Source organism: Thermobia domestica, chromosome 7 (genome assembly GCF_964235325.1).
Source record: "Thermobia domestica chromosome 7, izTheDome1.hap1.1, whole genome shotgun sequence".
NCBI lineage: Eukaryota > Metazoa > Arthropoda > Insecta > Zygentoma > Lepismatidae > Thermobia > Thermobia domestica.
The window spans coordinates 294,718,278-294,790,366 of NC_137460.1; the positions used below are offsets into that span (position 1 = coordinate 294,718,278).

At 34.2% G+C, this 72,089-nt stretch overlaps 1 protein-coding gene across 1 annotated transcript; it reads left to right on the forward strand.

The window, feature by feature from the left end:
* The first annotated feature begins 2,434 nt into the window (after positions 1-2,434).
* On the forward strand, positions 2,435-45,891 carry LOC145691064 (uncharacterized). Its single transcript, XM_081766717.1, has 3 exons — positions 2,435-2,562; positions 38,178-38,734; positions 44,502-45,891. The coding sequence occupies exons 2-3, from the start codon at positions 38,247-38,249 to the stop codon at positions 45,586-45,588; spliced, it is 1,575 nt and encodes a 524-aa protein (XP_081622843.1). The 5' UTR covers positions 2,435-2,562; positions 38,178-38,246; the 3' UTR covers positions 45,589-45,891.
* The last annotated feature ends 26,198 nt before the right edge of the window (positions 45,892-72,089 follow it).

Here is a 72,089-nt window from a genome sequence, read left to right on the forward strand (position 1 = left end):
TAATATGCAATACGAGCAATAAACAAGGACAAAATACTATGTTTAAATTTTATTTCTGCCCTGAATTTTAATCTGACAAATGTTCTAAAGATAACTTCAGATGTAAATTCTGAAATTATAATTTTATTCGCATCGCACAAACAAAGTTTTTTTTTTTTTTTTTTTTTAATTACGAGAGTTGTGGGGCTGAATAATGGAGTCAAGAATATTAAGAAAATTTTAAATAATTACACTGAGAAAAAATTGTAGGTGGCGTACTTAAATTGATAGGTTACATGCGTAATTCCTGTAGTTTTTGGACTTAACGTACATCAGATGTATAACTCAAAATGCATGTTTTATAATACTTTTTGTATAAGTGTTCCATCTATACGTACTTTCCGTATGAAACAATATAGGCAGTCAAGATGTCACATACAAATGGACGTATATAACATATAGCTGACGAAGGTAACATAAGTATATACATATGATATACGAAAAACTGTTAGATGTGAGACATCCTTCAACGGCATGATGTAACATCTAAGTTCAGTGCGTATGTAGCATATGGATAACGTACGCTTCATACTGATTTCTGTAGTAAACAAAAGGATTCCGTATATTTGTACAATATTCCGCTGTCCGGAGAACGGATTTTTCTCAGTGTAGTGTTGTACTATTTCTGTTACTTGCTATTCATTGTCATCAAGATATTCTATGTATCTTAGTTCTTTGCTGTAATCAATTCATTCTGCCACTATATATTATACTGCAATCAGGGGTAAAAGTGGATCTTTGGATCTTAAAAGGTAGGGGCACGCACAACGTCATGCCGTCCCCCTGCCTATCTTTGCCCATTGTAATCTTTTTAGAAAGTGGGGGACGCTACAGATATTATCTGGAAGTGGGAGGACTGCGTTCCCCCGCACTTTTACCCCTGACTATAATTCTTATATACATGGAATTTTGTCTCTGCTTGTGAACTGAGATAAATCTCAGTAATATTATGCTTGAGGTTCCGTTTGCTGCTCTACATTTTTTCATCAGTGTTTCACTGTGCTTTTGACACTATCAGTCAATATTTGTTGACAGCGTTTACATCGAAATATAGCTACTTCTTCTTTTCTATTTTATAGTCTAGTTTGCAAGATTTCTTCTTACATGTTGTCGAAGTAATTAAAAAAAAAAGTTATTCCACATGTAAGCCTTTGATTGGTTGGGCAATTGCATTTGAGTTTAACATATCTATCAGCACAGAGGATATATGAATCATGGATCTACAACTTAACGTGGAATCCGAACCACATGAGCTTCCGTAAGAAAAAGAATCCAGAATTCGATATCCAAAGGTGCGTACACTGATCACACAGCAACAAATTTGTCTTCCCCAGAAGAGGAAACGTTTTTATTTTATATATATAAATAAAAGGCATTCAAGAGTTTGAAGCTCTTAAAAGTAGCTCTAAGTAGCAGTGTGACAATCCACTCCCCCCCCCCCAGAAGTAGGTTCTGGATCCGCCCCTGCCTTAATCGACTGTAACTGCTGGTTTCCATACTAAACTATGCAGACCAAAAAGGATAAGAGGCACCAAAAAGCATCTTTTTTGGAATCAATTTAGCGTTATAGAAATATGTACTATCTTCTCTTTGAACACTCTATTGAAACCAGAAGTGAGTGAAATAAATTACTTTCTGTTTTAACGCTATAGACTAAAAACTCTAACACAGTGTGGATCGGTTTTCTGGACTCAATTAAGCGTCCTAAGAATATATTCAAACCTTATTCCGATCTTATTAGTGAAATCGGAAGTGATAGGAATGTACTATCTCTTCCGGTTTCACTAATAATTCAGGAAATATCACGTCGTACACACGAAACTTCTGCGAATGATATAGGCATGACACTGCTACTTGCTACATTAAATTATTACATTACCAGCGAAGAAAATCTGTCGTCAACATTGGAGGGGGGATGGGTAAGACCGTTCGCATATTATATATATTTTTAAGCGATGTTCAAAATACTTATGAAGTTGAAAAACAATGCAGTGGAGGATCGGGGGATCACAGTTGTCTTCAACATTAGGAGGCGGGCAGATTTGAGGCTTATTCCGAGGGAGGAGATGAGACTCATATTACGGTAGATGATGCTGATTTCTGAAGTGAACCTGTTGTATATTATACAGCAAGGAACATCAATTTCATCTCACTTTCTTTTGTGGCAGTTGAGCACAAACCACCACATCTCCCCCCTAAAAAAATACATTTCAAATCAGATTGTTGGGGGGAACAGTCCCCCCACTTCCAAGATTGGGAACATATCCCCGTAATCCCGTAGGATTTGCGCCAGTATACATTACGAAAGTTATTTATAGGCAAAACTCAAAAGTGATATAGGAGACTAGGACCTCGATCTGCATCCAAAAATAAAAATAATCTCAATTGAGCTTAAGAAGAAAGAAAAAAGATTTATCTTTTTGTTAATGATAATAAAAGTAAAATGTACTGATGCAGTTTGTTAGTACAGCTTTTAATTGCCTTTCAAATAAAAAACAACTTTGATATTTGAAACCTCCTTCGGTAAGTGTGGACTTACTATTAGATATTTATCAGTTTATGATCAATTCTAAATCTTATGTGCTTGATGCGTATATGTGAAATAAGAGTTAAATTACAAAGGTTAGCATTCAATATGTCTGTGGTGAAATAATGGTTTTCGTTTCGTGCAAAACATTTTTGAATTTAAAAATGTATATTCCAGTAGAAACTGCATTTGTAGCAGATATATTTAACTATAGTTCTGGCATTTATTCCGAAGTTGGTGGTCCGCTTTCGCCACTTTTTTCCGCTGTTATCTCCTTCCCACACTTTCTGCAATTTGTTATTAGGTTCATTAATCCGTGCTCTTCACAAACTTTTAAAAAATTTTGCTCGTTATCAACGTATTGCTTCACAAATGTTAAAATTGTTAGTTCATTGCCCTTGTACATTCGCCATGTTGATAACATAAATGCTCGTTTCTTTCCCACAATGCAACTGTTCGGTTACCTTGCGCCAAGTAGTTCCCTCCGCTTGCCGTATAGTCCCATGTTTATAACCGCTTATATATAACAAATAAACAGATTTTTCGACACTCTTATATATTATCAAGCACACAAACGATCAAATTATCCGTATCTTTCCAGTAAATTTTTAAAATTTTGCTGGAAACGGACGCCCAACTTTGCAACTTAACCCATAGTTTTCGTAGCCTTATCCGTTCTTTATAGCAGAGAGCATATTATTGAGAAACATAATAAGGCACATTTGTAACTTTTGCATAGATGAATGGGCTGTGAGCACAAAGAGATTGGAACAATGAAATATCTGAATAACGGCCATTAATAGAACATCACTATTCGTCCGTAAATGACAAGTGTTCGTTATAAAGAGATTACCCAGATTTAATAACTAATAGTTCATGTAATACGTGTACGTAGTTCACGGTGCAAACTAGAGTTGCTAACCTCAGAGAACAAAATTATCGATTTTCGTCTTTAAAATTATTATTACTCAAAATATTTTCTGTGCTAAGTACGTACGATCCGAGAATAATTGTTCCGTTATGAAGAGGTTGCTAAAACTTGGAGATAAAAACAGTCTCGGTCTTCGTATCAGAAAGTATCTTTAAAAGGGGGGTTCTCTCCCTATAACAATATACAGTATCTATTTTTTTAAGGACGAAAAAGAGTTTAAGTTTAGAGTTACCCCTCCGTTTCTTATAAAAAGTAGGAAAATTTACAGGAGAAATTAGGTAAGAAAAAATGATTTGGAGTTCTTATGTGATATTTAGGTGTGTAAGTTTGGCAGTAAAGTTGTTTAATACAAGAAAAGAAATGTGGAAGTGGGTACTATTTGCAAGACGCGGAAGCTTCGATGATTCAGCAGCATGCCCATTTTATGTCGAAAACAGAACCCAACAAACCCCTGCGGGGCTTCTAATCCGTTCCTATTCCTACTACTACTTATACTATGGATCCGTATAGTAAAAATTCATTTTTTAATGTTTTTACTGCTTTTTTGTTGGTATGAAACTTGAGGGGCAACTCTAAACTTAAGCCCGAAAAAGTTTAACCGTACTATGGACGTGTTCGCTGTTGAGAGATCTCAGGATACACGAGGTTTCTCGAAAAGTATCCGATCTTCTTTCTGTCTAAGGAAACTACACGGTGTAGGTTGGCCAAATTTTGTGCCGCGGAAAACAGGTTCATTATGTCTTAAGCCTACACATGGCGTTACTTTCATTTACATCTGCTGTTGTGGAGGAGTGGTTATGTTATATACTCTTCGGTAGTCTCAGCACGGCTAAAATGGTAAAGACTTGAGTTTACGGGTAGGACACAAGAAAGTCACAACCGTCTCCATGGATATATCCAACTTCGTCAAAGCCTGACAAGTTCGCGAAGATCCAGAAAAGATCGCCAGGTGCGTAACAAAATCAAACCTTTATTGATTGTGTGCGTCGATCGCCGTGGTAATGTGCGTCATGACTACGTAGAAGGACATACATGTGCACTTCTCTTTAGGTATTTTACGTCGTTTTACATGACGCTCTTTGTCAAATGTCTTATGATGGACCGTCTTCAAGGGCGCCGATTTCCCTGTAACTTTGCGGGGGGGGGGCATTCATAAAAAATACATATAACAATTAAAAGTACATATAAAAATATATAGTCATAAAAAATCATGGGGCCCACATTAGCCTTGGGGGGCCCGAGCCCCCTCGGCCCTCCAGGATCGGCGCCCTTGGCCGTCTTTGTCCAAACTATGGCAGTGAGAAGTGACTCTCGGATGTAGATCCGAGAATAAAAAATTATCTCCAACTTTGTTCTTGTGTTGAAGATGTGGACCATTATTTCCGATTCCAATGCCTATCACCATAGTGGAAAACAATAGATAGTGATAGGTACGTTCAGTACCGCAAGACTTAACTCTTCTATTCTATAGGGAAATTGTAGAAATCCACGATTACTCCCGGCTTTGATATTGTTTCCAATGAGTGATAACGGTCAGTAAGGTAGCCTACGCAGGAATTTATTTCGGGAGGGCTCCAAATTCACTACGAGAAGAAATTAAATTAAAATTTGTAAATTTACCTGTAAAATTAGAATAAATTTACAGTTAAGTTACAGTTTTGGGAGTACAGGCCATCAGAATTGGACTACGTATGATCCAGTATCCGAAGGATAAATTTCATCTCAGGTTTATGTTTCTATGGAAACCGGAAAGAGTAAGAAATAGTAGAACTTTTGGACTCAATATTGATTTTTATTTATAATTGTAAGAGATAGAAGAAAATGTCGTTAACATGTATTCAGCATTAGACGAACAGGTCCTAACTCTCCTAAGTCTCACATTACTCCTCTATTGCAGACGGAAGTTATACACATGTTTCAATGTTGAATTCACATGGTTTGGAAGTGTGGGACCGTAGTTTCACACTTGTGAAACGAATCTCACTTATTCAATCCAGAACTAACGAAGTACAGTAGATTAAAAAACATTTTGAGTAATGCAATTTCTCCCTTATACCCTAAGGCGTACCATTTGATTTAGGATACCAGTGCGTATGAGTTATTACTAAACATTCGCTTGCTCAATCTACTGCAAATGAAGTGATTAAAGAAAATTAAGTTTCTTAATTAAATATCTCTATAATAAAGAAAAGTTATAATTTTGTTCACTTTTAATTGTACCGGAAACAGACTTTTCTCTCGCAAAACCCACTACATGCAAAGCAGGCCTAGCAACCTCATTTCGCAATATTAAACAAAATTCTGAATATTGGTGAATATTCTGAATTTACAAAATAAACAAAGATTTATGTTAATCAAAATTCGTTAGTTTCTTTCGTCTCTCCTGTGTAAGCAAGTGCTAAAAGAGAAATTTGAAGGACACAATCCAGCACAAACACAGATTAACTGAGTGAAAATAATTTTTAAATAATTTTGGGATAAATTTCAAATAATTTTGATTTTTTACTTGATATCCCTTCAGCAAGGCCTTTTCTTTCTGTTTACTGTTTATTCATGCTGTTAAATAAACGAAAATTTACGTGACACAATTCAACACAACTGATTACCTCTAATCAATTTTAAATTATGTCGAATGCTGGCGATCTCTATAGGACTGTTAGACCTCTTTATATATATATGGCTTACTAGCAGCGTTCACCCCGCTTCGCTGGGGTCACCCCGGAACGCAATAAACTTTGTTACTTAGATAATTTTTACTTTTTCGCTTTCAAGTGATATGATAAAAACCATAGAAGATTGGAGTAAATGTTAACATTATATCGCCTGTCATTTATGTTAACCCGCCGAGTGACACGGTCATGTGGGTTGCATATAAATACGGTTAGATTTAGCTATGATGAGCTAACAAAGGATTTGTACGTTATGGACACTTGAATGGTCAATTATCTCAAGTCACTGGTAATTGAAAATTAAAGTGATATGATAAAAACCATCTAGGGTCCAAATCTTAATAACCCCCCAAAAATGAAAGAAATTGGTTCAGCCGTATTAGCGTGATGAGCTAACAAAGGATTTGTACGTTCTATTTTATATATATAGATTTTTACGGTTGATGAGCACTGTTCTGTGGACGTCTATCGCTGGAATAAGGTCCGTTTCATAGTCATCAGGAACTCTGCGCTGGGGATAATAAGATTGTTACATTAGCTGTTAGGGACTGGGACTGTCGGAGGCTCCTACGTGCCAGAATGCCTTAGTGAGTCCCCATACGTGCTAAGCCCTAGCCCTACGGAAGGCAGACAAAGCCATTCAGTAAATTGGTGCTTACTCAGTCTTGCGGAGCTTCGCCTTCGTACAGCCTCTTTTCTTTAAAAGTTAAAAAACAAGGTACGTAGTAGCAAAACAAAAAATGGACATTGATCTAAAAAAACATTACGGATATTCAATTAAGACAACACTTGTAAGAACTGTTCTGTGAAGAATATAAAAAGCGTAACATTCCTGCAAAAGGATGGAACGAGATAACGCGAAAGAATTTTGTCTTCCTGTGATGATATGGACGGTGAATACCAGAAGAAGTAATTTGTCTCTGTTCTTTGTAGGCGGGTGTGTAGCCAGGGAAGGGGGACAGGTAGGACTACCCCCCAACACTAAAAAAAGGAAGTAGGGCAAGATAAATTAAGAAAAAACAGATACATTCTAAATATTAAACTTAGACATTTAAGGGTGTTTTCAATATCTACCTATGGCCTACTTTGAGTTACTATCTGGCATACCAACATACTAGACATGGTATAGAATATTAACTTGAATAAGGCTATGGACGATTCCTTCCCTTTTCCCTATCTCGCCCTGGGCCAAAAGATGCTTCAAAAATGTAAAAATAAATAAGCTCCATTAACTTGGAACGCCACCATCCCAAAATTCATTGTTTTATATCTCATTGTTTTGCACCCGTTTTGCACCTTGATTTAAAAATTTTGTATCCTCACCACTACTGAGAAATTCAAAATTCAAAATAATGTTTCAAGATGGTATTTCAGCCACTAACTAATTTCCAAGATTTAACAATACCATCATCATCTAGTAGTTTTGCACCGTTTTGCACACTTTCAAAAATTTTGTACCATCACCCTAATCGAGAAAATAACATTTCAAAATTCAAATTTCGAAATTTGCCACAAAAGCAAAATTTAAGCTTCAACCTGCCATAAGATAGACTACGTTTTGCACCTTCCGAAAATAGCAATATTTCATTTTGTACTTCCAGAGTTCCCGAGAAATTTAAAATTCAAAATGCCGAATTACCATTAACTCGGAACGCCACTATTTTGTACTGAAGAATTAAGAACATAAGCGTCTTCTACGAGTTTTGCACCCTCAGAAAATGTCGATATTTTATTTTGTACCCTCGCCGTTAATGAGACATTCCGAATTCAAAATGCCGAATTTGCTTTAACTTGGAACGCCACTATTTTGTACTGAAGGATTAAGAACACCAGCGTCTACGAATTTTTCACCCTCAGAAAATGTCGATATTTCGTTTTGTACCCTCACAGCTAATGAGAAATTTTAAATTCAAAATACACATTTAGCATTAGCTTGGAACGCCAAAAATATGTGTTGAATAATTAAGAACACCAGCGTTTTCTATGATTTTTGCACTCTCAGAACATGTCAACATTTCGTTATGTACCCTCATAGTTAATGAAAAATTTCAAATTCAAAATACAAAACTATCATTAGCTTGGAAGGTCAAAAATTCGTGTCGAATAATTAAAAACACCAGCGTTTGCTACGAGTTTTTCACCCTCAGAAAATGTCGATATTTTATTTTGTACCCTCATCGTTAATGAGAAATTCGAAATTCAGTATTACCCTTAACTTAGAACTGTACCAACATATATTGAAGAATTAACAACATCAGCGACTTCTATTATTTTTACACCCTTAGAAGATGTCGCTATTTTATTTTATACCCTCACAGAAATTCAAATTTGAAAATGTCGAATTATCATTAATTTGGAATGGCACGAACATATTTTGAAGAAATAATAATAGCGGCGTTTCCAATGAATTCTACTCCGCCAGAATATGGTGACATTTTGTTTTTGGTATCCTCACAGTTAACGACTAATCATAATTCAACATGCCAAAAGTAATGGTGAGTCTACAGTAAAATCTCATATTACAGCAATAGGATAGTTTAGTAGTGAATAATAAATTAAACTGTGCTAATAGGTAGTGCTTGATTCGATTCCAGCTCGCTCCAAGTGAACTTTGTGGTGGACAAACACCGTGTGCGTGAATTTCCTCGGAGTTCTCCCGTTTCCTCCCACTTTCTTTATTCCAACATTTCATTAATTATTTCATCATCATTGTCTCCTTTAACCTAACCGACATAACGTGGGACGTAAAACTCAAATATTTCATTTAATTTTTTAGCTAATAGATAATCGTAGAACCTCCGAAAATATTTAATAATATGATACTTGAATATAAACTGTTTCAATGTGACTAAGTATACTAACGATGTATATTATTTCTATATTAGTAGTAAATAGTTACATTAATGTGGAAATTTAGAGTAATGAAACGATATAGGAAACATAATCAAAATGCTGATAATATATTATTATTTTTGTACAAATACATTACATTCACATTCCATACTCAGCAATAGTAAATAAAATAACACACAACAACTTTATTTTGGGAGTAGTGTAAAAACCAGAGTTCTGCGCCACTGACCCTCTACCCACTTTCTCAGTCCCACCTGAAGCAGACAACGAATTTCCCAGTGCCGCCTGACACACTATGCCGGAAGACACAGGGAGGATACGAGAAATCGAGCACCCTGAACCGTCCACCCACGGTCTTTTACGACCTCCATTTTAGGGGTGAATTTGTTCCCTTTTACGACCTCCATTTTAGGGGGTGTACTCGTTCCCTTTTATGACCTCTATTTTAAGGGTGAACTCGTTTCCTTTTATGAGCACTTTTCCAACCCCTATGTTAATTACGAACACATAGAAGAGCAGATAACACATAAGACTACGTAACACACAGCAGAGCAGATAACACATAACATAACAAGGGTGTACTCGTTCTCTTTTATGAGCACATTTTAAGGGTGAACTCGTTCCCTTTTATGAACACTCTTCCAACCCCTATTTTAGCATAGGAGATAACACATAAGATTACGAACACATAGAAGAGCAGATAACACATAAGAGTACCTAACATAACAAGGGTGTATTCATTCCCTTTCATGAGCATATTTTCCAACCCTTATTTTAACATAGCATAAGACTACGAACACACGGCAGAGGTGTATTCGTTTTTAACCCCTTAGCATACGACTATGTAACATAACAGTTACGAACACATAGCAAAGCAGATAATAAACACAACAACCTCCTTTTTAGGGGTGTATTTATTCCCTTTTATGAGCATATTTTCCAACCCCTATTATAACATAGCACAGATTACATAGCAGATGTAATACGGCTTATTTTCCAACCCTTATTTTACCATAACAGAGACTACGAAACATAGCGGACATAGCACAGGGGGTGTATTCATTTTCTAATTGAACATAGCAGAAATTACACTGACACTACGAACACACAGCAGACCAGAGAATACACAAGATTCATTCCCTTTTATGAGTACATTTTAAGGGCTGTACTCGTTCTCTTTTATGATTACTTTTTCAACCCCTATTTTATCATAGCAGAAATTACATAAGATTTTTTTCAACCCCTATTTTAAGACAATGAATACCTATGTAACATAGCGATTCGATACGCTCTTTGAACCGATTTGGATGAAACTCGGCATATGGGGGTTTTCGACCATGCTGAGTACGAATACCATACTTATTTTTACCTGGGTCCTATAGTTTATGTGGCATACGCCCTTTGTATGACACTTAAAACCTAATCACTCGTAAACGAAGCAACATATTGAGGTGGTGTTTCCACATTTAGCAATAGGTCATCAGGTACTACATGTCCCAAAATTAATGGTCATCGAGGTCAAAGGTCAAAATACTTAAAACCCAATAACTCGAAAACGAAGCAACGTATTGAGGTGCTGTTTCCAAATCTAGTAATAGGTCATCAACTACTACAAGTTCCAAAATAATGACCATCGAGGTCAAAGGTCAAAATACTTAAAACCCAATAACTCGAAAACGAAGCAACGTATTGAGGTGCTGTTTCCAAATCTAGTAATAGGTCATCAACTAGTACAAATTTCAAAATAGTGACCATCGAGGTCAAAGGTCAAAATACTTAAAACCTAATAACTCAGAAACGGAGCCACATATAAAGATGCTCTTTCCACATTTAGTAATTGGTCATCAACTACTACATGTTCCAAAAATAATGACCATCGAGGTCAAAGGTCAAAATACTTAAAACCTAATAACTCGAAAATGGATCCACATATTGAGGTGCTGTTTTCCAAATCTAGTAATTGGTCATCAACTACTACAAGTTTCAAAAATAATGGTGATCGAGGTCAAAGGTCAATCTCGTAAACGAAGCCACATATTGAGATAACGTTTCCTCATTTAGTAAATTTGTGTGATCTATTCAATTTTGTACAAAGCAGAAAAAAAGTGAAGAAGGAATAAATTTGAGTGGCTTATTTACTTTTGTATTAACAAGAAAGAAAGCAAATATATGCCATATTAACTAGCTGAGAATTGTATGTCATCTTGTATTATTTAAACTAAACGAAGGGCTAAATTTGAGAAAGCGAACATGGACCATTTTACTCAAATTTGGATGGAGTATTTATCTTTGTATGAACCAGAAAAAAAATGAAGAAGGTTCAATATTTCTATACAATTTTGTACTACCCAAATAAACGAAATTTTATTTTTGTACCAATCAGAAGAAAATCAAAGATATGCGATTTTAACTATTTAAACAAACGAAAAGATAAATTTGAATGACCTATTCAATTTTGTACCAACGAGAAATGCCGTTTTGTACTAATCAAATAAACAAAAAAAACGAAGAAGGATCATTTTAACTAACTCAGACTTTTATACCATTTTGTACTACTCCAATAAACGAAGGAATACCAACCAGAAAAAAAATAAGTGAAGATTAGGTGGATTATTTTCTTTTGTACCAACTAGAAAAGGGAAGAAGAAGAGCTACTTTAACTAGCTCATTATGTACTGTTTAAACAAACGAAAATTGACCATTATGTAACTTTTGAACTACTGAAATGTTCTATTTTTGTATCAATCAGAAAAACCCGAAGAAGGGTCATTTTAACAAGTTCATAATTTCGATGTTCTACTTTTTATACCAACGAGAAAAAAATGAACTAGCTGAATATACGAAATAATAAATTTAAGTGACCTATTCAATTTTGTACCAATGAGAAGTGGCATTTTAACTGGCTCAGAAAAAGGCGAAGAAGGACTATTTTATATAATTTTACTACTCAAATAAACCATGGAGTATTTAGTTTTGTACCACCGAGAAAAAAAGAAATTGCACCATTTTGGAGTATTCAAATAAACAAAGGACTTATAATTTTTTGTCAACTCTAAAATCAATTAAACGAAGTAATGCATTGAGAAAGCGAAAATGAACCATTTTACTCAAATTTGGATGGAGTATTTAGCTTTTTATGAACCAGAAAAAAGTGAAGGACCATTTTAACTAACTCAGACTTTTATACCATTTTGTACTACTCCAATAAACGAAATTTTATTTTTGTACCAATCAAGAAAATCAAAGAATGGTCATTTTAACTAGCCAAGCAGAAAAAAGGAAAGAATTAACACTTTGTACTAATCAAGTAAACGAAGGTATAAATTTGTACTAACCAGTAAAGGAGAAGAAAGATCAGCATTCTATACCTTTTGTGCCATTTATTGGGGTGTCCTATTTCCTTTTGTACCAACGAGAACCATTTTTAACTGGCTTAGAATTTTATGCCTTTTGGTAAAAGTTGTATCAAACCGAAAAAACCAAGGAAATACCATTTTAAATAGCTCAGCATGTTACAGCTTTTTGTGTTTTTGGTCTACCCAATTTCTTGACCATGTTGTACTATTTAAACAAACAAAGGAATAGATTTGTGTGACCTATTCATTTTTGTAGCAAGTAGAAAAAATGAAAGAATAAATTTGAGTGGCTTAAGCAAAGAAGGTTAATTTATACCCTTTTGTGCTATTAAATTTGAGTGACCTATTGAAGAATGAATAAATTTTGTTTGCAATTAAAAAGGCGGAGAAGGTCTACTTTCTGTACCAGCCAGAGAAAAACAAAATTTGTGTGACCTATTCATTTTATAACAAGCAGAAAAAGCCGCTTTTAGTTTTATACCAACCACGAAGGTCCATTATAACAAGCTCGGTATAATGGCGGTAGTTTTTATCTTTGTGGTGCTACATTTTATATTTTTGTGTCATCCAGTTCAGTTTATTTATTTCTTTTAAAGAAAACGATACATTACTCTCACTGACAATTCAGTTGCCAGAGTCCAATGTTTGTAATATTACAATACTACAAATTGATCCATTTATAAAATAATGTAGTTAACTTTAGCTCTAATATGTTCTTCTATTCATACACAATCAAATGCATATGCTACAGTGTCTCAGTGTTCATTTACAGAATTAAATAATGGTTTATCTTTCTCTAAAAACATTTCTACTATTTCTTTAATATAATAATCACACTCTGTAATGTATTCATATACCAGATTAAATGTTTTCTCCACAGTATAAGTGTTCTTAATATTGCAACCTTTAAAACGCTTCTTTAAATAAAGTTTATAGATTTTCTCTCTCATTTCACGTTTAATTAAGATCGTCCACACCTTTTGTAATTATTCGTAATCATACTGCAGCAAACAGTTGTGATCTTTTTCATTTTCATTATGTTTAGAACATGCTTCACATAATAATACTGAATTTGGTGTATACTCATTAAATAATTGTATAACACATGTATTACTAATATTTTCACTAGTACACCCGCACTCATTAGCTTCCACTTCAAAGCAGGTAATATTTGAAATACTGTCATCATCACTTTCTGGGAGTATTTCATCATTATATCTTTTATACCGTCTAAAATAATACACTTCTTCTATTTCCTGTGTTGGATATATGATTCTCACTTTATCAAGTAATTCATCTGGCAAATCGGGGTCAGACGGGTGAATTAACAGTGTAGGTTTTTCGTTTTCAAGCTGAATTTCTTTTTCTCTAAGTGAAACATAAACAATTTCCATGCTAGTCATTTTTCTGCTCTTCAGCAAAAACAAATCAAATAAATAATTTTATATATCTACAATACAAGCATTCTATGCATTCTCCGTGTTTAATAATATGTTTTCAAGGCAATATAACATCATGATGTATGTTCTATTATTTTCCAAATATACTCCATAAACTTATATTCCATTATAATAAAATACATAAATGCAAAAATATATATATATATGTTAGGTAACGCATAATGTAAAAATACATAATGTTAGGTAACGCATTCGTAACGTTGCTTAAATATCTGCAGCAACATGGATCTTTAAAAAACTTTTCTTCTTCTTGATGAGCTGATTCTTCTACTGTGATTCAAAATGACCAAGCATGCTGTTTCTTCTTTATTCTTTAGTACGTCTTAGTCTCTTAATAACCTCCATTGCTATGAAGTATGTTCTACTGAATTAAGTTATAATTGAATTATGATGCAACTCTGGTTTGTTAAATCTCACGTTCAAATATTTTATGAGCCTTAGCACAAGACTAAATGGGTCACACAAATTTATATCTTTGTACATTTTGAATACTACAAAATTAAATAAAATGGCCCTTCTCCGTTTTCTTCTGTAGAACTCCCAAATTTATTCCTTCGTTTATTTTAGTAGTACAAAAAATGTACATAAATACTAAGCTATTTAAATTTTACCTTCCTCGCTTTTTTAGTGAAAATTTTATTCATTCTTCAATTTTTTTTCTGCTTAGTACAAAACTGAATAGGTCACCCCAAATTTATTTCTCCTTCGGTTTCTTTTTTGTCGTTGGTGCTCCATTTTTTGTTGGTACATAACAAAATAGTCCATCCAAATTTTATTCGTTCTTCACTTCTTTTTCTTATTTTGCTAGGTACAAAACTAAATATTCTACCCAAATTTATTCCTTCATTTATTTGATTAATGGCCCTTCACCTTGTCCAGTTGGTACATAAGGAAATAATCCAATCAAATTTTTCTGGTTCGTACAAAACTAAACACTCCATCCAAATTTGAGTATTACAAAATGAAATGAAATTCTGAGTTAGTTAGAAAATAGTCCTTCTTGCTACAGAATTGGAAAGCTCACTCAAGAGACCTTCGTTTGTTTAAATAGCACAAGATAGTTTTGAACTTCTGAGCCGGTTAAATTTATCCGATTGTTTATTTAAATAGTTCAAAATGGATTAAAATACGCAGTTATTTCTCGTTGATGCAAAATTGAATAGGTCACTAAAATTTTCTTCTTTCGTATATTCAGCTAGTTTATTTTTCCTCGTTGGTATAAAAAGTAGAACATCGAAATTATTCTTTCGTTACAGAAATTATGAACGGCTATTCTTCGTTTTCTCTGATTGGTACAAAAATAGAACATTCCAGTAGTTCAAAAGTTACATAATTTCTGAGCTAGTTAAAATAGTCAATTTTCGTTTCTTTAAACAGTACATAATGAGCTAGTTAAAGTAGCTCTTCTTCTCTTTTCCAGTAGGTACAAAAGAAAATAATCCGCCTAAATTTTATTCTTCACTTCTTTTTTTCTAGTTTTACAAAACTAAATATTCCATTCCTTCGTTTATTTGAGTAGTACAAAATGATATAAAATTCTGAGCCAGTTAAATATGACACTTCTCGTTGGTACAAAATTGAATCGGTCGCTCAAATTTATTTCTTCGTATATTTAAATAATACAAGATGATATAAAATATTCAGCTAGTTAAAATAGCATATCTTTGCTTTCTTTTTCGTTAGTCCATCCAAATTATTTTTTTCGTTTATTTTGAATAACCCAAAAATGTACAGAAATTCTAAGCTAGTTAAAATGGCGTTGTTTTGATTTTTTTCTCGTTAGTACAATAGCAGATAAGTCACTCAAATTTATTCATTCTTCACTTTTTTCTGCTTGGTAAAAACTGAATAGGCCACACAGGCTTTGTTTAAGTTATTAAAGCTTAAATATATGACCTTTGACATCGATAGTCACTACTTTTGGAACTTGTAGTAGTTGATGACCAATTACTAAATATGGAAACAGCACCTCAATATTTTGCTCAGTTGTCGAATTATTAGGTTTTAAGTATGTTGACCTTTGACCTTGATGATCAGTATTTTGAAACTTGTAATAGTTGATGACCAATTACTAAATGTGGAAACACCATCTCAATATGTGGATCCGTTTTCGAGTTATTAGGTTTTAAGTATTTTAACCTTTGACCTCGATGGTCATAATTTTGGAACTTGTAGTAGTTGATGACCAATTACTAAATGTGGAAACAGCACCTCAATATTTTGCTCAGTTTTCGAGTTATTAGGTTTTAAGTATGTTGACCTTTGATCTCGATGATCAGTATTTTGGAACTTGTAGTAATTGGTGGCCGATTACTAAATGTGGAAACAGCACCTCGATATGTGGATCAATTTTCGAGTTATTAGGTTTTTAAGTACTTTGACCTTTGACCTCGATGGTCATTATTTTGGAACATGTAGTACCTGATGACCAATTACTAGATTTGGGAACACCATCTCAATATGTGGGTCCGTTTTCGAGTTATTAGGTTTTAAGTATTTTGACCTTTGACCTCGATGATCATTATTTTGGAATTTGTAGTAGTTGATGACCAATTACTAAATGTGGAAACACCACTTCGATATTTGGCTTCGTTTTCGAGTTATTAGGTTTTAAGTATTTTGACCTTTGACCTCAATGGTCACTATTTTTGAACTTGTACTAGTTGATGATCTATTACTAGATTTGAAAACAGCACCTCAGTATGTGGATCCATTTTCGAGTTATTAGGTTTTAAGTATTTTGACCTTTGACCTCGATGGTCATTATTTTGGAACTTGTACTAGTTGATGACCTCTTGCTAAATGTGGAAACACCACTTTGATATTTGGCTCCGTTTTTGAGTTATTAGGTTTTAAGTATTTTAACCTTTGACCTCGATGGCCAATTACTATATGTGGAAACAGCACCTCAATATGTGGATCCATTTTCGAGTTATTAGGTTTTAAGTACTTTGACCTTTGACCTCGATGATCATTATTTTGGAACTTGTAGTATTTGATGACCAGTTACTAAATGTGGAAACAGCACCTCGATATGTTGTTTCGTTTTTTGAGTTTGACCTTCGTTCACGATGGTCAGTAGTTTGGGGACATGCTTGTGTCATTTCTGCTATGTTAAATTAAGGGTTGGGAACGAAAATCAGTGCTACGTTAAAATAGGGGCGGAGAATGTGTCCATAAATTTCTGCTATGTTAAAATGTTCAAATAGGGGTTGAAAAAGTAATCATAAAAGGGAACGAGTACACCCCCTAAAAAGTGCTCATAAAAGGGAACGAATCTTATGTATTATCTGCTCTGCTATGTAATTTCAATTAGGGGTGGAAAAAATGGGCATCAAAGAGAATGAATGAATACACCCTCTAAAATGATTATCTGTAGACCGTGGGTGTTCGATTGTAATCTTTGCTCGTTATGTTAAAATAGGGGTTGGAAAATATGCTTATAAAAGAGAATAAGTCCACCCCTAAAATGGACTATGTTTAAAGAGAGGTGGACTTCGCTATGTTTCGTAGTCTCTGTGTGATTTCTGTTATGGTAAAATAGGGGTTGGAAAAAGTACGTTGTCTTATGTATTATCTGCTATGTTCAAATAGGGGTAAAAACGAATACAGTTGTATGTTCACACCCCCTTTGCTATGTTACATAGGTATTCATCGTCTGTTAAAATGGGGTTTGAAAAAAGGGAATGAATCTTATGTAATTTCTGCTATGTTAAAATAGGGGTTGGAAAAATGGTCATAAAAGAGAATGAGTACACCCCCTAAAAAGTGCTCATAAAAGGGAACAACTTCACCCTTAAAATGACTATCTGTAGACCGTGGGTGTTCGATTGTAATCTTTGCTCATTGCCTGCTATTTCTACTATGTTAAAATAGGGGTGGTGTACTCATAAAAGATTATCTGCTATACTATGTGCTCGTAGTCTCCATGTATTCTCTGCTATGGTAAAATAAGGGATGTAAAATGGAATGAATATTATGTATTCTCTGCTATGTTAAAATAGGGGTTGAAAAAATGAGCCATACTCTTTTATTAGCTTTGCTATGTATTATCTGCTCTGCTGTGTGTTCATAGTCTCAGTGTAATTTCTGCTATGTTAAAAATAAGGGTTGAAAAATATGCTCATAAAAGGGAACGAGTCTTATGTGTTATCTGTTCTGCTGTGTGTTACGTAGCCTTATGTGTTATCTGCTCTTCTATGTGTTCGTAATCTTATGTGTTATCTCCTATGTTAAAATAGGGGTTGAAAAATATGCTCATAAAAGAGAATGAATACACCCTTGTTATGTTACGTACTCTTATGTGTTATCTGTTCTGCTGTGTGTTGCATATTCTTATCTGTTATCTGATCTTCTGTTATGTGTTCGTAGGGGTTGAGAAATATGCTCATAAAAGGAAACGAGTTCACCCTTAAAATAGAGGTCATAAAAGGGAACGAGTACACCCCCTAAAATGGAGGTCGTAAAAGGGAACAAATTCACCCCTAAAATGGAGGTCGTAAAAGACCGTGGGTGGACGGTTCAGGGTGCTCGATTTCTCGTATCCTCCCTGTGTCTTCCGGCATAGTGTGTCAGGCGGCACTGGGAAATTCGTTGTCTGCTTCAGGTGGGACTGAGAAAGTGGGTAGAGGGTCAGTGGCGAAGAACGCTGGTTTTTACACTACTTATGGGTAACATTTGAACAAATTGCGAAAAACATTCAATAGCTCTTGATTAGTTGCAGATAGTAAAACAAGGAATTTTATCCTCTATTCAAGAATGAAAACAGTTTATTCGTGTTCCCACTTCCTTTGTAAAATAAGATAAAAAAAAGGTGAGGAGGAAATTGCTGCAGAATTTTAAAAAAAATGAAAATGATGCTAAAAAATAAAAAATATTGAAAAGGAAGCTAATGTGTTAACCTGACTAAAAAGTAGCTATGCAAAAGTGCAATACTATGTCTTCATTTTGCTTCACTTTCAGACACAAAACGCAAAACTATGGAAAACTCTTGCTATGGAAATATGCATACTCTTTGGAAAGGTTTGCATCTTAAAATAACTCATCATTTTCTGTTAATATTTTTATTGAGATAGTAACCCATATTTATTGCATGGGTATATGGAAACCATGCCTATCACAACACCAACAAAATCAAAATTACACTCAAAGCACTTAGCGCCCTTAATACACATCGAAAAGAGGTTAGGGTGAATATTATGTAATAAATTTGCTTCTAAAAGGTATTTTTTAAAACCAAAAAAATAAAGACAAGTAAACCTTTGTTCAAAGCCACGCATTGTTGCTTTTTGACTTTTACGTCCCGTTCAGCAGCGAGGCTATATGAGACGGGACCTACTGATTAACGTGGAATCCGAACCACATGAGCTCCCGCCGGAAATCAAACCCGGGTCTCCCGCGCCAAAGGCGCGTACGCTAACCGCTTAACCACGGAGGAGCTCCCAGGCATTGTTGCATTTACCGTAACTATTTCTTTGTCCTTAACAGCCTAATTGTTAGTTCTATTTAACTGTGAGGGAACAAAATTGAATATCCAAATTAGTTGAGAGTGCAAAACTCGTAGAAGACGCTGGTGTTCTTAATTCTTCAGTACAAAATAGTGGCGTTCCAAGTTAATGGTAATTCGGCATTTTAAATTAGAAATTTCTCATTAACCACGAGGGTACAAAATAAAATATCGACATTTTCTGAAGGTGCAAAACTCGTAGAAGACGCTGGTGTTCTTAATTCTTCAGTACAAAATAGTGGCGTTCCAAGTTAATGGTAATTCGGCATTTTAAATTAGAAATTTCTCATTAACCACGAGGGTACAAAATAAAATATCGACATTTTCTGAAGGTGCAAAACTCGTAGAAGACGCTGGTGTTCTTAATTCTTCAGTACAAAATAGTGGCGTTCCAAGTTAATGGTAATTCGGCATTTTAAATTAGAAATTTCTCATTAACCGCGAGGGTACAAAATAAAATATCGACATTTTCTGAAGGTGCAAAACTCGTAGAAGACGCTGGTGTTCTTAATTCTTCAGTACAAAATAGTGGCGTTCCAAGTTAATGGTAATTCGGCATTTTAAATTAGAAATTTCTCATTAACCACGAGGGTACAAAATAAAATATCGACATTTTCTGAAGGTGCAAAACTCGTAGAAGACGCTGGTGTTCTTAATTCTTCAGTACAAAATAGTGGCGTTCCAAGTTAATGGTAATTCGGCATTTTAAATTAGAAATTTCTCATTAACCGCGAGGGTACAAAATAAAATATCGACATTTTCTGAAGGTGCAAAACTCGTAGAAGACGCTGGTGTTCTTAATTCTTCAGTACAAAATAGTGGCGTTCCAAGTTAATGGTAACTCGGCATTTTGAATTAGAAATTTCTCATTAACGATGAGGGTACCAAATGAAATATCGACATTTTCTGGGGGTGCAAAACTCGTAGAAGACGCTTATGTTCTTAATTCTTCAGTACGAAATAGTGGCGTTCCAAGGTAATGGTAATTCGGCATTTTGAATTTTAAATTTCTCGGTAACTGTGGAAGTACAAAATGAAATATTGGTATTTGCGGAAGATGCAACACCTACTCTATCTTATGGCAGGTTAAAACTTAAATTTTGCTTTTGTGGCAAATTTCGAATTTTGAATTTTGAATTTTGAAATGTTATTTTCTCGGTTAGGGTGATGGTACAAAATATTTGAAAGAGGGTGCAAAACGGTGCAAAACTACTAGATGATGATGGTATTGTTAAATCTTGGAAACGAGTTAGTGGCTGAAATACCATTAACTTGGAACACCATTTTGAATTGTGAATTTCTCAGTAATGTTGAGAATACAAAATTTTTAAATCAAGATGCAAAATGGGTGCAAAACGATGAGATATAAAACAATGAATTTTGGGATGGTGGCGTTCCAAGTTAATTGAGCTAAATAAATATGTTTCTCCATATATGAGATAATCATTTTCCACATAAAACAATTTTTATTTTTTAATCTTATTATTATTATTATTATTTTAGCGAGAATATTTGACAACTTATTAGTTACGAGGAAGTCTAGCAGAACCAGGAATAGTGTAGCTCTCTGTTCTTTTTTGTAAGTAAAAGAGGATATCCTTAATTGTAGAAAGACGAGCGACAAATTGTAAAAATAGTCTCATTAAATATCGAAAAAAACTTATACTACTTTTATTGTCGAAATTTTTGTTTCCCGTTTTTAATAATAGGCGGCTCCTTTTGTAAAAGAAAAAACAGCTGAAAACTAAGTTTGGACTTCAACAGGGAGAACACGAAAATGCCTCTCATCTAGTTTCGTTTCGCTAGTGACATGAATTTTAAAGGGAACATAGCGATAGTTGTAGGGAAGGGAAGGAGAAATAATTAGTATAATTAAAGCAATGTCCCCGAGCCCGTCCAAGTCTACTCCTGTTGGTATTTTGTACAACTGCACAAGTGGATGTTTCCCATAATTTCTTGAGGAATGTATTTTGTATATAATAATAATAATAATAATAATAATAATAATAATAATAATAATAATAATAATAATAATATAAGAATGTACTTTCAGCAAATATTAACTATTTCATTGCCAATCTCATTAACAAATTTTAGGAATCCAAAGTGTTTTACCACTTACAAATGTTTTTTTTTTTTTATTTAATTATTTTCTTAAAATAAATCACCCAAAAATTCATTGCAATATGTTTTGTAATGAATTCTGTCTTTTCTAATAACAATAGAATACGATTAGATAACAATAATAGCATGTAAAATTTTAGTCAGATAGTTTTTTTCAAAGGCGAATAAGATAAACTGTTTCGTACATCCAAATCGTGACGTAACTTGCGCCTTAACAATGGGTACTGTTTTTTTGCTGAACACTCGGAGCGGCGTCCTCTGAACTCTCACGCAGTAAGGAGAAATGTAAATCCCAACAATTGATAACTGGTAGACAAACGGAACCGCTATATGGCGCAAACAATACATTGAGACTTTTCTCGAACATTCCTGAAAATACAAGAGTTAGCTCTAGTAAAATGTTTGTTTGAAGCAGTATAAAATGCGGTTCTCTTAGCTCTTCACTAATGATTCAAAAGAAGAAGTGAAGTAAATTTTTGTGAGAAGAGCGTACGTCCCCTGTCCCTGTGCATTACATGCCTATAAAATGAAGAGAATAGATAGTTCCTTTAAACCAGTGTTGAAGAAAATAGCTACAGATATAAGTGAAGACAGTAGGAAAGAAAGAGGAACAGAGGTTGTTGTGAGTGATAAAGTCGTTGTTAGTGATTCAGCGGTAAACTCTGTGTCTGTAACTGAAGCCGAAGTGATAATAGAGAAAACTGTATCTGAGAAACAATGTGAAGTGTACGTAACGACAAATATAAGTACAGAAGCTGTTAGTGTTAATTTCCCAGACATCGGCGAAGTTTCGGACTGTGTTTTTAATTCGAATCCAACAAATCCTCCACTGACAGATCAACAAAGAAAAACTGTGATGACTAATGTGCTTGTACCTGATACACCTTTCATTTTCCCGACTTACTGTTATGGAAAAAGGAAATTGCGTTTTCAGAGAAACTGGATGACAAAATGGGAATGAATAATATTTTCTCCTGTGAAGTGTGGAGCCTACTGTAAATACTGTGTTATATTCTCATCAGAATATACAGGAAAAGGCTTGCATCAGAAAGTTGGAAGTTTATTATCAAAACCTTTCGACAATTGGAAAGACACAATTGAAAGATTTAGAGAACATTCTACGTCGAAATTCCATCAGTTTTCAAAATTGGCAACTCAAAAGTTTCTAAAGATCATGACATCAAAAATGGAGGATGTTGCTACGCAACTGAGTGAACAAAGAAGAAAGGAAAAAGGACAAAACAAAGTGGCTTTGAGAGCTTTAGTGGAAACTGTCATTTTCTGTGGAGAACAAGAGTTGCCTTTAGGAGGTGACAAAGACAGTGGTCCCTTACCTCTAGAAAAAAATGCTTCATAAGGATGGGAAATTTCGGGCATTGTTGCGTATAAAGCACCTTATGATAAAACTGCGAAAACATGTAATAAACAGTCCCAAAAATGCAACTTACTTAAGTCCTGAAATTCAAAATGAGAAAATAGAAGTTTGTGGGAAGCTCATATAACAAGAAATAGTGAATCGAGTAAATCAAAGAAATATTTTGCCATTTTAGATTAAACTTAGTCCCGGACTGGGGTGTATAGGGTCCCAGCAGGAGCCTTACTTGGAGGGCTCCACCATCTCTTCCCATATAGCATGTAGGAGCCTCACTCACAAAGTATACTAAGTTTCATCTTCTTATTATTTTTTATTCTGCTTATTGTAATGACACTCTATTTCCAATCGGATTTGATAAATCGCTGACTGAAACATTATCAATATAATCTGAAATTAGAGTTAATACTCACAGATAGAGTATTATGAATAGTTATAACACAAAAATGAAGTGATTGCTTCACGAGTATTGTACCAAATTTTATTTATAGTCTATATGTCTCTACGAAACCAAAAGCTGTTATAAACACACAATCATAGAGTTTATATTATAAGTATTAAAGTATAAACGCCACCGCGCCGCGAACCAAGAAAGTTGTAATGCTTTTTCACAAACCACCTTCGAACATCGATATGTCAAGATGTACCTGGAAAATTAAAAATAGTCCCCATCAGCATTGACAACATTCTGCCAACGTTCTGGAAGGCCATGGAATCCATCGCGATAGAATTTTGTGGGCCGTAAAGCAAGAAGGTATCAAGTGCATTTTCCATTTCTACTAGGGATTTGAAACTGGCGTCCCCTAAGGTGATTGATTATCCAAGGAACGGAACAGGTGATAATCAGACGGTGCAATGTCCAGGGAGTATGGCGGATGTAATAGTGCTTCCCATCCTTGGCGTAGAACGGTGTCCCGAGTCATTCTAGCCTGTGGGGCTTAGCGTTGTCCTGTAACAGGAGGACCCCTTTACGATTTAGAGTTTTGAGTTTTTCTTCAATACGACCCAACTGCTGACAGTACCAAGTTGCATTGGTGCTCTGACCAGCTGGTATCAGTTCCCGATGCACGATGCCGCGAGCAGTCCACTAAAAACACAGGAGGACCTTATTCTGGTGCAGTGCTGGTTTCGACTGTTTTGGAACAGGTTCAAGATATGCTAAACAATAGGGTGGGCCGAAAAAACCTTTATTTTATTAAGTCGCTATAGCACGGAAAAGTTGCCTTTGGTACTGATTAGAACAATTAAGAAAAAAATTGAAATCGGTTAACATTTTCCGTTTGCGCATAGTTAAAATAAATAATAGTTAATCGATTCCATGACTTATTTTCTGTAATATAAATTGTATTAAACTGTAAAAATAGTTATTGTATTTTTTAAATTCACAACATAACTGAAAATTATTTTCCAAAAAATAACATTTTTCATTTGTATAACATAGTTTGGATTATTTCAGTTAAATGACTGGTTTAAAAGCAAAATGAACATTGTGAAACCGTTCGTGCAACTTTTTTTATTTTTGCAAATTGTACTTAAAATTTAAATAATTTCATCTGCAGCTCTTCGCCCATTCGTAAACAGGAATGACCCAGAACTTACCACGAGGAGATGGCTGCAGTTCGGGTTCCACCCACACCCTTCCCAACCAACCATCCAATGCAGGTGTGTTTTACATATTTTTAGTTAAATCTTGATGTTTGTGGATTTTTTCATTTGTATTAGCAATGAGGATTCGCTTTAAAATGAGATTTTTGGCTGAAGTGTGGCATAATAGCTCTGGATTGCAGAGTTGCCCTGATATATTCATCTCTTGACTGAGCACCACAGACTTCGCCAGCTGCTTCTGTTAACCAGTTTTACATGTCTCTCGACAGCTTGTGTGTGGCAAGGAAATCCTCTTACAACTTCTCAATCGGGTACCATGCCACTCTGTATAAGGAGTCAGATTTCATCATCATTGATTCGACGCAACAATGGAGAAGAAGATACTTTGCAGGTCGACCAGTCAATCATTTCAGTATAATCTTTAGCACCAAAACTGAGTTTGGGTGGTATGAAGTTCCTGATTGCCTTTCCTTTAGTTTTTGCCTGTCTTGCCTTTATTATTCGTCTAAGAGCAAGTTCTCTAATATATTTCCTTACGTCCGTTATCATAGCCAAGAGCAAGTTTTCTGTATGGGCAAAAAATGCGTTTCTCTCAATTACAGGCTCTACCAGTTGCCGAAGAGTTTCAGGGAGGTATCTTGTAGCAATTGCTTCAAAAAGGTGTTTCGAACCATCTGAAAAAGAATGGTTGTTTTGATTTTAAACCACAAAGGCACATACGAACGCAATATAAAAAGCACCAATTCTTTAAGACCTTCTGAGGGATTTTTAGTACTGATGTACAACCTAAGAATTCTGTTAGCGGTTGTCAACCATCTTGAGTGCGACATAGGGCCAGGGTCTCGATAGGACAAATCTTTTGGACATTCCCCTGCATTTACTGATCTTGAAATATCCAAAAAGTATTGCTGGTCTTTGCTGAGAATTTGACGGTCTACTTGAGGGATTATGCAGTCAACTCTTTCAAATTCAACTACAGATAATCTTTCACAGTCATTAAGCAGTTGACCGATCGGCCCACTAAAGGTTTTGAACCTGTTGTTTCCCCATCAACGTGTTGAAATAAGTGGCGGAGAGGCAACTCATTAAAATGGAGAAGACATACAGCCCACTGCAACTGTCTACCTATATGAAGTTAAATTTGCCGAATTACACAATTTCTCCATCCTGAATTGGTAACAGTACCATCACAGCCAACTACATCGAATTCGTCCAAAGAAATGTCAACTTCAGTCAAGTAGGAAATTATGCTGGAAGCGATATCAGTAGAAGATCACGATGATGGAGAAACGTGGCAAATATATGTCGACCCAGGTTCTTGAATGATAGTGTAGTGCTTCTTTTTTTGAAGTCTACGAAATAACTTAGAATCACGTTCTTCAACTACCAAGGTATCATCTTTGCGCCCATCAAAGTATAGACCAAGGAGCAAAGTGTCAAGTTTACACTTCAAAGATATCCTGATATGACTTCTCTCTCCGTATTTTATTTTTATCGACCACATGAGAGTAGTCCGTGTCTGTCATCATTCCAATATCTTGTAGAACGCTGGAAGCAATTGCAGCAGTAGCACGGTCAGATACACCAAACCTATCACTATTTAGTGCCATTGTCTTCAGTTTTATTCTCATTTGCCATTCTGACGGAGTTTTGGTAGGGATATCTGGGACGAACTGATCATTTTCACTTTCACAGAACTCGGAAGAGCCCGAACCGTCTTGTTGAAATCTTGAACTGAAACAATCTGTAGGGTCGTTTTCAAAAATGGTTGATGAACTCGAAAGCGTATCATTAAAGACAGTTTATGTTTGTAGTTCCTTCTTCTCAGTCTTGAAGTTAGCCTTTTCTTTTCTTAAAGATCTATTGATCCAATTTTGCCCAAACCACACTTCCTTTGAAAATAGATGAATCGTAACTCAAGGGCAGGTATCTTCTTAGACTTTTCACACTTGCACTTGATAGAAATTAAACATTCACATAAATCTTCTGTCTTATCACACGTACAGTTCAAAATGATATGACATTTGCATGCTGCCACATCAAATAACGACAATGATATTTGCTTGAAGTCTGCAATCTTCTTTGCAAATGTTGGCTTGTTCAAATCACGACCGTACGACTTTCTCAGTTTATAGTAACTGTCATGATACGCAACAACAAGCTGCACGATCCTGTACTCAGTAACGGTAGGAATGGACGCCCTATCATAATTTTTTTAATTATTTTTTTATTATTATTTTTTTTATTATTATTATTTTTCTTGCTACTATCCCAGCAACTTTCGAAAAGCTCAGTTTTGCATTGTTTGTTTGTGGGTACAATTGTAGTCTTTCTTGAAAACAACACCGAAGTACATCTTCATATGTAGGCAGTTTAGTTAGTGGTAAATCTCGGATGACCAAAAAGAGGACACTCAAAGTTTTGCCTCGTAATCATCTTTGAAGCTGCCATTGTAGCGCTACGAAAGATCACCGCACGGAATGCAACAAAACTACTAAGGACTATAATTCAAGATTATAAAGAACAACTAATACAAATGTAATAACACAGCTAACACTGAAGAGGACTTCTGCAAAACGCCACACTTAATCACTAAGTGAGGAAATGGCAAGGACGTGACGGACACGGAATGCGTGTCAAAACTTGCAGCGTCCAACATTCAGCAACAATGCTCGAACACTCTCAAACTCAAGCTATCTTGCAGAAGGGGAGAGGAGGTGGGATTAAATCCAGTAAATTGTCGGACTGCGGTGAAATATTTCTCTGTCAATCTGCTTGTTTTTTAAACCAATCATTTAACTCATATGTACAAAATTGAGTTGAGTTGATTTTGGTTTAGCGTCCCTTTCAGCAGCGAGGCTATGTGAGACGTAAACCTACTGATTAACGTGGAATCCGAACCACATGAGATCCCGCCGGGAATCGAACCGGGGTCTCCCACGCCAAAGGCGCGTACACTAACCGCTTAGCCACGGAGAAGCTCATGTACAAAATTACCCCAGACATAAAGTATGAAAAAGTCTCTTTTTTGTAAAAAAAAAAAAAAAAAAAAGTTTTCAGTAAAGTTGTGCAATTGGAAAACATAAATCAAAACAACACACTCTAACTATTTTTATACTTTACTACAATTTATATTAACGAAAATAAATCATGGAATCGATTAAATATTATTTATTTATAAGACAAAAAAAAATTAAAAATCACAGGATTTTCGTCTTTTTTTGGTAAAATTTAACTCCGATGCGCGAACGGAAGATGTTAACCGATTTCAAATTTTTTTTCTTAATTTTTCTAATCAGTACCAAATGCAACTTTTCCGCGCTATAGCGACTTAAAAAAAAACAAGACAGTTTTTTCGGTCCACCCTACTAAACTGATGACGGCGCCGTGGAGGTTCGTATAGAACCCACTTCTCATCATATGTAAAACACCCTGTACAGAAATGGTTCCTTTCTCAGATGAGACAGCAAAGAAACGCATGTGTCTGCTCGCGTCAAATCATGTGGGACCCATCAACCCAACTTGTATTGCTTCCTAAGTTGATGGAGGTGCTGCCGAATGGTTTCTCCACTCACACTGAATTGTAATCCCAGTTCCTCACATGTTTGGCCACTGTTCGGCTCAATTGCTTCTTGAAGATCTTCATTTCGCACATGTGTCGGTCTTCCGGCACGTGGTGCGTCTCCAAGTGTTTCGTCACCATCTTTAAACTTGCTAAACCAGCGCTGCACTGTCCACGTATTCACGACACCCTAACCAAGTCCTGGCATATCTTCCGCCCTCTGCAGTGGCGTTTGACCATAGTTTGAACTCGTACAGCATACACACCTTTATGACGCTCTGTGGAGGTCCCATGTTCACTCTGTCCTTACGCAAGTTCACGGTGTAACTGAACTGCCAGAACCAGGTAGTATATTGGATACACCCACACCAACAACTGACCTTCGCCCTATCTTCATTCTCATTCAACTCACGGTGTGAGGGCCAATTGAACACAGATCTCCACAAAAAGCGGCAGAACTTTCTTTGTTACCTTTATATACGAGACATATTACTGAATCATGTTGCACTGCTGGTAGACTCAAACACACGAAGGTAACCACTCCCTGAGTTAACGGCGCAACAACCTCGGAGGATTCACAGAGCTCTTCTAACATCTTTTCAACATCGAAAATACAATGTACATCATATTCCATGCTGATTAACATAAACGTTTCCAGTATATCCTGAGACATGAGAGAGTACAATTTTGTTTTAATTAATTTTAGTTTTGAGAATAGTCGTTCGCAGCACACTTGTGTTCATGGTAATGTGAAGACATATTTATAGGCGACATAGAGTGCATTTAATGAACTCGTCTGTTGTATAAAGTCAAAAAGAATAACTGCTAAACAGGACAAGCATGTGCCACGAGCTCTATCAGTTTTCACACTTTCTTGCCCTTTCTTTTCTTAGGAGTCTTCATCATTGGAAACTTCTTTGATGCATCCCTGTTTGATAATTTGTCCACTTTTTTGGAAAGTTGTGACACCAACAGAAAGCTTCGTACATATTTGCGAATTGTACAAGTTCTTTGGATAGTTGAGTCTTATCGAGGTTTAACTTCGTTGCAAATGTTGCAAATGCGTTCTTTGGAAGCTGTTCTTTTATTTTGTTAAAACATTTAGGATCTAGCAACCGCAAATTGTCAAGTACCGGTAATTCAGAAAGAGATTCAAACGTTTCTTCCACACTGTTGATGCTAAATTCAAAATCTCAATAATATTCCACTTTAAAGAGGACTGATTGGCTTAAGTCTCTGCCTCTCTCATCAGATGACTTTTCATCAGCCATTCTTTTCTTCTTCAATTTCAATGTCAATAAAGTATTCCTTTAATTGCAGATTCGTTGCTTTGCAAAAGTCTTTCGCTTTGTCATATACTTTTGCAAATTCTTCATCCTGGTATTGAAGTTTTTCGCATAGTTGTTCACGTAATTTTGCTACTAAATTCCAAGCAGTAATGTAATTCAGAGCTTGCGACTGTAAACCTTTTGAGACGGGGTTGTTAACGCGAATAGGTCATCGTACACAGCACACATCACAATGGTTTGGAATTCATACGATATATGCAACAATGTCTGGGCTTGAAATTTCGTTTTTGCATCAAACTGTCTGCTGGTTGTAACGTCGTTCAAGAACACTAGAAAAGTCAGAAATCGATTCCTTTGCAAGCATGTTGCATCTTGGTCTTTCCGTTAATAAATCTAGACATCAATGATCGCATTTAAAGATCTGTGTTTACTCCACCAACGAGTAGCTCCAATTTTTTGAATGGGTCCTCAGGTTGGGGACCTGTTCTGTTTCTTTATAGCGTTGCAACAACTTGTCAAATGACTAACAAAGGGCTCAAGAAGGACTTTGTAAACTTCAGTCTCATTGCGGCATTCATGGGGCCCCAATACACATTTAGACAATATGATGCTGGAGCCCCATTCTTCATATTGCTGAAATATATTCTTACTAGGCCACAAACAAATGGTCCCAAACAGGACTTTATAATACAGTTAGTTTCATTCCAATAATTAGACCTCAAGGCAGTCTTGGGAAGTAACGTAACGCAAGTACGCGTTACTTTTTAGGCTAAGTAATGTTTCCTAGTAACGCGTTACATTTTTTCCACAGTAACTGTAACGATAACGTATTACAAATTTTTAAGTAACGTACCCAGTTTGCGTTACTTTTTTCGCGTTACATTTCGGATGAGTAACTACAATATATGTATATATATATTTTTTCGGAAACAAATGTTTCTTTTCAGAGCTCATCCGTGGCTAAGCGGTTAGCGTACGCGCCTTTGGCGTGGGAGACCCGGGTTCGATTCCCGGCGGGAGCTCATGTGGTTCGAATTCCACGTTAATCAGTAGGTCCACGTCTCATATAGCCTCGCTGCTGAAAGGGACGCTAAACTAAAATCTACTCAATTCAAATGTTTCTTTCCTGTAAGTGAATTTCTCAGAATGGAACAATGGAGCATGAACGATGTCAGTGACCGATAATTCCTGCACTGTTCACCTTTTCCCGTTTCGCCTTATGACCTCTAGCAATGAAATTTGCATGTAAAACCTGTTATCACTTTTCATCTTAATGTAAGGCGGAACGGGCGATCTCGATGTGCATTTTCCCGTTTCGCCTTACAAACTTTACCTTGGTAGGCTTGCAAATACATTCATAGATAGAATTTGATTTGTTTATTTACATAACAAAATTAGTACCACTTGCTCTTTTGGAAGATGAGGAGAGCCTCAGGGAAATCTCGTGTACTGATTTCAAGCACCTGGAAGATTCTGTCTTAGATTTTGGCAGCTCCAAATCAATACATTCAGTGAGTGAACTACGAGTGCAATGGTACTGGTAGTCTATTTTACTTTGAATGGTGTTATTTTTATAAAGATGGAGAACGAAAATATTTTATCGTTCGAACATTTGAAAGAATACTTTTCTTAAAAGCTGAAGATGATGGTGAACAGCAGTGGCATATTTAGGAGTGGGGCTTACGGGCTCAAGCCCTTCTTCCGAAATCTTACTTACTATAGTAAAGTATAGCGAACTTTGTTGTTGTGTACTATTTGGTGTTATTTTCTGGTAGGTTTCGCCAGTGTGGAAACGTGTAATGCAAAAGCCATATTATTCATTTCAAAACAATTTGGTGACGTGTGTGACAAATGGCTTCCTTTGGAAGCACGGATGAACATCGGCAATGTTAGGTGTGCAAACTATGGTTTAGAGGGCAAAGAAAGCGCCCGGTGTGTGGAAGTGAGTTCTTACAAGCGATTAGTTACATGCGTGGGAGCAAAGGTAAGTCATTCCAGTGCTTCGGTCCGTCAACAGTACTATGTACAACATGCTACATAAAGGCAATTTCTTATGTGAGAAGTGTGCAGAAACAACCAGAAATGGGTAGTCAGGGATCTTATCTCAACGTTAAAGATACGTCAACTGTGCCTGTGCACATAAAGGTAAACCTCGCAGAAATTCCTGAAGAACAATTAGTAGTGTTCACGGGATTGAACAATGAACAATTGACTGCTGTGCAGCTTCTGTGACACCTTACATAACAGCAGTGTTACAAGCGTTGAAACCAGACTGGGCATGTTGTTAATGAAACTCAGGCATGATCTTTGCAATGACTTTCTGGGAGCAGTATTTGGATATCCATGCCACTTCAGTGTGTCAGATGCATTGAAATCAGTCAGACAGCCTTTGATGAAGCAGTTTGTACTGTCCGTATTGGGTTCAAAGCATTTATCTCGTTCGTTTCTTCTGAGCAAGGTTCCAGCTTGGGCCCGCAAACTTTATGGGGTAGGGGATGACAAGCTGCTTATAGTCTTTGATGGTACATACATTTACACCGAAAAATCGACGAACTACATTCTGCAAAGGCGTCTGTATAGTGTGTAAAAAGGACGTCCTTTAGTGAAACCCATGATGATCGTTACACCTAGCGGGTACATTGTTGACATTGTTGGTCCATATGTTGGTGTAAATAATGATGCTAGTATTACAAACTCTATGTTCGCCGACACAGCACATGGTTTAAACCAGCTCTTACAACCAGGGGACTGCGTTTTGGTTGATAGGGGATTCCGAGATTCCACGACGATGTTGGAGGAGGCGGGGATCATTGCGAAAATGCAATGTCTTCTAGAAAAGGAAAAGAAGCAGCATGACTGCCTGGCTGCAAACCAATCCCATATTGTCACAAAGGGCAGGTGGTGTGTAGAAGCGAAAAATGGGCATCTCAAAATGAAGTACAAGATGTTTAGAGATAGGGTTCCAATTGTGGCTCTTCCCTACTCATTGCAGGTGCCTTAGAGAATCAGTTTGCACTTCCATTGACCAACGATGCACCAGAAAAGTCTGACGTAAGTATTGAAATATTATCACGTTCTCGTTCAACAAACGAACTAAAAACGAAACTACAGACATCCGGTGATATTGACAAACGCTCAGCAAAGATTTGGGAACCGTGTGACGGATCGTCAATTACTGACTTCCCTCGATTGACAGAAGAAGACTTATTCAAAGTCATATTTGGAATTTATCAAATAGAAAATGCTCACGCATATGCAGCAGAGCACATGAAATCTGATGGTAGTTTTTCACTGTTCCATTTGCATATCACTCCACACATCCTGAGGTTTAAAATTCAATCTCGACATGTACAGAGTTTGCAGTACACACTTTTCATTGAATATGATCCAGAAAAATCAGGAGCCGAAGCTCTTCTTGGATGGTACTGCAAATGCCCCAGTGGAGCTCGTGTTTTCGGATGTTGCTCGCATGTGGCTTTCGATCTTTGGTATCGTGGTGTTGCTCCTTATGAAACTGTTCATTTTCCAGCTTCGCACCTAAGTGGTATTTTTCTCGGCACTAAGGACATACACGGTAATGAAGATCCAGGCATGACTTAACTTTGGTTATAAGGAGATCTGCGGCACATTTTGACCACTAATTGTGGTGTTATTCACATCTAAGGACAATATTGTCTATTCCCATAGAATTTCACACTTTGGTCTTTATGTTTCCGATGCCTTATTTGTGTGTCTGTGTATATGTGTGTCGGTGTGTGTGTGTGCGTATATGAAACAGACCAAAACACTTTTCTTTTCTGCCTATTTCGTAATATTAAATATCATAATATGCCAGTGGTCTTATTTGTAAGAATGTGTCCCCGGTGGATGAATGGATAAGCTCTTCGCCTTGTAATTAAGGGATCCCAAGTTTGCTTCCCGGTGGGGACAGAGGAAGCCCAGGTCCCTTGTTCAACTGTAGGTTCCATCCTTCGGACGTCATCATCTCATGGCAGGCAATGGCAAACCATCGTGGGTTCACCTTGCCCAGGGACCTTCGGGTCACAGCCCTGCCTTCGGGAGGAACACCACATCATCTTAATCTGCATTCGGAGGCGCTGATGGTACGTAATACAATTCCCAGTCACCAAATACTCTCCCATACACTCTATTAAATTACCAGATGGTGCCTAATGTCAACACCCTGTATCAGCGAAAGGAAACATAACACCACTTTCGTTTCTATGTATTATTTGTCCCGTACTCTGATGCACATCATATCTGATGCTAGTATTATGCTATACAATAAGTTACCAAACAAATTAAAGGTAATCAAGTCTAATGTTACATTGAAAAGAAAATTAAAAGAATATCTATTGTCACATTGCTTCTATACAATAGATGAATATAATCAATTAAATAGTTACAATGTAAATAGTAGTAGCAAAGTAACAAGATAGGTTCATTTATGTATAAGGTATGCTGTAGTATTTGTATAATGATATTTCAAATTACTGTAATGTATAAAAGTATGAATTATGTTTAACAAATGTGTCTAATATATATGTACTGCATCAATTAACCATGACGAATCCCATGTACTATTGGAAAATTATTTCCAAGTTTGTACAGAATGGAGGATAAATAAAATGAAATGAAATGAAATATGTGCAAATCATTGATCTCAGAGTTGTGGACGATACCTACAAAAATCCGAATATAATATGTAGTTTCCTATATACTCCATTATAAATATTTGCGGTATTTTAGCCCTACTTTCTTGAAATCGTTATCAGTGTCGTCGAAATATTTTTTTTTCCCTGAGGAGTTGCCTTTATAGGAATACAGCAAGAAAGCGGGGCAAATAGAACTTTTATTTTTGACGAGAACTTACACAGGGTCCTTTACCTCGATAAAAGTTAGGAGTGATAATTAGAACAGAACTAGAACACACAGCAATTAGAAATAGGTAAGAAATAGAGTTCATAAGAAATTGTCTCCTAGGTTATGTTAAGCACCTTAATATCTCACTGGCTATTTTAACAAAATTATTCGGAAAATCTAGGTGGTAACAGGAGTATATCAGTGAGTAGGAATTTCACAAAAATGTTGGTCATTCTAAAATATGGGTCGACAACGTTCTAAAATATGGATCGCATTGCTCAATAAATAGAAGGTATCCAAAGTATGAGAAATTGACCTAAATGACGGCACATCAAGCATGCTCCTTGGGAAGTGTTACGACTTTTAGAACATATCTATAGGACTCGAAACATTGGTTCTGTTAAGACAATTCATGAAATTAAACAAGTGCCGTAAGCTATATATATATATATATATATATATATATATATATATATATATATATATATATATATATATTCTTGTTGATAATCCTTTGGTGTTTGCGCAACATATTTCATATAAGTCGTGATGATAGTTCGAAGTAGAGTTGCCAATTGGCCAGTATTTCACCGTCCTGGCCAGAAATATTGTTATTATTTTTATTAAGGCCGATGACCGGTAAACCCCTTTATGACCGGTGTTTTGAAATCTGTAATTCAGAAAACAAAAAAGACATCGAACATTGAAATTCTTCAACTTACAAATACAAATTTTCGTCGTATTATACATTTACGTGATACTTTTTAAATGGCAGGGTTTTTTTTATTTATTTATTTAACATAAGAAATTTGATAAGAATTAGATGTTATTGCGAAACGTTGTTTTCAACAATAGAGACAGAAACGTATAATTTGTCATAATTTTGCGTCATAGATGTAAATTATTCATCGATTTTTGGCAAATAACTCTTAGGCGTTTCGTCAGTACAATGCTAGTTGCACTTTTTACTTTCACGTCCGTACTTTCACGTCCGGATATGACAACTTTCTTTAAACTTCCAACTTCCTTCCGTAGAACTTCTTAAAGCAATTTCCTGTAGTTGAAGTATAAGCTTAAAGAGTAAATTTTATTTTTTAAATCCAAAATTATCACATAAGGATCATGTACTTTTCGTTCTTCTATTTCCATAATTTTATAGAAGCAACAGTTACTGTTAAATATAATAAAATGATCAATAGCGACTTCAGTTTTTCATACTTAGCACAATGTATCTATTTAGCTTATTAGTCAATGTACGAAGGATATACAGAATACAGGTGCTCAGGGGCGGAAACTTTCTTATTTTATATATAAATAAAACCCATCACAGAGTTTGAAACTTCTTAAAAGTGGCTCTAAGTAGCAGTAGGCCTATTACAACCCACTGACCCCCCGCCCCCCAGAAGTCCGTCTTGGATCTGTCCCTGCAGGTGCTTATACACTTTTGTCGATGCTAGTGCATTCTCTTTCCATGGATATGTCCGAACAGAGATAATTCATACCGAGGCCTATATTATAGGGAATTTTGAGGAGGTGCCGGCAATTTTATTTTCCAGAGGTGGCAACTCTAGTTCGAAGTGAAGAGTGATTAAGTATTATTGAGTTCTTGCTACTAGATAACTTTCGTTGCCATTAAATCACAAATTTATGTCATTATCTACTTTTATGTAATACTGCAGTAAATAATTAGTTTTCAATTGTTATGGAGCGACACATAACAGAAATATTAACCAAATTTCTCATTTGTACAGCTTTAAAAGTTACTTTCCATCTAATTGAAAGTACGTACAGAGCAGAGCAGGCACGTAGCCAGGATTTCGTAAAGGGGGGGAGTTCGTGACATGAAATACTGTGGTTATCAGGAGCGGATTAAGGGCAGAGCCAATGGAGCCCAGGCTCCGGGGACCTCATGCTCAGAGGACCCCCAAAAATCCCTCTCTTTAATATTAAAATATAACAATCAACTTATTATATTATAGGCTTCAGACCCATGCTAATTTTTTCGCGCTCGCAGTGTCACTAGGGTTATATTATTTTTCTAAGTTCTTCCACCAGAGTCTTCACAATACTTATTTTGTGAGGTTGACCATTTGTGTGTTACACTGCAGTATATGAGCATTGAACTGTTAATAGTGAATGTAATTCAACTAATTAGAGTAAACTTGGAACACATTAAAATATTACAGCATAGTTCTCGGTGTTTCGATAAGCCTATGAGGCTGTGGAAGGCAGCAAAGAAAATTTATGCGCTAAAATCATTCGTAACATACGGCCCCCTTGAAATCGTCGGCTCCAGGGCCCCTAAAGTCTTAATCCACCCCTGGTGGTTGGTCATCAGACCAGGGGCTCGATCAACCTAAACTATTTTACTGGCAACATATATTGGTTTGTTAGGACAATAAAATGAAGACATGTTAGTAAGTATTTTAATAACTATGAAGAAATCCCATGTAAAAGAATAAAAGAAAGTATTGAAAAGTATTTTACAATATCTACTTTCCTTTCTCTGTTGAATCAAATGTTAACAGAACTTTCTTTCCACATAACTTTTTGTTTTCATTATTCAATCAATTACTGTCTGTTCCAAGTGACAGGTTAAAGGAGTAGTAGAAAACCGTTTCTGAAATAACATATGTTTGGTACTGCAGAGAAGCGATGACGAAAAAAATATGATAAAAAATGTTCACACTATTACAGAACGGCACTACGCTTTCGAAAGCTTGAAATTTCCCTGAGTAATAGGAGAAATTCTGAGAATTCTGTAACTTTTTTAGAAATTTCAATTTCCCTGACATTGCCAGGATATTCCCCTCATTCGCCACCGTGTATTGCAAGTAATACAAATCTCCTCATAAGAAAGAGTAACCAAAAGCTTGTTGTAGCTTTTTATTTTTAACGCTGTTTCTTCTTTTTCTCGTTTCTTTTTTGTTTCAACCTTCCTTATTTTTTCATTTCTGGTTTCGAAGGGAGGAGGGGAGAGATCCGGCCCAGTGCACCTTGGGTACGTGCTTGGTACAGGAGTTTATTATTATTGTTATGAAAATGTTGAATTCTGAAGTAATTTTTAATATTCCCTTCCTAATAGTGATACTAGCTAAACCTAGCACTGTCTACACAGCGTATCATTCACATATGAGCATGAATCTCCTTGTGTTTCCTCACGTCTGTATACGTTCCTTTACAGACACAAGTGGAAGACGTATTGATAAAAATCGGCAAGAGGTACCATAAAGGGGAGATTTTTCCGACTATTTTTTAATATCTCTCATCGTTTGCAAGATGGAGTCTACTTCCGGTTGTAGTTTATAATTCATGTACCATCAGTGTTTTCTTTCTTCTTGCATGCAGTATGTAATAAGCAAATACATTACATACAAAATTAATTATAATATCAGTGATATATGGTGTTCATTGGGCAAAACACTCCAAACAATAAAGATTCATCTTAGCCTGGAGAAATGGTTATCCTTCGTTTTTCATTATCATTTGACCATGAAATACGCCTGAGGGATATACAAATATGCTGTGTTGGAATGTATAACTCACAGGATATGTTTTTTTTTTATTTCAACCCTACCAGTGTACCCCTAAAAAATGTAACAAAGAAATTACGGCTGTTTTTTTTAACACAAAATTTCAATTCAATTAGAACTGGACAATCTTCAGACAAAATTTAGAATAGACCAGTGAAAACGGCACGTTTCGAGCACTTGTGGGTTTCGAGATATCATTGTCGAAAGATTGGGGGCAAACATATAAACATAGCATTGAAATATAAATATATAGATTGTAATGAAAAAGAAACTGCCATCTTCACAGTTATTGTAAAACCAAGATCCTCTAATATAAGATGCTTCCCATGTCATGTACACTGAATACAGAGAGTTAATAAAAGAATACAAATTTAGAAGTGTTTCAATGCTTGTTCCTATCTTATAAGATAATCCTTTTAACATTTCTTTCCTGTATGCTCAAATCTCCCGTTAATTTCTAAATGTATCAATGAATGCTTTAATTTCAGGTTATTTGTATGATGTTGCGAAGGAATACACCATGGACTAACTTCGTTCAAATTTAAAAGTTACATGCAATGGAAGAGCGTGTGCGAAACGCAGTGGTTTCTGATTTAGAAATAATAACCCTTACGTGTGAGCCAATAATTGAGTTCACAGATGATGCTGATATGGACTCTGATTGTTCAGATTACATTTCTACGTCCATGAAAATTGATATCACTCCAACAATGAGTACATCTGTTAATAGAAGTGAAGAAAATACAACAGATGGGTGTGAAGGAACAAAAGAACAGGAGGAAATAGAAATGATTATGAGCGACGAAGAGCTGAAGGTTTTGTTAAATATTGGGAAAAGAGGAATAGACAAGAATGGGTATTCGGTGCTCAGTTATAAGCATGAAATAGAACCAGAGTTCATCACATTCAAAATGGAACATTTTTGTGAAGAGAAAACAATAGGATCTGATTCTTCGGAGGAAAGGTTTAACACAACTAATATTGCTCAGCTCTTAGAAGTATTATACGAAGAGGAACAAAAAGGATCCGATTCTCTGAATGAAAGGTCAGATATAACTAATATTGCTCATATTGTATCTTTAATACACGGTGTTTCAAAAAGAATGACCTGATTTTGAAAGTCCATATGTATTGAAAAAACATTTACTACAAAAATGGGTTAAATTGCAAAATACTCACAAAACCTTCAATGTTTAGCTATTCTATTACAAATGCTGTAAGTATCCACCAGCAGCAGCACGAACAATATCTAGACGATAGCTAAATTCGTCTTAAACTTTATAAATATGTATCTGCGTTTACACCAGTTACGGCGGCTGTTATTATGTTCTCTTCAAATTGGCGACACCAACGACGAATGTTTTTCGTTGCAGGCGGATCACTGCCAAAACACCACCGAAAAGCACGCTGGACAGAAATTACTGATTCAGTCTTTGCAAAGTGCAACACACAAAACGCCTTCTGTTGAGCGGACGCCATCTTACTTCTGACTGACTGCAAATTGAGAATACGCACAAACTGACATCTAACGGCGATTTTCTGAAATTCTACGCCACGCCCAAAGAACACTCATTTTCTTGCCGGCATGTCCTATGCTCTGTAATTATTACCGCCCAAAATCAGGTCATTCTGGTCGAAACACGGTGTATATTAATTACGAAATTAGAAATACAGGGTATTTTCGAATTTCGTTGCTGTCAAAAGCTCCAAGAAAATGATTCCTTGTCAATCGCTAATAATTTTGAACGCTCGATGAACGTTTTCCCTCTGGGCGCAAATGAAGTTTATAAAAATACACCGTTAATGTACGCCATGAAGTATAGTGGTCAGGGTTCCCACTTATTGAAGTACAATAAGCCTTTGTTACAATAAATTATTACACGTCAGAATGTTGTCAATAACAGTTGGGAAAACAAGTGAGTATGAATATACAAACTAATCAGCAGAACTCTTTTGTGCTGACGACAAGAAATACGTACGTAATTATATAGAGTGTTGTAAAAAAAATTACACTCTCGGATCACAAAGATCTATTCTAAAGTTTTAAATAAATAAAAAATGTTACTTAACAGTATATCTTGCAGGTCTGCTTGAGACGCTACAGCCAACCAAACCATTCACGATTTGGCACTTTCGTTGCTAAATTTTGTGCCATAACATGCATCAACGAATACATAGAAAAGTTAAATCGATTCTTCGGAGATTACGGCTAAAGCCAATAGATAATAATACTAGCCCAATCTACTAGCATCGAAAGTTACCTATATTAATATAAATAAGAAGAGCTCTCTTGCTAACAGAGGAACAAATAAAGACATATTGATGAATTCCTAAAGCCTTCGCCTGGTCTATTGGCTAGCGCATGCGTGCGTCTTGAGTTCCATTCCCGGTGAAAGAGAATAGAAATTTGAACGCATTACGGTAGTTCAGGTTCCACTTAAACTGTAAGTCCATGTTTATATAGCCTCTGCATTCAAAGGGATGCTAAACGTAATCCAACCAATAAATTGCTAAAATGTGACTTACTGGAGTGGAGCACAGCATAAATTCTACCAATATCAATAGATTATTAATTGTAATAGTAAATGTATTTCTTGACGAAGCCATGAACGCTAAGTTCTTACGGCGGAAAATGAAATAAATAAATAAATAAATAAATAAAACTAGTACTAACGTCTGCGGCTTTGATTTTTAGTTATCGAGAATCGAAGTGATTGCTTAATAAATTTGTAAAGCAGTACCAATGATTTAAATTTTATCTACGATACTGCCATTTTTTTATTAGGTCTTGAAGTAAGCCGAAAGAGTGTATAGTTATATAACATTTTTAATTTCATTTTGACCTGTAAAATAGTTTTCTGTGGCCCGTAAGGGCTGTTTGTAGAACGCAAGGTATACAAGTTGGCCGGGAATTAATTCTCTTTTGAAAATTCCTTATAACTTTTTTAATAATTAATTTTCATGAAGCAAAAAGAATTTTGTTCCTTGCAATGGCACAATTTATTATATGATAGCTAATTTATGTCATTAAAGGTATCAGTTGTAAACTATAGCGCAGCATCTAATCTTGTGTAAGTGGGCCCAGCGGGCATCCGAGTACAAAGTATGGCGTGTGGCAATTACAATGACCTGATTTTTATGTAAGATGAGACCCAGCCTCATTTCACAATCGTGTCCGTGCGTAGTTTGACACACAATTCGCACGACACTGATGGGAAGGTCGTGCCCCACCGTGAATGACAAGCAGAGTCCTGACCTAACGCCTTAAGACTTCTTCCTGTGGGTGTGGCGAAAGAGAAGATTTAACCCATCAAACCGAAAGCACTCAATGAATTGGAGAAGCGAATTTGTCAAGTTCTTCCAAACGTACCGCTGGAGTATTTGCAGAACTCTGTCGCAAACACTTCCAACCGATCAGTAGTGCTCACCTCCCCTCATGTCCATGACGCACCCCCCTCAATTGTCTATCCGTAGGTGTTCTTCCATGAAAAAAAAAAAATATTTTCGATTAATTTTTACACCTCCTCAAACATATTTATATAGATTTTAACCCCCCCAATATTTCAATGACGCAGTTTGCGTCATAGCCCCCCTTGTAGGCACCCCTGCAACCGATTACTAAAACTAATGGATAGTGGGGATGCTTACGTGCAATTTTAGCAATGGATAACAATTCTACCATTAAAAGAACAAAATGCTTTGTGATTTATGAAGACTATTAAAACACTTACAAACAATTTTCTATAAAAAGTTAGTCAGGAGTGGATCACCCTGAATCTAAAGACAGGAGACTTGAGAAATGGGTAGAAGCTAATACTGCATCAGCGTTTGCATTTGTCAGTCAAAACTAATCTCTTTCCATTACTAATGTTGCTGCAGGATTAGATGAAAAGAAGTTTTTGAAATTGCAAAGATACAAACAGGGTGGCGCTCAATTTAAAAGGGAGATTCCAAACTGGCAGCTAAGAGAGAAAAATTCACTAAAGTGTCATATTTGCATTGTTTCACATTTTTCCCGTAGATTTTGTTTATAAAGCAAGCATCCACTGAAGGGTTCATAGTAGCACTAGTGGCCTTGTATGATTTAAACAATTACACACCAAGGAACAGAAGAAACAAGATGTCAATGTGACATTGTGTGAGTTTTTACAAAAAGTTTCTTGACAATTTGTGACTTTGTACTGATAAAATAGGATTATAATCATAGTTGTTTTCTATTGTTGATACACCTAAAAACCTAGGTGAAGTGTGAAAGATTTGTAATATGTGTTGTCGCGTGATAAAGTTAACGTTGAAGGAGGATTTTCAGTAAATAAATAACTTCTTGAAAATAGGTTAGAAGAACCAACTATCTCACACGGTTCTATATAATATACTGAAATTTTTCGGTATGAGTGTATTGCCAATTGCTTCTGTCGGCAAGAACTGTGGAGATTTGAAGATATTCAAATAGCACATATCTAATAAATTGACACCTCTATTTTAAATTGAAAATACTAAAAGTTATGAAAGCTTAAGCAGAGAAAGAGATTAGATAGATAGGAGTCTAAAATTGTAAAGAAGATTGCAGGCCTCTTCTTGTTCACCTCAACCATAGGCAGGGGCGGATCCGGGGGGGGCAATCACCCCCCCCCCCCAGAAAAGAAAAAAATCTTATTTTATATATATAAATAAAACCTATCCCAAAGTTTGGAGCCCTTAAAAGTAGCAGTATAACAACCCCCCCAGAAGTCGGTCCTGGATCCGCCCCTGACAATAGGTTGATGGGCAATATGGAATTTTAAAACTTTTCTCTCCGTTGGGAGAACTGTTTTATACTTCGATAAGGTCTCTTCCTCGTAACTGCATCTAGATATTTTATCCTTGGTCTTTCTCTTCCTGGTTTTCTTTCTTTCTTTCCCTCTATCAACACGGTGATCCAATCAGAGTGCCGAATAAGATGGCCAAGCATGCTGTTTCTTCTTTTCCCTATTATCTTCATGATCTGTCGTCCTTCATTAGCTTCCTTTAGTACGCCTTCATTCCTTTCCCTTTCGGTCCATGATATGTCCAACATTCTGCGCTAACATCACATTTCAAATGATTCCAGCTTGGATATATGTGAAAGCATTTAGTTTTATTCAGTGGTTTGTAATCTTTATTAAATATAGTGCGAACATTATATATATATATATATATATATATATATATATATATATATATATATATATATATATATATATATATATATTACAAAACTTCTGTTTTGCAAGTAATTATATGATATAATGTTACTTCGTGTCATTTTCCGAAACATACAACCCCTGACAATAAAGTTCGGTGAATGATCCCGCAAATAGAAAGTAAATACAATATGAATGAAACTTACCTTATTGTCCTTTGACGTAGTCTCCTCTCGCAGCTATGCAACGCTGAGCACGGCTGTACATGTCCCGGAAACTTTCTGAGAAGTCTTCTTTCGGGATAGTGCTCAGGAGCCTTTTCACGTTTCGTTGGATGTCTGGAATATCGTCAAATCTCTTTCCTTTTAACGCGAGCTTGAGGCGTGAGAACAGGAAGAAGTTGCGAGGATTCAGATCTGGATAGTATGGTGCATGGTCAATTTGCACTACCCCCTTTTGGGCCAGGAATTGCCTGACGATATTGGCTGTGTAAGGGAAAACATTGTCGTGAACCAGAAACCAAGAACCTTGTTCTGAGTACTGGAGTACATGTTTCATGAAATATCTCAAAATTTCAACATCCGTAGCAGCATTCAATGTTGTTCCCTCAGATAGAAATTCCTTGTGGATTATGCCATTACTGTCAAAAAGGGTGATTAGCATTGTTTTGATGCGTGATTTTTCTGCTTTGACCTTTTTCCGACGAGGTGATGCAGAACGCCATTCTATGCATTGGCGTTTTGTTTCCGGATCGTACCTCACACACCATGATTCATCCTCAGCAACAATACAATTCAAGAAATTTGGATTTTCATCCGCCATAGCGATAGATTTCTGTGAGGCAAGAACACGTGCATGTTTCTGGTCATCAGTCAAGTAATGTGGCACGAGTCGACAATACTTTTTCCTTTTTCCTAAGTCGTTGCTGAGGATAAGTCTCGCAGATTCACGGCTAATGTTCAATTCTTCAGCAATCATTCGCACAGTTAATTGGAGATCGTTCGTGATTAATGTCCTCCTTTCCAATGTTTTCGTCTGTGAGAGAACTTGACTTCCGCTACGGGGGTATCAGAAACACTATCCCGCCCTTCTTGAAAACGGCCGAACCACTCGTGAACAGACTTGAAGGACACTAGCTTGATCTTCATAAACCTGTACCAGCATATCATGGTTTTCTTTCGGTGTCTTGCCAATCTTAAAACAAAACTTCAAATTGATCCTTTGTTCGTTCATTTTACTGTTATCAGTTTGGAACCGAACATACTAACACTCTCATGGTATAACGCGTCTCACACAGACCACAGTTGACTCACAACTGAACAATGGCAGCACCTGTCGGTACTCGTGTGCAGTGTTTCGTTGCGCCAATATTGCCAGATCGAGCGCAGCGACTTCATTCATCGAATTTTATTGTCAGAGGTTGTAATATGCACACTTGAAAAGGCGAGTATTGATTAGCTGTTCGAATAGTGGAGGTAGTTTTGATTCTCTACTTACTAAATTCTAAGAGTATTTTTTTTCTTTCTTAAGAGCAATGAGTTTTTTGTAACCCTGATTTTACCTTAAGTTTAGAATATACGTGTAGAACACGACAATATTTTATTATTATGGTAATACACTGTTTTCTGTTTGTTTCTTTTGTCATTTTAGGTATAGGTACACTACTGAAGAAGTTGATGACAAGTCAGTTGTTATTTTGAAGAAGAGACGTTCCTCTACTAGAAGAAAGTTTAGAATCAATCAAAAGTCAATTACTACTTTGAAGAAAGGACGTCCCTCTGGTAGAAGAAAACAAAGTGGCCGTCAAGATGTTCCGGAAAAATGCGAAAGCTGTGGCAAAGTCTGTCGTAGCAGGAATGCTTTAAGGAATCATATCTTCTATGTACATACTGAAAGACGTCACGTGTGTGAATACTGCGAAAAATCATATTGCACGAAAGGTAAGCTATTGAATCACATAAACACTCACACAGGAAAACGATTTCCGTGCAGCCATTGCGGGAAAACATTTTCGCAAATCAGTGGACTAAGGTATCACTTAAAACTGAAAAGGAAGGAGCAATGTTACAATTGTGATCACTGTTCCAAGTCATACGAGACGCGATCTGGCTTAAAGTTTCATTTGGAGACAAGTCACAAGCAGGGCGTAGCCCAATTATGTGAAAGCTGTGGCAAAGTATTCTATAACAAACACAATTTAAATAGGCATGTTAGAAGGCACACTGGTAATGGCCAATATAACTGCGCTGTGTGCGGTAAAAACTTTGTGGACAAATATTCTTTACGAAGCCATTTAGCAGTGCATTCTCCTAAAATTAAACAAGTGCGACAGAAGTTGAAGGCACCAGTTAATGGTAAAGTCCCGCTTCCACCTATTTCTTGTCGTGAATGCGGTCATATGTTCCATCAGAGCAGAAGTTTAGTGAAACATTTTAAAAGTAAGCACTCAGACAAAATACCAAATTTTAATTCCAAAGTTCCTTTGAAGAGATATCTTTTAGATGATGATGAACGCAAAATGTGTTGTGAATTTTGTGGGAAAATCTTTCTTGCTCGGCGACATTTTCAATCACATGTAGAATCTCATTTAGAAAACACGACATATCATTGCGTTGCGTGTGAAAAGTCATACCCAACGAAAGACCATTTCCAAACACATATTAGATACAAGCATAGACGAAAATCATCCGTGTGTGATCAGGAAGTTGATTATAATAATTTCCATGCTCTGGTTTGAAATTAACAAGTTGAAATGATAACAGTGTTAATATGGGAGTATTGTTTGTGATAAAATGTATTTTCATAAACAAAATATATTTAACGATATTTATTAAATAAATTAAATTTAATTCTTTTGGTAAATAATATTAACTTTATTAAAAATGTTATAACACGTCGCGTAATGTGTATGAATATTTCTTTCAAATGATAAAAATAAAACGTCAACTTTGTTAGAACTGCTCTTTTCTTATTTGATAAATTTCCACAATCCATTGATTTTGTTTTCTTTGATACAGGCAATAACTAGAGGATAAAAATAAAGATTGATGTCTTTGAGTATTCGATAGCACTGTACTTCACCGACCCCATCTGCGTGGGAAACCTCGTTTCGATGCGACAGGAGATATTATTGTTCACTTACATGTTCATATTGTCTTGGTGCTGCAAAGATATGTTAAAGCTTCATTTCATCCAACCAATTAAGATAATTGGAAATGGGACCTTTTTTTTTTGTCTTACTTTTTCATATCTCTATTTATTGTTTAACTTGTAAATAGCCTGTAGTTAACTTCTATATATATATATATATATATATATATATATATATATATATATATATATATATATATATATATATATATATATAATCTAGTTTTTAGTTAAGGAATGGAAAAAGTGTTCCTTCGATCAAAAAGCAAAAGAACTGGGTATTATAGGCGTTTTCACATGTAAGTACGATACATTACAGACACATTATAAATATAATCTGTTCCAGAGAATGCATCACTACAATCTACTCCCTGAGGTAGAAAATATATAGCACAGACTCAAAAGATTCTACCTTCATTATTAAATAATTTCTTGCAAAACTTGTTATTACGATAAAGCTAGTCTAACCATCAGCAATGCGAATGAATCATATCTACTGTTTCGAGAAAGGAAGAACTTACATAAAATTCTGACACCCATGGTCATAATGGATGCCAGACTTCTGGTAGACTGTTAAGCTATTCAGATTCATGAATTGTACGTAAATGTATTATTTAGTTTATATATATATATATATATATATATATATATATATATATATATATATATATATATATATATATATATAAAAATAGGACAAGTGTTGAACAACACTGATCCCAAAAAATAGTTTAAAATACAGGATTCATATCGGGCAAAATTAGTATTGTGTAACGCTAATTACGGTTCTCTTTGTAGAAGAATTTCATAAAGTATTAAAAAGCTCATATGTTATTTTCTCTTGCTTATTTATTTATTTATTTTCAAATTAATAATAAAGAAATGAAAATTCTAGTCTTAATAGGTTTCTTTCGTTGTTTTTGTATACATTCATCCCGTGCAGAAAATACCAGTTCAGTTTTCATATGTTGCAAGTGAACATCACAACATTTATTTAAATTTTTTACTTTATTTTATTTTTTCTTTAATATTTGTATTAAGTGCTTATTTTTCTTCAGTTGGTATGGGCTACTTGGTATACTCAGGAGTTAAAGCTTTCCTTTCAAACGTTTGGTCGGACGTTATGAATAGGGATATAAAAAGGAAGAGAGAAACCGGCAAAGAGCAGTGCAGAAACACCATCCGCTATGAATCAGCTCTAGTTTCGTTCGTGAAATAGTAATAAAAATTTGATACAATGTGGAATGGACAGGATAGATTGTATAGTCTTCCGTCGGATTAGTAAAGATCGTTAAGAGGCCTCATCGCTCTCAAATTAAAATACCGCTAATTATACAGCAATTATGTGATATCGTCAAATAGATACAAGATAATTGAAATGTGGAACAAGAGCGTCCTAGACAATATTATTTTGCGTGAGGTACCGTTATCACAAGTCACCTAGTGGCTTTCCGTTTTCAGCCGTTTAGAAACGCGAAAATAAATGCCGATTTTCAAAATTGCTCGAAATCGAAAGCAGATAAGTGAATCGTGAATCATTCGTCAAATGTTAGTCACTTTGGTCATTGGTCACTTCCTGGTCTTTCTACCGTCTTTCGATGCCATGGACGATTGACGGACAAGTCTTCTCCAATGTATACTAACGAGACGTCCCGACCTGCAACTCTCCAGGACTTTAAAGACAGTGCCTAACTTCGTCTATGAGTAAGAGGGAGGAAAATGGACATCATCGAATTAGGATGATACTGTTCAGAATTAGTTGCTTTCCTTTGCTCTACCATCTTATCCTTTTACGCCCTTATTACTACCATCATCAGAATCATGTGTTCCATTTTTAACAAAAATATCTTAATTATTCCACCTTTGGTGGACCTCTCATTACGATCCCGACATACAAGTAGCCTCGTTTCATTAAGATTCATTTAATGACCGTCTGCCATTGGTTATATTAAATGAGCCTTCTTCGTTGTATTTCAAGAATAAATCATTTTCAAAGGAATTGGCCTTATATATAACTCTTTGTTTCAGATAAAATTTTTCAATCTCTAACATGTTTCTTTTAAATGCTCTAATAAAGCTGAAAGAGAATGTTCTCTCTTGCATTTGTAACATATCCTTTAGCAGTACTTTTAATTTATGGCTTAGAAATTTGATGCAGTGCATGTTCTATTGTGAGAAAATATCTCATTCAATTTCTATCTAGAAGGGACAGATAATTCTGCACATATCTTCCTTGTTAGGTTCATAGAGTTTAAAACTCTCTTTTAATTTATTCCACAAATTGACAAATTTGATAGACGATATTCGTTCAAGCTACCAACCCTCAAGAGATCACCTCTTTACATAAATTTTATATCAACGAAATAAATGATGCAGGAAAATGCGCTGATTGGTAACCATTGACTATGCTGGCTTGTGATGATAATACATTGTATCTGTGTTAGGTTTATAATGAAGATAGTAGCGAACTTACGTCGTCTAATGTTTAGAACTAGGTAGATAGATCTCAACTAGGCTCAGCTATTCATTTCAGGCTAAGGTTAATCTCGCTCAGTTTTCTCAGTAATAGCACCAGTTGTGAGTTTTGTTTCAAAAAATAAATAAAAGAAAGCAATACAGTACCAATGTACTGACAATAGCGCACAGAATTCAGTTTCCGTGAGTTAGAGATCTTTTTCTAACCCATAAAGAACTAGGTTAACGAAAAGAAAATTAATAATGAGTTTGCCTTGGTTGCAAAAGTCAAATATACTGAGTTTCAAAGAGAAGGTATTCTATGTTTCACCATTCTAATCATTTCAATAATTCATTAATCTTACCAGTATTCTTGTATACAACAGAAATTACGCATTTCAGAAGGAATTTAATCGAAATAGGAAAGAACGTGTCAACCACATAATGACATTTTAAAATGGTCCAGGTTGATGAATTTATAAATTTGGTTTACACTAAAAATACAAATCGCTGAGCAAAGCAACGTTTGTTTATAAAATAATTTACACTAAAAATACAAATCGCTGAGCAAAGCAACGTTTGTTTATAAAATAATTTACACTAAAAATACAAATCGCTGAACAAAGCAACGTTTGTTTATAAAATAATTTACACTAAATACAAATCGCTGAGCAAAGCAACGTTTGTTTATAAAATAATTTACACTAAAAATACAAATCGCTGAACAAAGCAACGTTTGTCTATAAAATAATTTACACTAAAAATACAAATCGCTGAACAAAGCAACGTTTGTTTATAAAATAATTTTAACTAAAAATACAAATCGCTGAGCAAAACAACGTTTGTTTATAAAATAATTTACACTAAAAATACAAATCGCTGAACAAAGCAACGTTTGTTTATAAAATAATTTACACTAAAAATACAAATCGCTGAGCAAAGCAACGTTTGTTTATAAAATAATTTACACTAAAAATACAAATCGCTGAGCAAAGCTACGTTTGTTTATAAAATAATTTACACTAAAAATACAAGTCGCTGAGCAAAGCAACGTTTGTTTATAAAATAATTTACACTAAAAATACAAATCGCTGAACAAAGCAACGTTTGTTTATAAAATAATTTACACTAAAAATACAAATCGCTGAACAAAGCAACGTTTGTTTATAAAATAATTTACACTAAAAATACAAATCGCTGAACAAAGCAACGTTTGTTTATAAAATAATTTACACTAAAAATACAAATCGCTGAACAAAGCAACGTTTGTTTATAATATAATTTACACTAAAAATACAAATCACTGAACAAAGCAACGTTTGTTTATAAAATAATTTACACTAAAAATACAAATCACTGAACAAAGCAACGTTTGTTTATAAAATAATTTACACTAAAAATACAAATCGCTGAACAAAGCAACGTTTGTTTATAAAATAATTTACACTAAAAATACAAATCGCTGAACAAAGCAACGTTTGTTTATAAAATAATTTACACTAAAAATACAAATCGCTGAACAAAGCAACGTTTGTTTATAAAATAATTTACACTAAAAATACAAATCGCTGAGCAAAGCAACGTTTGTTTATAAAATAATTTACACTAAAAATACAAATCGCTGAACAAAGCAACGTTTGTTTATAAAATAATTTACACTAAAAATACAAATCGCTGAACAAAGCAACGTTTGTTAGTAGTATTCATAAAACCAGTTTGGGGCCAATTCCTCAAACCAGGCTTTTTTATATATGAAATCCCCCAGTATAGAATCTAATTATACACATCGAAAATTACATCTTCCCCACATTGACCCCATACAGGATACATCTTCAATCTACTTTTATGATATATAACTATGAAAGAATTTTACACCTAAACTTACATCTAAAACTTATAACTTATAGTGCTGTCTTTGATTGAAAAAATAGTTTTTGTTTGATCGAAATCGGTTTATTAATAGCTGAGTAATACGAACTTAAAGTTTAGTATGTCGCATATGGTTGTTACATGTATATACACTTTCACCACATACATATACATATATTCAGTTGAAGAGAGCATGAGCATATATAGCAAAGAAGAAGGAGGAAGTAAAACTTGTACGCTTGTCAATTTTTTTCTCTCTCTCTCTCTCATTCTTTCTCTCTTTCCTTCCCATCAGCTCTGAACGACAGAGAGGTTTATGCAATAGAAACAGAGAGAGAATGATTAACGCCGCAGTATGTCTCGCTTCCCATATAGATAACATTGAAATTAACGGCTGCATATAGCTCGGGCGTAGCATTCTTCGCTCAACTTTTCTCTCGTAACGACCAGAATTCGAGCGAAATATGTTGCGCTGTTACACGGCGGCCTTGTCGACAGAGCCACTATTTAGTTCCAAAACGTTCCACATGCGCGCGCTAGTGTTCCATATACAAAATGTATTTCTCACATCTTTTCTTTTTCTCCCCACACATTTTTAGAGTTGAAAGCATTCAATAGCTGAGTTGTATCTGTATATTCAAAGGTCTTAGTTTTATGGCATTACCATAAAAACACTTATACACTTAAAACATACTTAAAATTACAAGTTCGGATACTGATAATGGAATCTTCTGTTAACCTCGTTCTCAATAGGAAACAATGACTTCTTAAACTCTGTCCACTGATCGTAATTCAAGCTGAATAGACAGCCGTTAATATCAAAAACTACTTGAACTTCGGTTTGCACATTTTTCACAATTACATTGAAATTGTTAGTAAGTAAAATCTTCTTTTGGGGATCCATTCTAATCACTCCATTTTTTACTTCTAACGGCATATTTTTGTTTATTTTTGTTCATTTTTTGGATTTACATACAGAACTCAACAGTTGGATAGTTACCTTTTAGACCAGTGTATTTGATTTTTATTCCATCTTTAACGATCTCATCAATCATTTTATCTGTTAAGTGTTTTGTAAATCTAGGTGGAAGAAATACCTTAAACTCTTCACATTCAACTAAAATGCTCTTTCCAAACTTAGTTTTAATCTTTTCCATTTTCACAATCTTATATTCCGTATTTAATTCTAATTCTCTTAATCCAATAACCTGTTTTTGTTCAAGACTTCCAAGCTTGTTTAAAAAATCAACGTGTTTTGCCATCGTATTTATTATATAGAAAATCAATGAACACTCTTCAATTTTTATCTTCACCAAAAAATATTTAATCATTTTTATCAATTTCGTTTTATGGAAAAACTCCCATAAAACAATCGTTACTCTATATGTTCGTTGATATTTTGTTAACTATCTAAAACTCTTCTACTACGTTTTCATTCTTAGGATCATATGTAAAGTTCTTTCGCCCAATTAAAATCGCATAACATATAGTATCAGCAGCCACAGCTTCTGCAAAGTCTACAACAATCTTTATGTTTGTTCTCTCATTTACCGATACATTCTTTCTCTTACTACAATTAATCACATACATTGGTCTGTTATCTATAAACTCTTTAGGGTCATAGTACATTTCGGTGTTGCCACATGTTATTCTCTTAAACACAGTATAATCTTCGTACATCGTAAAATAATCCTTGTTAGCAATATCTAAGTTTCTTGATTCTTTTGGAAATACCTCATTCCTCCCATTCTTAAGATAGATATTCTTTACCTTACAATGATCGAACTTACTTGCATCCGCCGTTTGTTTGCCACTTCTATCAGTTTGGAACATTACAACTACGAAATCAGGCATATCAAATTGTCTAGAATTAAATTGAGTAGTAACATCAAACTCCAAGAAAGAACCTGTAACAGTCTTTTGAACACATTGATAAGTATGGAATGAAAACATGATTTTTGGTTCTTTAAGAATATTCAACTTTAACTTGTTTTCATAATTAGATTCGTATTCAACAATAGGCATTCTTATCTCCATACTTTTTATTGTTATTTTTCCATCATGAGGAGCTGCTCCTGATCCAGTCCATTTGTACAAGACATCGTTATTGTTGTTAGCTTTTGTAAATGTTATTCTCAATCCACCTTTCCACATAACCTCTTTATAATCACTTAAAAAGTCTGGAATTAATCTTAATGGATACAAAACACTAAAGTCCTTTCTTAGACCAAGTTTATCATCTGTTTCAAATCCTGCTTGTTTTAGATATTCAACTTCTGGCTTGGAAATCTTTAATGTTCCGACAGCTGTAGATGTTATTCCTGGTAGCTCAATCTTATCTATAACGACCCCATGCTTTCTAACCTCAATTTGAGAAAAGAAGAATGGGAAGAAGTTATCTACAAGTTTTATAGTATCGTTTGCACCAAATGTTCCTCCAACTGATGCACCAACAACTTCAAAAGTCATATGACAATCTGCTTTGTGTGGATGTACGAATCCATCACCCACGTCGAAATTGAACTCAATATCTTTGTTAGCTTCATTCAAATTATTAAATGTTCTTGTGTTAGCTTTAAAACTCTGTAACTCGTAACTCTCAACACTATCCATTTATTATAAAGAAAATCTTGAAACAACGCTTTTATGGAATATACCCATAAAAGAATCATACATAATAACAATTAAATACTTAACAGATAGGGAGCTCCGATCGGTGCTACCAAAAATATACATGTTGAAGTCTTAAACTTTCTCTCGACCTTCTTATAATCCCCATCCCAACTTAACCTTAGCATTCATAGCAGTACCAACCCCAAAAGCAGCTAATCGTTCACCAATTGGTGCATCACTACTAAATGCTCTTTTCCATGCTTTAGTTTCTAGTTCCTTATCTGCAATATGTCTTGACTCTGTATCTTTATTGTCTCTGTAGTATATATCGTGTTCTTTACAAGCCTCATCTAATGGGTTAATACCTTTATCACCTCTTTCTAATCTTTCTTGTAGCTTAGTTCCCGGACCACAGTACGAAAATCCTGGAATATGTAATTCAAATGGGAGTTTATTAATCAAGTCATTTACTAATCCTTTCCCAAGCTTCTCATCATTCCAGAATCGTGGTGGTAATGTATTTAAGATCTTAATCAAATAACCTATACCTTTTGGATCATTAGGAATAAACTGTGAAAGCTTATTATTAATCATACTCACTATACCTACTTTCTCATTGTAAAAGTTATGATTTCCAGCCTTTTCTTCTCCATCTATGACAATTAGCCTATCTATAAGCTTTCTTACGTCATCCATCCATACATATTCTTTAGGTATCTCGGTATATTGTTTAATTCCTTCACCAGTCCTTTTAGGTGTCGTGTTCTTTTTAGGAGTTGGGGGTAAAGTTGGTTTAATATAATTATCCCAAATAGGCTTGATAATATTAATGTACTTTGAACCTCTACTAGATGCTACCTTTTTATCTCGATTATATTTTTGGAAGGCAGGATCTGAGTCTATTATTATTTCTTTGTACTGTTCAAAATCATCATCATCATAATCTTCAATGGTTTTACTAGTATTCGTCGTTAACAATTCCCATAGACCTTCTGTTCCTTTACAAGTTTTACCATTAATTATCAAATCATCGCCATTCACTTTAACTTCCAAATTTCCTTTCTTGTTTATTATTTTTCCATCTTCTTCTACAGTTCTTATTCCAAACACAGTATCATTTCTTTTACTATAATATTTCGTTGCAATCTTACCAAATGACTGTGCTGTTGTTAAAGGTTCTACTCCTTCCACTTTGTCTTTAATTTGTTTCCTCATTTGTTTTATTTCTCCCGTTATAGGCGTATCACTACTACTTGGAGAACTATCATAAGTTATCTTTTTAGGTGTTTCTAGGATCTATTGAAGCCGTCTTATGTGTAACTGGAACAAGTTCAGTTATTAGATTTTTATTTTGTTCTGCTACTTCTTTGATCTCACTTCCCAAGTTTTGAATAGCATCAATTACAGGCTGCTCTTGTGTTTTAAATTTATCGTATATACCTGCTCTTTCTTTCTTCCAAGATTTGAAGCCCTTTATCAAGAACTCCTTCAACTTAATATTCTTATCAATTTCTTTCTCATCCATTTATTGTATAGCAAACGAACAAACGTCAATGAACGTCAAAGAACGTCAATAAACGTGAAAACACGTCAATAAACGTCAAAGAACGTCAAATGTTAAAACGTAAAACGTCAATAAACATCAAACGTCTATAAAGTGTTTTATCTTGTTCCTATACTTACCATTGTTTACCTTCCTTGTCATATCAATTACTATGAAACCATAATCTTCTTGCCAACATTTTGAACATATCTCTTTAAATTTATCATAAGACATATCTCCTCCAACAAACTCATTATACACATGTTTAAGATTAGTATCATCTTGCCTGAATATACATAGGAAGTTGACGTTATCTCTTATAAGCTGTTTAGGTACTTTTGAATATGTTTGTGCAAGATAGAAACAATCTAAATGTCTATGCCTACCTCTTGTAAAGTAATTTCTAACAGTATCTTGATTCTCTAAAATGTAATCATCAAACACAACAACAGAGTATTTTTCACATTCATCAATAGGTACAATAGAATCATTACCGCTTAAGAACGTTGCTATATGCTTATTGAACTTTAGTTCTGCCTTCTCAAATCGATCTTTTAACTGCTCATACTTTGGTTGATTCATGCTTTTAGAATATATGTAGAAGTAATTATTGTTTAACCAACCTGGCTGTAATAAGAAGTTAAATAGCAAAAAAGTTTTACCACACGCCGACGGACCCACGATAAGGCATCGAACATCATCAGGTATAAGTTCTCCATTTCCTTTCTTAGCTGTTGTTTCTTTTATCATCTCTTTTACATCCCAATTAATAGTTTTCTTACTCATTTATTATAGAGAAAATCATCACCTTTTATGATCTTATTTGTCTTAGAGTATTCACAACCTAGAAACGTCATCCAAGATTATGTAGACGAAGAAGATAAAAAAATTTTCAGAAGTTAGGGGCGGCAATTTACCGCCCACGTTGGGGTCCACCAGCATTGGACCCCTTTCAAACAGTTTGAGGATGAACTGTAAGGCGAGCGTTTTACTCACCTTTAAAATCTCTATATGCCTGTTGATATTTTGTTTTTACGTGATCTCTGATTGCTTCTTGTTACCTGCTAATTTGGCCTCATATGATGCTTGTTTAAAAACCCTCGGAATTCCGATAATTAATTTTCTGCTCATAGTACTAGTACAGACCCGGTTTGTTGATGAAGGGTGTCCGTAATGCGGACACCATTTGTAGTCTCCAGGTGTTACGTTATCTTTAAGGGCTTGACTTGTATTTGCATAGCTTCTTGTTCTTTGAGGCGGTTAAACAGATTGATAGAGTTAGCATCGTAGCAAGTGCCTTCTTGTAGTATGTGCCTGAGATTAAGAGGTCTGCTGGATTTGAACCTTTAGATGCGAGAAAATACTTAACAGATAGGGAGCTCCGATCGGTGCTACCAAAAATATACACGTTGAAGTCTTGGACTTTTTGGACCTCCGAATACAGCGGGGTAAATTTTATGATCTTATATCTTTAAGTTGTTCTCTAATCTTAAGCAACGTATCTTTTATATATTCGCTATCCATTTCACCATTCAATGTTATTATCATCTCTAACTGTTCTTTAAATGAGTTAATACAAGTGACAATGGTTTTATATTCGTCTTTTCTTTTGCTTATGTTTAACTTCGAAGACAAACCTGTTATTATAGCACTTCCAGTTGCAAGAGACGTTGTTAATATCGAGTAAATTGTTACAGGTATAAAAATATTAATAAACCCAGTTGTTGCAGAAAGTATAACCGACAACGCGATCAAAGTGTAGTATGCATATTTAACAATTCGTAGTTTTCTCTTTTTCTTCTTTAAACTGTATTCTAACTTCTGAATGACATATTCTATTAACTTGATTGCTTTCTCTCTTGGAATATCTCTAGGTAAATCAAACTCGTTCATTTATTATATAATAAATGGCTAAGGTATTCAAGTTAACGAGTGGTACTTCTGTTTTAAAGAAGAAACTCCATTACGAATTAGACAACAGTAACAACTATTTAAGTATAGGACTAGTTGGGTTTTACAGTACATATCTGACACCAAACATAACAAAACAAAAAAACAGTTTCTCATATGGTGATAGACAAGTTTTTATACCAGAAGGGCAATACAGCTTAAACAGTCTTAATGAATATTTAAAATCTCAATCCATCAACATAACATTATCAGAAGATCATTTAAGAAATAGAGTTAAAATTGAAACTGATAGTAATGATGTTACAATTGGGAGTGTAAGCACTGTCCTCGGGTTTAATGTTTTTGAAGTTTTAGAAAAGAACAAAACACATATTGGAAGTAAGTTGCCAAAGTCTCATCCGTTTGATACTATAAATGTTCACTGTAATATAGCAGATGGCATGTTTGTTAAAGATACAGAATACACACATAGAGAAACAGGGATCATAGCATCATTTAAAACAGATGCCGAGTTTAAACATAGCATCATTTACGAACCTTCTTATCCATTATTTTTCCCTATATCCAAAGACAAGGTTGACAATATTGAGATAAGGATAAGAGATGAGAATGATTCCTTAATTGATTTTGGTGGAGCAACAACAACTGTACTTTTGCAAACCAAGATTTTCTCTTAAATAAATAGGAAGATGTGTTCTATTAAAGGTTGTATGTTTAGTGTTCCTTATAACGAACTAAAGGATTTAAATATTGATCATGTATTAACAAAGAAACAACTTAACGATAAATCTAAGAAAATTAAAGAAGGTAAAGGAATGGATTTAACTTTAACTACTGCACAAATGAAAAAGATTAAGAAAGAGCATATTGGCGGTTTTATCTTTACAATTCCGGCCATTCTAGCAGCTTTAGGAGCAGTTGGCTCATTAGCAGGTGGTGCAGCAGCGATTACTAAAACTGTACTGGATGCTAAGAAGAATAAACAAGAACTTGAAGAACAAAAAAGACACAATATGGCTATGGAAGAAAAGCAGTTAACAGGTAAACCAAAGAAGTCAAAAAACTAAAACCATTGACCAACTTCGATATAGAGAGGTTGGCTAAAGAACTAAAGATAAAACGATTTAGAGGCGTATTTATGAGTGATGAACTTCCACAAAAACCCCATGTACATGAGTGTGGCGTAGTTAACCTCGATAAATCAGAAAACATTGGTACTCATTGGATATGCTATTGGAAAGATAACAACATAAAGTACGTGTTCGATTCTTATGGTGGTGTTCCTCCTAAACAACTAGTACAATATCTTGGTACCGAGAACTTACTTTACAATGACGAACGAATACAAGACTTTAACTCAGTTATATGTGGTCATCTTTGTGTTAAGGTTTTAAATCTTCTAAATCAAGGGTATTCTTTTAGCGACGTTATGTATATGATTAAAAATGATTAAGCGCTTTTATGGTTTGTATCCATAAAAGTTTTATCCATCTCTTAAACTCTTTGGCTTTGGGCTTCTTTGATGATAACACTAAAGAGTACAGACCAGACTCATTGATGAAGATTGTATGAGGATGTACACTTGACAATGTCCTGGAAAACGGGACCTTGATTTGTTTGTATGTTCTGGATGTGTTTTGGTAAGGGCGGTAAATTGCCGCACTTAACTTCTGAAATTTTTTTCTTATCTTCTTCGTCTACATGATCTTGAATAGCATCTCTTGGTCGTGAATACTCTAAAATTGTGGCGACGTCTTTACGAGATAAGGATATCCATAAAAGTTTTGCTTTAAGATAAATATGGAAGCTATACACAATAGATTTTTAGATTATTTTGAGAAGCATGAGGATGAACTAGATGCACTAGATAGATATAATTTTTATCAGTATTTTCAGCATGTTAGCGAGATAGACTTAAAAGATAAAAACAACGTATATAATGCTATTGATCTATGGAAAATGTTAATACCAAAATTTTTGTACACGGAAGAAGAGTTGGAAAAGTTACGTCCAATAATTACCTTAAAGGACTTGTTGTCAAATTATAGCTCTAGACCATTACAATGCAATTATTGTGGTAGTAAGTCATTAATAAAAGGTATGAGTAGTTACATTTGTGATGATTGTTCTGTAGAGAGTGGTTGGGTTTACAGTACTTGTGAAGAAACGAAAGCTGCTTGCGTAAGAAAACCATGGTATGATACTATAAAAAGATCTAAGTTACAGCTATCTCGTTTGCAAGCTTTACAGGATAGAATTATTCCCGAAGAGGTGCTCAAAGTGTTAAATGATAAACTTAGAGATATACCAAGAGATTTAATATCAACAAAAGATGTTCTAGAAGTACTAAAGAAAAACAAATGCACAAAATATTATGATGATGTCTATTTAATACACTATCACCTTACCGATCAAAAACCATTAAAATTACAGCATATGGAGGAAACACTTATAAATGAGTTCGAAAACTTACACGACGTCTTTAGGGAGCTGTATCCGAAAAGAGTATTGTTTATTAACTTGAAATGTGTATTGTACCATCTGTTGAAAAAGCACGATGTTCATGTTGATATTGATTTTAAACACTCACCTAAACAAATAGAGATGTTAAAGAAATGTTTTGAAAAATTAGGATGGGCATTTTCTGTATAATAAATGAGTATGGATATATTTGGTAATGTTAAAGATAGAAAAGGTGATGTTGATATTAGTGAAGAAAAATTAAAATTGTTGGAGAATTTAAATGATATTGTTAGTGTAAGTCAACTTACATCAATAGAAGCCCAATTAGAGAACGATAGAAAACGATTTGAAGATGCATTAGAAACGTTACAAGACACATACATAAAGAAAGAAGATTTTCAAAAGATTAGGATGGATACTACTAAATTGGTTATGCAGAAAGAAACCATGCCTCTACTATATCGATTAAGAGCTAAAAACGTTAAGGAGCCAATCTTTAGAATATTTAATCTTTCTAATGGTTACAAATTTCTCTATAATGGGAAAATAATGCACATGGAATTAAGTTTGGATAAATACTTTCTAGATATATATTTGGGTGATACTTTGATTAAAGAGATACCTTTTGAAACTCCGTTCTTTTTAATACATAATCTATCTATCACATACAAATTTCTTTATAAAGGTAGGTTAATGCATATAGAATCATCTTAAAATACGTATTATATAGATATATATTTAAATGATTCTCTAGTTGAAACTTTTCCATTGCACTTTAATACAAATGATAAATTAGCAGTTAGACCATCTAAAGGTTCTCATTTGAAACATGGTAAATTACTATTGATTCTTATACATGTAGAAAGAGAAGACGAAGATAGTGATGATGATGGTGAGAATGTTGATAGCATAATATTAAACAGCGATAGTTATTGATTTTCTATATAATAAACAGGATGTATTGTGTTAAGTGTAAGAAAGCAACAGATACGAAGAAGATACTATTAGAATTGAACAGACAAAGAATGGAAGATATCTAAAGAAAGGTATTTGTTCTGTATGTGGTGTTACTAAAACTCAATTCGTTAAAAAGCCTGATTGACTAGAAGAAGGTAAAGGTGTTAGAGAAGACATTATAGAAGAAATTCACAAACCATCTAGAAAAAACTTTGACAGATTAAGTGTAGTTATAAAAGGTATCGAAGATCTTTGGCAAGCTGATCTTGTAGAAATGGATAGTGGAGTATTAAAAGGTGTTTCCAAAATCAATAAAGGTTATAAGTATTTGCTAACGATTATAGATGTGTTCTCGAAATATGCGTTTGCTGTTCCTGTTAAAGACAAGAGTGGGAAGAATGTTACAGAAGCATTCGAATTCATATTAAGAACGAGAAAATCTAGTAACTTACAAACAGATCAAGGTAAAGAGTTTTACAATAAAGAGTTTAAGAAGTTAATGGATGAAAATAAGATTAATCACTACTCAACCTATAGTGGTAAGAAAGCTTCTGTTGTTGAGAGATTTAATCGAACACTTAAGCAGAACATGTGGAAAAGGTTCACGACACAGGGGAACTACAAATGGATAGAGATATTACCAACACTAGTTAAAGAGTATAATCATCAAATTCATAGAACAATTGGTTTAAAACCTATAGAAGTTAATAAGAAGAATGAGCAAACAATATTGAAGAAAGTGTATCAAAAAGAATATAAGCGTTTTAAGCCCAAATACAAGTTAGGTGATCATGTTCGTATAAGTAAGTCGAAAGGGTTATTTGAGAAAGGATATACACCTAATTGGTCAACAGAGGTATTTGTTATTAGTGAAGTTATTCCACCCAATCCACCTACATATAGAATTAAAGATTTAGAAGAAGAGGATGTGCAAGGTAGATTTTACGAACCAGAACTATTAAAGACGAGGCATAAAGATGAATACTTGGTGGAGAAAGTGTTAAGAAAGAAAGGTGATAAAGTATATGTCAAATGGCTAGGGTTTGATGATTCACATAATAGTTGGATAGATAAGAGTAATGTTGTAGTGTAAATATAAATGTTTGTCTTTTATGGAATAATAACCATAAAAGGCTGGTTTAAGATAACATAGAACAAGCGATGGGGACGATTCTACCAACCGCCCTATGTACACAATCAAGAAACAAATATGAAGTTAACAGGAATATACGAAAATGATTAAATCAACATTTTTATATAATAAATATGAATACTATGGATAATTCGTATAGTTTAAATGATATTTGCTATGAACAGATTAAAGATGATTACTGGTACGGTTTGTTTGGCGACTTTAAACTAATTATTGATAAGAAGACTGGTTACTTCAATGCTACTAAACTGTGTCAAGATGGTGGGAAAAGATTTGATAATTGGTTAAGGAACAAAGAATCAACAACACTAATAAAAAGATTAGAAGAAGAGCATCAATCTCAAAAAATATATTACGTGGTTAGTGGAGGAAGAATAACAATAATCAGGGGTACATATGTTCATCCAGACTTGTTCCAAGAAATAAAAAGATGGTCTCAATTGAAAAAAGATAATGATAAGTCAGGTTTTGTTTATATAGCAACTACCAAACAGCACCAAGAGAAGAATATATATAAAGTGGGTTATACAAAAAACCTTGAACAACGCCTAGGTCAGTTTAATGAGTTTAGACTTGATTTCGAATTATTTTATTATGAAGAAACCTATAAGACAAATGATGCTAAAAAGTTAGTCACTTGTACATAAACAATTAGATGAATTTAAATATTAAAGTGAATTTTTCAAGTGTGAACTCAACACGATCAAAGAAGTTATAGAAGAAATTCAAGATGATGAAGTAATCGAAAAATTAAAAGGATTGGAGTTAAAAGATGAATAGGTGTAAAAAGGTAAGGGTAATGAGTTTTGGACATCACTATCAGAAGAAGAATTGGTTAACAGTATAGATCGCTTGTATGATAGATTATTATCTGATAATTAAGGTTACAACAAGTGGGCCACCAGCACTGAACCCCTTTCAAACATACAACCTCATACAATTTTCAGCGAGAAAATACTTGACATTTTGGACCTCCGAATACAGAGGGGCTAAAAATTTTTTGAAATTTAATACCATCTGCTTGCTTCTTTTGTTTTGTGTTTGTATAAAGAAGTTTGGTTTCGCTGTGTGGGATTTTGCACATGGGGAAATAAGTTCCTCCGAAGCTAGGAATTTTAGAAACTCGTCTTACACAGTAAAACTAGCTGGTAACGAAAATGAAGTTAAAAATAAAGATTTTCTATATAATAAATATGAGTACTATGGATAATTCTCTTAGTTTAAATGATATTTGCTGTGAACAGATCAAAGATAACTATTGGTATAGTATCTTTGGTGATTTCAAGTTGATTATAGATAAGAGTACAGGATATTTCAATGCTACTAAGATGTGTCAAAGTGGTGGTAAGAGGTTTGACAACTGGCTGAAAAATAAAGATTCTAAAGAATTATTGGAATACTACAATGAAAAATTAGCTTCCTATAATTGTAGGAGGCTAAGTTTAACGTATTATATAGAACCAAAAGGTACAAACGAGAAAGATTTATTAATCTCCGGCACATATGTATACAAAAGAATTTTCCTAGCTATTGCTTTTTGGACATCACATGACTTTTACGAAAAATGTTCTGTAATCATCGAAGACTATTTCGTTTCTAATTTTAAACAGATTCAAGAAGACCAAGAAGAGTTACAATCAAGAGTAGAAGAGATAGAACAACAAATGGAGCAATTACGATTGTACAATCAAGAACTAGAAAGCAAAGTTGATTATCTTAAAACAGTTGCAGCACCATATACAGAAGATCCAGGAAAGATACATAGGCAATTCATTATCAAGAAAAACCTTACTAAAGAACAACTTGAAAATATATTCCTTTACTATGACGAAGAAGAACGAGGTCAAAAAGAAAGAATAGAACGATATAAGTATTGGGTTGGAAGAGTACAAACATGCAATTACGAAACTAGGATTAAACAACTCAAACTTAAGTATCCAAGTATGAGTATTCTGCTTAACGTCGACGATCCAAACTCTGTCAACTTATACAACAGAGCTAAAGAATGATATGATGATAGAATAACTTGGCACGGTTCGCATATGAACACAGATTTAAGTGATATAGATCTTGTTGACAGGTTTATTCAGTTAAGAGACATTTAAGTATAAAAACGAGAAACTAAATATGCTATTGCTTTTATGGTTTAATCCATCAAAGTACAATTTCAAGCGTTAAACAAACCATCTGTTGTAACACCGAATGCTAAATTCAATATACCACCTAAATCGGGATTATTATGATATTTTCTTATTATAACTCTCCAATCTACGTAATGTCTAAATAAATATATAAAATCTACAGAGAGGTGTTGATAAATTGAGATGTTATGTCAATGAACTCTGTCTTTAAACTCTGCAATAAATCCTTCTGTTAAATTTTGAAACAATGAAATTGCTTCCCAATCTACTTTGTCAGCGTAATCTCTTATAAGGTTTTCTGATAATTGTTGAGTTTCAGATAAGCACCTCCAAGAAACTTTATCTGCATGTTCTCGTATAAAGGCCTCAGAGAGTTTGTTTCCATAAGATATAGCATCAAAATCAACTTTATCTATAAACTCACTAATAAATTCTTCAGATAGCTTTTGATTATACGATACTTCTTTCCAATCAACTCTATCTGCAAATTCTCTTATAAAGTCTTCTGATAAGTCTTGGCTTCCTGAAATAATCTCCCAATTAACTCTATCTGCAAGTTCTCTTATAAACTCTTCCGACAAATTTTTCCATAAACATATTTCACTCAAATTAACTTTATGCAGATATTTGAGTATGAAGTCTTCTGTAATGTGATCATAGTTATATTCCTCCTCATAATCATCATAACCTATAGATAACCATTGTTCATCAGTCAGTGAATCTAATATTTCATCAGACAAATTCATAACGTTTGCATAGAGAATGTTTTGTATAAGAAATGAGTTGTTTTCTTTAGTGGCTTTCTTGAACAAATGATCTAACATACCTATGGACACGCTAAAATTTATTTTGTCTTCATCATTATAACCACCAATATCTAAATTTTACATACACAATCAAATACAGGTTTGTAAGATAATATTTCCTTAGCACTAGTCATGCTCGTTTTTATTCTTAGATTTTTAAAATTTATATCATTTTTGTTGGTTTTCTATATAACAAATATGGAAGCACATTTTGATTTATTACATGATAGACTTGAACTAATTCATCATGATCTTAAACTCTTAGCAACACTACTAGAGAAGCAAATACTGTTAAAGGAAAAAGAATTATTAATAATGCAACAAAAAACATCTGATTTGAGTAGTGATGATGAATATAAATATGGTAGTGATGATTATGATGATGATGATGATGATGAGTAAGTTTACAAAAATGATTTAATTTTAATATGTGTATATGTGACTTTGATGGGTCTTCCCATGAAAGTTCTAGACTAACACAACGAGGAAATATATGTAGGCAATGGCAGACGCGTGCAGATGTTTAAACGATGTGTTAGAAAAAATGAAAATGATCTGAAATAACCCGGTAAAGATAAAAATTGAAGAGTATAAAGATTTTCTATAGTATAAATAAGATGAGTAATTATAGCAAGTTTACTGTAATAGAGTTAAGACGACAATGTAAAGAGAGAGGAATCAGAAGATATTCCCGACTACGAAAAGCAGAACTGATAGGCCTTCTTAAACAACATGACGATGAACAAAGCAGGAGACAGATTAGAAATATATTCCCATTTAAAGAAGAAGTAATTGAAAGACCAAAACCGAAAAGACCTAAGCTAAAAGTTGAATTGAAAGAAACATCATTGAAATATAGATTACAGACATTTAGAATAGAAAACATTGATGGATATAAAGATCCTTTGAAATTCTTAAATGCAAGTAGTAGGATTGTTAAAAATAAAATCAAGGACAGTTTTAAACTTTTCAATGCGCTTAAAGTTAATATGTCATTTATTTGTAAATTTAAAAAAGAAAATACGATACAAGAACATAATTTTAAAACTTCAAATGAAATAATACTCGAATTTACAGATTTAGATGACTTTTGTAAAAAAGCTTCATACAAACTCATAAGAGAAATGGAAGAGTTTCAAAGTAAAGGATCTGGATGGATGTCACATTCTATAGACTTTTTAGAATTAAGAATTAATAAGTATGTATCAATGAGAGGTTCCTCTTACGTAGAACTTCCATACATGATTAAGAAGAGAAGAGCATGTGTTAATATAAAGAATAATGATCAAAAGTGTTTCCTATACTCAGTCATATCTGCATTATATCCAGTTAAACATGGGCAGCATGGAGACAGGGTCTCTACATATAAAAAACATGAAGATAAGTTTAAAGATGTTTTTAAAGATATCCCATTTCCTGTACAAATTACTGATATAGCCAAGTTTGAAAAGAGAACTGATATTTCCATTAGTGTATTTAGTTTTGATCATAACTATTCAATTTTCCCACTTCGAATCGCACAAGAAAAGAAAGAAAAACATATTCATCTGTTATATCTTTAAAGTGAAAAGAAAACTCATTTTTGTTGGATTAAAGACTTGTGGAAGCTTGTAGGCAGTCAAATAACTAAAGATGGTCATAAAAGATTCCTATGTGAAAGATGTTTAGCTAAGCATTTTAAATCAGAAGAGTTATTAAAAGAGCATGAAAAATACTGTGGATTATATTCAGCTGCAAAAATCGTTTTACCAAAAGAATGGAATAAGGTACTTGAATTTATTAATCATAAACGATCTTTGAGAATTCCATTTACAATTATTGCTGACTTTGAATCACTATTAAAGGAAATTATTACATGCCAACCTGATCCAGAAAGATCTTATTCAAACGCATATCAAGAACATAAACCAAATAGTTTTACATACTATGTCAAAAGCACTTTAGATTCTTATAAAAGCAAACCAGTAGAATATATAGGAGATAATGTATCAGATGTATTTGTAGAAAAATTAAAAGAAGAAGCTATTAAAATTGCAAAGATTTATGATACTTATAAACCTATGAATCGCCTTACAGAAGAAGAAAGAAATATATTTGAATCATCTGAAAAATGTCATATTTGTGAAAGAACTTTTAAAGAACTTCCACGCTTATTAGAAAAGAAAATAGAGAGGTTAAATATTTTAACTAGTTATTTAAAAAAGAAAATCCAAGAAGGTTATAAACATCTAGAAGAGGAATTGTATATGAAAAAAGATGATGATGATATTGATGATATAGATGACATGTTAATGGATATAAAAGAGCAAAAGGATATAGAAGTTATACTTGATGAATGTACTAAAGAATTGAAAAAGACTATAAACAATATAAAATCATGTATAACCAAAGTTGCTGATCATGATCATTTAACTGGAAAATTTAGAGGAGCTGCTCATTCTTATTGTAACATAAAATATACAAACCCAAGATTTATTCCTGTGTTCATTCATAACTTATCTGGATACGATACACATCTATTTATAAAATGTTTAGGAGGCGGAGAATTAGAAGAAAAGATAACTATAATACCTAACACAGAAGAAAAGTATATTACATTCTCAAAAACGATAAGATACAAGAATAAAGAAAATAAAGAACGATCAATCCAATTAAGATTTGTAGATTCGTTTAGATTTTTATCAAGAGGTCTAGCTGAATTAGCAAAAAATTTAAAACCAGAACAATTTAGAGAAACATTAAAATTCTTTCCTAAAAATGTAATTGATTTAGTAAAAAGAAAAGGTATCTATCCATATGATTATGCTGATTCACCTGAAAAACTAGATGAACCTGTTCCACTATCTAGAGACAAGTTTAAGAATAGATTAACAGGAGAAGATATAAGTGACGAGGATTATAACCATCATCTATTAATCTGTAAGATATTCAATTTAAAAACCTTAAGAGAATATACTCAATTCTACAACAAAACAGATGTACTCCAATTAACAGACATTATTGAAAACTTCAGAGATACAGCTCTTAATACATATAAATTAGATCCTGCATGGTATTTCACAAGTCCAGGCTTCTTCTGGGATGCAATGTTAAAGATGACACAACAAAAATTAGAATTGTTAACTGATTATGATAAACTGCTCTTTATAGAAAAAGGTATAAGAGGTGGAATTTCCCAATGTTCAAATAGATATGCAGTAGCTAATAATAAGTATCTAGAAAATTATAATCCTAAAGAGAAGAGTTCTTACATAATGTACATGGATGCAAATAACGAATATGGATGGGCTATGAATCATCATATGCCTTATGGAGAATTCGAATGGAAAAAGGTTATTAATGGTGTAAATGATAAATACTGGATAAATAAAATATTAAAGACAGACGATGAGTCTAATACTGGATATATACTAGAAGTCGATTTAGAGTATCCAAAAGAACTTCATAATAAACATCAGATTTGCCATTAGCTCCTGAAAATTATATAAACAACAAGAAACTTCCAAAATTATTAACAACACTTTACGATAAAGAAAACTATATATTGCATTATCAAAATTTAAAATTCTATGTGTCACAAGGTCTCAAAATCAAAAAGATACATAAAATATTAGAATTTAAACAATCAGGCTGGTTAAAGAAATATATAGAATTAAATACAGAACTTAGATCGCATGCAAGGAATGATTTTGAAAAAGACTTCTATAAACTAGCGAATAATGCAGTATTTGGAAAGACTATGGAAAACATAAGAAAGAGAGTAGATATAAGACTAGCACATAATGTAGAATTAGCAGAGAAACTAATAGCTAAACCTACTTTTAAAGATAGAACTACATTTTCCGAAGATCTAGCTGCTATTCATATGTATAAGACAAAAATTACTTTTAACAAGCCTATCTATGTTGGGATGTCTGTTCTGGATATATCTAAAATTTGTCTATATGATTTCTATTACAATGTGTTGAAGAATAAATATGGAGATAAAGTCAAACTATTAATGAGTGACACAGACTCGGTTATAGCACATATAGAAACAGAAGATGTATATGAGGATATGAAAGCTATGTATGAACATCTAGATACATCTGATTACAAAGATAATAACAAATATGGGATAAAACAAGTTAACAAGAAAGTATTAGGAAAATTCAAAGATGAACTGAAAGGTGAAATCATAGGAAAAGTCGTAGGTCTCAAATCAAAGATGTATTCAATACAAGCACCTCAAATAGACCTCGAAGATAAAGACTTTAAAAGTAAATTTGATAAAGACAAATGTTGTAAAAAGGCAAAAGGAATAAAATCGAATATTGTTAAATCAGAAATAACTTTCAAAGATTACGAAGATTGTATCTTAAAAGATTATGAATTATATAAAATGCAAAATACTATTAGGAGTAAAAGACATAATGTATATTCAGTAGAAGAAAACAAGCTAGCATTAAGCTCTTACGATGATAAAAGATACATATTAGAAGATGGGATACATACTCTAGCTTGGGGCCATTATTCGATAGATTTAAGGAAAGAAGATTTACTAACAAAACTAAAAGAACTAATGGATAGCTATATCAAAGGGAGACAAGAAAAAGAAAAGCGAAGAATAGAAAGTTTAAGAAATGTTTAGATATAAGTTTTAGATGTAAGTTTAGGTGTAAAATTCTTTTATGGTTATATATCATAAAAGTAGATTGAAGATGTATCCTGTATGGGGTCAATGTGGGGAAGATGTAATTTTCGATGTGTATAATTAGATTCTATGCTGGAGGATTTCATATATAAAAAAGCCTGGTTTGAGGAAGTGGCCCCAGATTGGTTTTATGAATACTACTTTTGTTTATAAAATAATTTACACTAAAAATACAAATCGCTGAACAAAGCTACGTTTGTTTATAAAATAATTTACACTAAAAATACAAATCGCTGAGCAAAGCAACGTTTGTTTATAAAATAATTTACACTAAAAATACAAATCGCTGAACAAAGCAACGTTTGTTTATAAAATAATTTACACTAAAAATACAAATCGCTGAACAAAGCAACGTTTGTTTATAAAATAATTTACACTAAAAATACAAATCGCTGAACAAAGCAACGTTTGTTTATAAAATAATTTACACTAAAAATACAAATCGCTGAGCAAAGCAACGTTTGTTTATAAAATAATTTACACTAAAAATACAAATCGCTGAGCAAAGCAACGTTTGTTTATAAAATAATTTACACTAAAAATACAAATCGCTGAACAAAGCAACGTTTGTTTATAAAATAATAACTGTGTGACAGTTTCGCAAACTAACTGAACATTTTGGCTTCATTAGACAGTTGGCTTCGTAGACACTGTCTGATGAAGCCAATATATTAAGTTAATTGAAAAAAAAAGTTACACATTTATTATTTTTAAAATAAAGTTGCTTTTTTCAGCGATTTCTATTTTTAGTGTAAATTAATTAATATACCAAAGCTAGTATGAACCAGTTGGTTATAAATTTGATGTTCCATTTCAAAAATGTTCCTCACGACTTTTGCAAATGAGAGATTCAACTCTCCTTGAAACAGATTTCAAGATGCTTCTTATTTCTGTACTGCTCTTTCCCAGTGAAGTCAATTTCTTTCATTTTACTTAATGTCTTTATTGCTTCTACTCTTACCTTTATTTTCGACGATCAGAATTGCAGGAAAGAGCAAAAAATTTCAAAGTGCAAAGGTTATTGTTGAGTTGAATTCAAGTTACATTATAGTTACAGATAGTTTTATATACTAATATGCTAAAATGGCGTAATGACTAAACTCATACAGAAAACCAGGACAGTTTTATGATTGTTGAACACCTAATTTTACTTTAAATAGCAACTGTCATGACTTAAACGAATAAATCTGCTTCCTTCAACACTCTATAGATACAGGGTGTCTCAAAAGTCCCCTGACAACTTAACGCTGTTATTATCAGAGTTACAACAAAATATAAGACGGAAAACCGTCTCCAAATATGATGTATTTAATCTAAAGTAAAGGTATTTTTTTAATCGGGCAAGCCGTTTGGGTTGTACACTCTTTATGAGCCTAATGTTAAACGAAAATGCAACGTTGCCATTTACCTAGACCCAGATCATAAGTGAATGAAGTGACTGTCTTTTACACTAATGTGCCGATGGCTAGAGCCCATTTCAAACATACCCCCATTCACTTTTTTGTTGTGGGTCCAAGTAAATGGCAACGTTGCATTTTCAATTAACATTGGGCGCATAAAGACTGTACAGCCCGAACGGCTCGTCCGATTTAAAAAATACCTTTACTTTAGATTAAAAACATATTTGGAGATGGTTTCCGCTTTTACATTTTGTTGTAACTCTGATAATAACAGAGTTACCCTATGCCAGAGAACTTTAAGACACACTGGATACTACACCTTTATGCTATGCCTTCTACAACGGGAACATCAGTCATAAATTTGTTTACAATAAAATCTTAGTTTGATTTTCCCTTCTGTTACTCGATATTTTATTGCTCCTCTCTTGACCTAGCATTTGTTTTTCAAATGTGCTTCGTGTTTGTCTAGCTCGTTTTATTTTCTTATCATATTTGCCTCCTTTCCGAAAGTTTGAATAGCGAAGTCAGTCTTGGATATGATCCTTTATTTCGCTGTTAGTAGCAGTGCTTGTCGCTTTATTCCCTCGTACTGCATCTTAAAAAGAAAAGAAAGAAAAATGAAAAAAGTAATTAGGTACGATTTGTAGTATTAAGTCCGTGCTCTGGATCCAAATTAACAATTAATCATCTCACAGAAAGCTAGCACAAAACTCACAAATATAATATTTAAACCTTGTGTACTACCGTTGGGCTCTTTTGGGACTTCAGAGATATTTAATGCAGTATATCTCTTAAATGAACATGAGTATTTCAAAGTCTGTTGGTGCATTTTCTCCCCTATGTTTGTTTAATATATTGAACAGAAAATATCGTGTCCTCTTGTTTTGCTTTTGTGTAAAAAATGATTAATTAAAACTGGGATCGTAAAAGGACCCTAAGATAATACTCATGTAAGTAATCATTCATTTCTCCCTTTTGTTTCTTCTTACCAAACGAACCAAATTAGTAGTTTACTTAATGCTCAATACATGACAGGCATTACATGTATTGAGCATTAAGTGCATTGAGCATTGAGCGAAAATTACTTCATTATCGAGTTAACAATGTAAGTTGGGTGTGTAGCAAAACGAAAGTTTTCTTACATTACGTTACATTGTTCGCGACCTTGTCTCTTCCTTCCTAAGGTTGAAGCAATAGATAACTTGAAGCCTGCTTACATTCTTGAACAGCTTTTGAATAACAAAGTCTATCAATAAATAAATAAATAAATAAATCCTGATACCCATCTATCAATGAAACTACCAATAAATTAATGCTCATGGTCTCAGAGAAGGCGTTACCTTTTGCGTCCGGCCCATTTTCGGATGGGAATGAAATTACACTAAAACTACTTTCAAAGGGCTACAGCCTCAAGCAATAATCCCAAGAAGATGACATGACTTGACTATTACGGGTTATAGTTGCGCCTGGTCACGAGGTCATCAAGTACTTCTTTTCTATTTTGGATCATGATGATGGTGTCAGTGATGTCGAAGATGACAGTTTCAGTTAGAGTGAAATGTGATATTGTTTTAATTGAGGGTCTGTCTAAAATTTCTGTACAACACACCAATAATTACTTATTTTTAATTTGGGTGAGGAACCTCACAGTATTTGCTATGCTATATTTTGCACGGTAATACACAAGAGTTAAAGAATATAAATGCATAGTATTATACAGGTCATGATATGAATAAAAATAATACCAAATATTGAATTAAAAATAATATTACTAAAATTATTGGATTATTTTAAAATTTCTTTCCTCAAACAGAAGCAGGAACATTTTACGAAGTATGAACATACATACATAAATTGTACAGATCGATAGATCGTAATGAATCAACTATGTTTTCTTTGCTGGGTAGATTCTAATCTTGATATCAAAACATTTTGGTTCACCGCGGTCTTGGGATCTAGAAATCACCCTAAACATATTCCCTTATACTTGAAACTGAAGCGCGAATTCTTGGTTTAGCATATCAAGATCATTCTTAATATAAACAATTTCTATTTTCAGGTTAATCGCTGACACCAAATTAAGAA

Coding starts and splice junctions, on each gene's coding strand:
- LOC145691064 (XM_081766717.1), top strand. CDS start 38,247: ATGGAAGAGCGTGTGCGAAACGCAGTGGTTTCTGATTTAGAAATAATA. Junction 38,735..44,501: donor TCCGATTCTCTGAATGAAAG/GTCAGATATAAC, acceptor TTGTCATTTTAG/GTATAGGTACACTACTGAAG.